The 71,273-nt window shown below is 50.3% G+C and overlaps 1 long non-coding RNA gene across 1 annotated transcript; it reads left to right on the plus strand.

Moving 5' to 3' along the window:
* The first annotated feature begins 27,895 nt into the window (after positions 1 to 27,895).
* Positions 27,896 to 44,054, plus strand: LOC132508834 (uncharacterized). Its single transcript, XR_009536789.1, has 2 exons — positions 27,896 to 28,141; positions 43,722 to 44,054. It is a non-coding gene; the product is annotated as an uncharacterized LOC132508834 (long non-coding RNA).
* The last annotated feature ends 27,219 nt before the right edge of the window (positions 44,055 to 71,273 follow it).

The following is a 71,273-nucleotide window of genomic DNA, read 5'->3' on the forward strand; positions in this document are numbered from 1 at the left end:
TTTGTCAGTGGCCTGTTAGTAAATTTATCTATGACTGTGTTCTGCTTTCCATTGACTTCAAAAGATCACGGGTAAAAGTGACCCATGATGGCTCATTCTGGAGCTTCCATTTGTAAAATTACATCATCCCTTTTAAAATAAAACTTATTTTCTTATATTTAATGTAATTCATGTTTATTATAAAAAATGTGGAAAATACGGCCGAGTATGGACCAGCAGGAGGTGTTCAGCTGCAACAGTGGTTACTGCAGCTGCAGTGTTCATCTGGAAGAACGGTGTGCTCTCTTTCCGTGAGTGCTGTTTTACGGTGCTGAGGTCCTCATGTAATATGGTCTTGCATTCTGGCTTTCTTCTAGCTGCATTATAGCATAAGCGTTTTCCGATGTAATTAAAATTCTCTGCTGATACTTTTCAACAATTGTAAAACTTTCTAGATTTAGCTGTCTAACTCACTCTTCCCTGGCTCTACTGTCTGGCATTTAGTCGCTTTCCCTGTTTTGTGGTATTGGGATTATCTCACAGTGAACATCTTTGAATTAAGAATTATTTTCTTAGAACAGACCTTCAGAAGTGAAGTTACTGTGACGAGAGATATGAGCCCATCTCAGGCTCCTGATATGTTGCCAAATTGCTCTCCCCCCAAAAGGTCTTAATCTGCATGTCCGCTGTTGATGAGTGAGCCCGTGTCTCACGCCCGCTTCTGCTGAACTTGTTCAGTTTGGGGATTTTGTTCATCATTCAGGCTTTGTTCTGATCCATATTGACCCCAGTGTGAAACCCAAGCCCTCTGTTGGCTTGCTAAAAACAAGCACACAAGAACCCAGTCCCTTCTTGGGAAGAGGAGACCGGCTGGAAGATCGGAGTGGCTCCAGGTCACAAGGGGCTGCCCTGAAGCCCGGCAAATTCCACTTGGATACGGACACAGCTCAGGGCAGACCACGGGGCCCAGCCCGGCCCTCTTCCCTGGTCCCGCTGCCCTTTCCCCTCCGCCCCTCTCCTGTGAGGCCCTCGACCTCCAAATCCCTCTCACTCTTATGCACCTCCTCCTCTCACCCAGTCCCCAAATGGTCTCAAGGTCAGGCCTTTCTGTCCAAAGTCAAGGTGCTCTACAGGACAAAGGCCCTTCTTCTAAACAAGCTCTACCCTCGAGAAGGGAGTTGAGACTGCGCAGTAGTATGCCCCCGGTTACAGTAACGTTTGATGACTAGGACAGTGCCCCTTCTAGCCCGAGGGAGATGATTTTCAGATAATTATAGACAGAGGGCAGTGTTGGGCACTGGCCACTAAATGTTTGTTTTTCCTTCCATCCCTCTCCGTGTAGAATTTAAATCTCCCAGGGTAGCGCCCGCTTCACGGGGCTGTAAAATGTTCTGCTTTTGACTTCGTTGTTTCATAAGTAAATACAAAGTATAAATAAAAATTCTGCACGTGGAGATGGGGACGGAGGACTGAAGCTGCTAAAGGGACACATCCGCTGGCTTTCCTCCCCTCAGTTTGCAGTGAGGGTCACTGCTGAAGACCAGGGTCTTGGAAAAGGTGGAGGGAAGACGCTGCAAAATCATGGGGGATAAAACGAGAGCAGTGAGGAGACCCCGCCCTCATGAGACACGAAGCAGGTCGTCCTAGGAGCTGTTTCCACTTTTGTCGGCTGCGGGTTAAAACGGTGGTTCTCACGGGGAACTTGTCAGAAATGTGCTGTGTCAGGCCCCAGGGGCAGGCCCAGGAATCTGAATTTTAACAAAAGTTCCCGGCGCTGCTGCTGACCCCTTGTCAGCACCACGGGGCTAACGGACAGCAGCCCTCCCCCTCCTGAAAGATGGGGCTTTGGGCTTTGCCTGGAGTCTGTGTTGGATCCTGGCTACAATGTGTGGATCGAGTGGGTTCCCCTGTCTTGCTGCCTTCCTGTGGTTTCCATGACGTTAGTTAAGATGTTCAGCGGGGTTAGGGTGCCGGGGACAGTGCACTCCAAGGGCGCGTCACTCACGATGGTTATGATAACAGAGCTGGTACCTTTTTATGTAATTACAGTCCGTACTTACATTTTCTATTAGCTAGATCTATACTCCAAGTCAATGTAGGACATAATTTGGGAATACTGTGTTCGTATAATGCATATGTGTGTATTCACCCATATTCAGTACCTATGCAGACAATACTTTATCATAACGTGGTGTACCAGATTTTTAATCAAAGCATCCCTTTGTCAGGGTGCAAAACTAATTGCGTTGTTGTGTGTTGGAGGTCAAAGTTGTTGTAATAAAACATCCATCTTGGAGCTTTTTAGAGGAACCTGTTTAAAAAGGTTAAAGTGGGTAATTATCACACCCTAATTTACAACTACTTGGCAATAAGAGTTGCTTTTCAATGAACCATTTATTCATGATCCGCTGCTCCACACTGCAGGATTCTTCTTGACTAGGTTAGGAAATGTAATTAATAAATGATAGGATTATTTATGGTTCGTGGTGCCAGATTGGGAAATACAATGATATACAGAATGAGCTAAAAATGATTCTTGCAAGCAGCCAGCACACTTTAATCCATGGATTGAATTGTCATATCACTTGATATAATGAAGTGTATTCTGGATGGAATTCATGGGACGTTTCTGCGTGCTGACCTTCCTCCTTTGGCGGCTGAGGGAAAGCAGTCATGGTCCTTCCAAAACGGAGTTGAAGTACAACATGTCCATCTTGGTCTGGGTATGTCTAGATGGGTTTTGGGGGAGTGGGGTGGTAAGGGACGTTCATATGATTGCCTGTAACAGGAGTTCTCTCTACATGGTGGCTTCCAAACATACAGTAGGACTCAGAATCATCACAAGAAAATAAATCTGATGTCCTCAACAAATGTGACTTCATGTGATCAAATCAAAACACGTTCAGCCTGTGCTACTAGGTTTTTACAAAGGTGACTTGTTTTTGCATAAAGACAGACGTTTGTAATGTTTGTTTTCCAAGCCTGTCATGACTCTGGACAGAGGACGCATTTAGTAAACAGCACGTGCCTTTGAACACGGAGCCCAGGGCGCCCGCCCGTCTCATGCGGGCTCTGGAAGCGGGGTCTGCACACCCGCCAGCGGCCAGGGCCGATGCAGGGCCTGCCCGGGGGGGACCGTGACCACGGCTGTGACCTGACTTTAGGGGCTCTTGTCGGACCCCACGGTGCCCTGTGCTCGAGGATGTGCCGTCCGTGCTCCCCACGACGGGGTCACGGCTGCCCTTCCAGTCCCAGACGAGGACTTCCGGCCCCCAGTTAACGCGGAGTGTCTGGGGCGGCACAGTTTGTGTGGGTCAGACGCCGCCCTGGGATCCAGCTGGGGACACAGCACAACGTGCCTCATCCGGGAGCCGCTTGCAGCGCTAAGCGCTTCCTGCACTTCTGCTGTGCCACCCGCACGCTACCCCAGGGGAGAGGCCTGTGTTGTTTATGTTTATAGTTTGTCAGCAGTCGTAAGGTGGGGGGAAGGGCCGGGACTGCGAAGGAGAAGCAGCCGCAGCGCAAGTGGTGCCCCCGCAGACGCCGCCCGGGCGGGGCCCACGGGAGGGCGCCTTGGCCTGCGGAGGGGCTGATGGGAAGGTGCCCGAGTGCCGACGGGAGGGCGCCGCGGGGGCCGATGGGAAGGCACTGCGGGCCTCGGAGCGGCTGATGGAATGGCGCCTCAGGGACAGGTGGGAAGACGTCGCACCTGCCTTGGGAAGGGCTTCGTGCAGGTGGATGGTTCTCAGCCTTTTTGGACCAGCACTTCCCCGCTCCTTACAAAGGGCTTGGATGGCCCTCCTCCACCTGCATTGGGTAGAATAGTGCCTTCCCCGCACTCATGTCCATCGGGACCCTGTGTGACTGCTTGGAAACAGGCTTTGCACGTGCGGTGAGTTGAGTTGAAGTCATGCTGGTGGCCCTGACCCGGTGACAGGTGTCCTTATCAGTAGAGGGACGTTTTCCTGACGTCCCGCCGAGTGTTGGAAAGTCACTCAAGGATGGGGCGGCACTGCCTCGGGCGGGACTCTGAGGATGCCCAGGACAGTCCGCATCCCTGTCTCTATCGCAGAGGCCACAGCAGGCTCACCGTGGCGGTCAGACCAGTGCGCTCGCCTCCCAGCGCTCCCGAGCTTCACCGGCTTCCCTGGGAACCACCGGCCTAGGTACCGTCGGCGGCTCGTGGATGCACTCAGGCCCCGTCTGCTTGGGCGGAATGCGCGGGAGGGTGGCGGGCACGCCATGGCTTCCTTTTGTTTCGGGCACAACTGCACATTCCTTTGTCAGGTACCGGTGGTGGTAGGCGACTGTGCAGCCTAAACGTGGGAGCGTTTTCCTGGCTCCGAAAGGCCTGCTCAGGCCGGGCAAGGGACTGCCCAGAGCGCCAGGCACGGCCTCTCCGTAGACGGGGCCCCTGAGATGCATCCGTGGAACTTGGGGTATTGGCCTGTGTAGGGTTAGGTTACTGCCTGAGTTTTAAATTGATTCTTGCAAAATCCTGTTCTGAGAGGAGAGTCTAGACACGTATACGTTTTTCTCCAGTTGGTCTGGGTACGGTCTGGGTAGGAGGCGGAAGAGCAGGCGCATTGAACGGGGAGTCAGCTTCTCAGAAGCACCACCCGCCACGTGCTGAGGCTCCCCAGTGGGACACACGGTGCCTTTATGGGTTTTCTGATCTTTACAGTGAGCTAGAGTATGACTGTCATCTCCTTTTCCCAGTTGAAGCTGAGACACAGAAGTTAAATATTTACCAATTCAAGGCTCAAAATTTCTAAGTATTTAAGACAGAACCTGTGCTTGGCTACCATGCCATTTCCACGGTGCTGCAGAATTTTCTGGCTCCTTTCTTGTGCTTCACAAACAAAGCTATTCTGCTCTGACAGAGCTGAGAAGCACAGGTGCTTTTATGTCAGAAAAAGTTACACTTAATTTCAAATTGTTCAGGTATCAATTGTACAGTTTGTGAATCAGACATAGATTTCATTCCTTCCTGACTTGTCAGTATTTTCCCCAGTTTATTCATTAGCAACTTTACCCAAATAGGAACAGCAGCTGGAGAAATAAAATTAGAGTAGTTAATGACATTATCTTTTAAAGTTCTGGTGAAATGGTTGACGGATGATGAAGCATACATTTGATAAAAATGGATGACTGGGATTTGATTTAGCCGTGCCCTTCCTGTTCTTAGAGAATTGATGGTTTAGATGTCCTAAGTACTATTTTATGTAATGAAATAACTTGCAGCTTTTTTGTGAGAGCAAGATTTCTTTACCCCAAAGTCTATCATGGCGGCTTTTGAGCTTCACTTAATGTTTTGAAGAATGAAATAGAAGGATCTTTGTTTGGCAGCTTGAGAGTGGAACATCACAGAGATGAAAGTGCTGGAGTTAATCAGGCTGAATAGCACTGACGTTTGCAAGGAGCGATTGCCAGTGAATTAGGATAGGAAAGATGTTCATAAAGTTGAACAGATTCTTCTGTGAATTTAAAGGGAGAAAAAAACTTAAAAGCACAATTAAGTTTTCCTGGAAGTATTTTCCTCCATGGAATAGAATTTCTGCATCTGATTCCAAAATTAGTATATTACAACAGCGCTGTGCACAGAGCATCTCAGATGGGAGTGAGCAGAGGGAACCGTTTGGAAGTCTTTCGATACAGATTTTTTTTCACTGAATTCTTTTTTATAGGTGTAGAAGGGTTATTTGAGTTTCATTTCTGACCTGTCCAACATCCAGTTGTTACTTACGTTTAAAAAAATCTCAGAGAGAGGCGTCTGTCTGGTCACCCCCCAGAGAGCTTCAGTGCTGGGGCGGGAGACTCCCATTTCCTCCCACGTTGGCCAGTGCTTTGGTGGAGCCTCTGTCTTGATTTTTTTTTTTTTTTTTTTTTTTTTGCGGAACGCGGGCCTCTCACTGCTGTGGCCTCTCCCGTTGCGAAGCGCAGGCTCAGCGGCCATGGCTCACGGGCCCAGCTGCCCCGCGGCGCGTGGGATTCTCCCGGACCGGGGCACGAACCCGCGCCCCCCGCATCGGCAGGCGGACCCCCAACCACTGCGCCACCAGGGAAGCCCCTCTGTCTTGATTTGAATGCTTGTTTTCAGGTAGGAGATTCAAATCTGCCAATTAACGTAGAACACCTGCTTTTTCTCTGATTTTTCAGTAGATTTACATTTTGAAAAGCAAAGCAGGTGCTTGAATTTTGTGGCATTATAATGAAATGGAAAATTGTCAGTGTCACCAAAGTGACTGAAAAATTTCCAAAGCGAAGTTGAATTCATGAAATGTTATGAGGCTGTGAGACCAAAGTTCCAAGATGGCTTTAAAGTTGAGATTCAGCCAGGGATCTAGGTGGAAGAATCTGGAGAGGCTGAGTCTTATACATTATCACCCTAGGACTTCATGGATTCCCAGAAAGAGTTTGGGGAAAAAAAAGGTGTGTTGGGATGCGATTTTATGTAGTGTGTTTAATACGGCATTTTAAACATACTGTGAATAGCAAGTTGTCAGGAGCTCTTAGGAGCGCTATTGTATCTGTGCTTCTGGGGCCAGGAAGAGAGATACATGGGAAATTGCAGCAATTACAGTCCCATCTCATTGATTAACGCCGATTGCAAAATAGTCACGAAAATATTGGCATTGCAGCTTCAGTCTGTTTTACCTAATAACGTTCATGCCAATCAAACCACATTTTTCAAAGGAAAGCATTAAAACCACAGAGGCAGCCCATTCACCATCTCAGCGCATGCACCTCAGCGCATGTACGGCAAACACTGGCGCATCTCTCCTGAGCTGAGCTTTTCCCAGTTCTGATACTGAATTTGCAATCACTGTTTCTTAGCTCAATCACAGGACACAGAGATAGTTAACTTTAAAATGCTGCATGTTTTGATATGTAAAAAGGCTGTCAAATTGGATAGTCCTATTACATGTCACATGGCAAATCACTGGAAAGACAAAACCAGAAACCAGATAATTTCTTCCTCAGAAAGAATTAGTTCAGGAATTACGTTTCTATTTATACGTCTTTTCACCAAAAGTGAGAGGCTGTACTTTGGATGAAGTTCCCGAGCGTATGAAAGTTGTTCACATTTCCCAGTTCCATGTTTTATTTTTCTCAGTCATTTCTTTCACAGGAGATCGTCTCGTCCGTGTGTCATGTCGGAACGCTGGCTTCATCTCATCATGTTCTTCACCTTGTCCTATGTCTTGTTCCTTATTTGTTCTGTAACTTGTCCATGTCTTTAAGCAAGGACACCTTTCGTCAAAACAAAAACTGTAGATGTCAAATTCAAAGCATTTTGCAAAGGTTTCCTCATTTTTCTTGTTTTTCTGCCCCAGCCCTTGGCCTTGTATTAATGTAAATACAGATTTATGTTGAACGAAGAGTGACGTGTTTGGGAAGATATGAGACCCCTTTCTTCTGGACCTTTAAATGGTAATTGTAGGACCCCATTAGCTCTCTGGAAAGACTCCTCCTGAAGTTGCAAATCTCTTAGATGTGTTTGGTTGGGATGCAGGAAGAATGAACGTTCTTGAAAACATGGTGGTGTCCAGACCTAGAGAAAGCTCATTGAAACCCTCTTATTTACTTTGTTGTTGACTGAAAGCTAAGAAAAGAGTAATTGTGAACAGGATTAAGCCAGTCGTGTAACTGTGAATTCATAACTTGCCAGTGCCCCCCAAAGAGGTTGGATGTGAATGAAATCAGCAGCCTTCATTTCTTTCTCAGCAGTGACAGCACAAGGAATCCATCCACCAAGCTTTGCCACCAGGGGGGCTCGCAGAAATGCAGAAAGTAAACGACTGGGCTCCCTCCACCCTTCAGCCTACCCCTGGCCCCTTTCCAGCTTGGACAGGTGTTCCCCGCAGCACTGTTCAGGTTCACAGGTGCCAGGAACTGGTTCAGGTTCTTTGCACAGGCTAATCCGACGTTCACAGCAGCCCTGGGAGGGAGATGCTCTGATGCTTCTATTAGGGATGAGCACACTGAGACTAAGAGAGGGTTAATAGCTCTTTAAGGTCCCACGGCAAGTAAGAGGCAGGTCTGGGATTCAGAGCCAGGCAGCGTGGATCCAGCATCCACGGTATACAAGTGAACTGTTGACTGCCATATGTGACGTGTTCTAGGCTGTACGTGTCGTCGTCAGTAGTGCTGGAGATACACAGTTTATTAGGATTCAGGGCAAAGTGCTTTCATCAGAGATTAAGTCAAGCAAGTTGAGCTGTTCTGAAAGATTTTGCTGGGTTATAATAAGGTTCGTTTGCAGAATGAGTCTGGTCCAGATAATGAAATAATGTATGTTAGCTGTTCTCAGATGTTTTGGTATCAAGATGCTGTTCACTCCTAAAAATTATTGGGGACTGCAAAAAAGCTTTTGTTTCTGTGGGTTCTATCCACTGATACGGACCATATGATAAATTAAAACAAATATTTAAAATATTTATTAAGTTATTTAAAAATTATAACGATAAACCTATTTCGTCAAACAAGAAACATCAGTGAGTAGGGTGGCTTTGTTTTACATTTTTGCAAATTTCTTTGATGTCTGGTTTAAGGAAGACAGCTGTATTTTCGTACTTCTTCTGCCTCCGATCTGTTACAGTATGTTGTTTTGGTTGAAATAGACGAAAAAAATCCAGCCTCACACAGCTAGGCAGTTGGAAAAAGGAGTATTTTAATAGCCTTCTCAGATATTTTCAGATATTCTTCTTTGATACAACACCAAAACTCAACAAGCTGAAGTGTTGTAAAGGGTAGTTGCATCGTGGAATCTGAAACCACATCATGAACTTTCCGTGCTCTGTTACGCTAACATCCGTTACTCTTTGAATGGAGTACTTTGAATGGAGTACTCTTCTGCTTTACCCAAGCATGATTTTATAACGTCATGCATTGGTCATTTGAAAAACAGTGGTTCCCTCAGTTATGTAGATCTTCCGTATGTTCACACATTTCATCATCCAACGTCAAAAGGTCACATTCGTTAAAAGTATCATCAGCCATGTCTTCTGAGACATCTCTAAGTACCGCCGAGGTGGCAGACTCACCAAGGCCAAAACGAATTTTACAAAGTTTGAAGTTTCCTTTGAAAGCTCACATTTTATCCTTGGCAACAGATACCCTCGTTGCTTTCCTTGAAGTAACGGGGTTTCTTCTTTGTGCATTTTCGAGACGACATCTGCTGAATACCCAAATCTGAAGAGACACCCTTGGTCTGGGAGTCGTTCCTTCCAGGAAAAAGAGTGGCCGGTGAGCTTACAGTTCCAGCTCTTCCTCAGACACTCCTCACACCTCCGGTGGGGCTGGGACTGCCAGAAGGACCCGGGCTTCAGGGCTGAGCTTTCATTAGAGTCATACGCTTCACTGCTCAGTACCGTGTGGCTTGAACATGTCCCACCCAAATTCCTACGTTGAAGCCCTAACCCCCAGAACCTCAGAATGTGACCTTCTTTGGAAATAGGAAGATTGCAGGTGGAATCAGTTGAGGTCACACTGGGGGAGGGAGGCCCTAATCCAGTGACTGGTGTCCTTATAATAAAGGGAGTTTGGACACAGAAGAGACCCCAGGAGATGCCATGGGAAGACTGGACTTGTGCTCCCACAAGCCAGGAGCCACCAGAGGCCTCGGGGAGGGGCACCAGGAGGGACAGAGCCTCCCCACCCCTGCAGAGGGGGCGGCCCTGCCCACACCGCTATCCGGGACTCGTGCCCCCAGGGTGTGAGAGAATGCAGTTCTGTGTTTAAGCGCTCAGCCTGTGGGTCTTCCTTACGGCAGCCCCAGGACGTTACTGCACATAATGTACTTATTCATATAGTGATACGTAATGTTTGACAATCCTGCAGATAGAGTCAACAAGTCTAATTTTTGGTTTCGCTTGTATGCATTTTCACTTCCTTCACAAACTTTTCTTAATGGGATGTGCTTACTGGCATAACATGAAAAGTGCTTACCGAATTCACTAGCGATTCTCAACTTTTCCACCTTTGCCTTCTTTAAGAAGTTTTCTTAAAAAACTTTAAAAAAAATAAACTTTATCAAACTTTTGTATCTTGTCCTGGAGAGAATAAAGCCATCTGATTCCTGAGGTGACTGCCTTCAGGACACGGATTCTTTGAAGTTTAAGGCGGTTTATGGTCATCGTTGCTGGTACCGTCTTCGGTGCTTCCCAGCTTCTGGTTACATACAACTGTGTGGCTGCGTTCGTTCAGGAACAGAGAGAAAGGGGTTGGACGCAGAGCAGGTCTGGGCCTGTGCCCTTTGCGCTCCGCCAGCCCCTGCGAGGAGGGAGGAAAGAAGGGAGGAGAGGGCTCCGGCTTCCAGACTGGTTCCTTTGAAAGCTGCACGTGTCCCAAATACAGAGACAGAACCATACTCAGTCTGCAAACATCCTGCTAAGCTTTCTAATGACGTCCCACTGCAAACCCAGGAAAGCCAGAAGGGCCAGCGTAGCTTCGTCTTGGCACGTTGTTCAGGGTTTTTGAATTTGTTTTTCCTGACTCTGCTTTGCTGCCTGGTATCATAGACAGTCTCTTAGAAGGATGAGTCCTGAAAGCCGCTGGCTCACCTGCCAGCCTCCAGGTGCAGTTGCCGCTTTGATGCTGCGTCCCTTTCGAGTTGGGGTGGCTGCACTGGCCAGCATTTGGTGGTAGGAGCATTTGGAGGGGTCATTAAAGTGATTCGATGCTACTGTACCTTCTGAAGCTACTCAGGGAAACTCTCTGTACAGGAGCTGGAGCGGTTAATTAAAATGTTAATAGGATTTATAGCAGGATTAAAGAGGAAATGCATGCGGGAATTTGGAGTGAAGGGAGAGTAAGAGACTGGGAGCTGTCAGCAGCCCTTGAAGAGGCCGCCCTGAGGAGGGGGACTCGGCCCCTCCCTACGCCCAGGCCTGTGGCTCAGTTTGGCTCACTGAGAAGCGGCTGTAGAAATACCCCGCCAGCCTTCCCGCCAGCCCCGTGCACCAGCGGTGCTCCTGTCGGGTCCAGCTGCTAAGCTGCCTGCACGTTCTGCCTCCGTTTCCACCTGAGTTTGAAATGTAAAGCGCTCGCCCTCCATGCCCTGACATTTATGCGATGCGTGATGTGCTCTCCCGAGAAATAAACATGACGCTCAGCAAACCTGCAGGTGCGCGCTCCTGGCTGCAGCTCAAGATGCCTCAGAACTTACGTAAGTTTCTTTTTTTCTGGGAAACATTTGGTGCTGCTTTGACTTCTGGCCTAACTGAGACGACATCTTGATGTGCCTCAACTCCAAGGCCATATTAGGTCACGTGGGTGAAAATGTCACTTGGGCCTAATTCAACCACTGATTTAAAACAGTGCTCATCAGAAGGCAGGTCCAAAGCTGACGTGAGCCCTAAATGGAAGGGAGTCTGTCCCTGCGCTCTGTCCAGGGCTAAGGCCGGCCCCCACAGGGCTTCCCCGCCTCCCCAGGCACTTGAACGGCTGACCGTCAGGGTACCAACCTGTAGGAACTTGTCCCTCTTCATCAGGGAGCATGGCTCTGACCGTTGAGAATCCAGGATAAGGTGCATCAGAATGTGCTCGTCTGGGAGTTTGAAACGGCTCTTGGGGTTATGTTTGTTGGTGAAATGAGCCGCCATCCCCCAAAGGCTGTGATGCTCACCCCGATGGCCCAGGGGCCAGCTCTGAAGGCAGCAGGGAGAGGCGTTAAGTCGGGAGCGCCAGGACGCTCGCCTCTGAGCGACGGAAAAAGTGCAGCGCGGCGTCGGAGCTGGCGTCTGTCCGGTGCGGACACGTTGTAGCCGCGTGCTCCGGGAAGTCTTCTGTCCCAGCTCCCTCATTTTGAATACGGGGGTAACGGCACACGTTCCACCCCCGCCACCTTCACAGGGTCGTCGTACGAACAGTGAAGGATGAGTAGAAAGAGGCTGTGTGTTGTGTGGTTGGGTGGGTTTGGGGAGGTCCACCCTTGGACTTCACCCTCAGTGGGTGTTCATTGATATAGTGATCCGATCCATGCCCCACACACCCACCTCTCCGTGTGACTCCATCTCTCTGCCTGGGTCACCTGACAGCAGTGACGGGAGGCCACAGTCTACTCAAGTTCTCCATGGCTGTGGGACTTCCGTAGATGTTCCCCAGAACCACCACTCTCTTCTGTCCAGACCCACATGTGCAGTTGTCCCCAGCCTGAAATCCCTTTTCTGGTCGGAGAGTCAGGCGACGTCTTTAACGCTGAGAACTCTGTCTTCGTGTTGCTTAGAGATGCATTGGCTCAGTCAGCGTGGACCTCCTCGGGCGCGTCACCTGCTTGTAGCCTCTTCCCCAGGGACCCTCCAAGGGAGCCTCCTCTCCGCTCCTTCCCTGCCCTCCCTTCGCTCCTCTGAGGTCTTCAGACTGGCCTTGACCTGGAGCCTCCCTTCTGCGCTGGTGCCTTGGCCCCGTGCAGCTCACAGCTCACAGCTCACAGCTCACACGAGTCCATGAAAGAAATGCCACCGACCCAGAAGTTCACTCTGGGAGCTGTAAAACGGACTCCAAAGAGCTGAGAGGAGCCATGAAGAAGACTGGAAAACCAAGCACAGTGAGCATCTCCATGTCAAAGATGGAGCCGTGGGGTGGAGTGAGTAACAGAGAGTGACGCAGAGGCGCTCAGTATCCAAGCCTGTTTATTAATAGATAAAAACAGCCTTTGTGTTAAATGCTGCCATTTTTCAGAACAGTAGTTACTGCCCGTGCACGGACGCACAGTAAGTACACTGCCCGCTCTACAGACAGGTGGGAATACTTGCCGTCTGGTATTTTCCAGTGTGGGACTAAGCTTGCCCCACAGGACGAGGGCCATCTCGTCAACCCTCTGCCTGGAACAAGAATCCGAAGGGGGCAGGAAGGAACACAGGCCCTCCCAGCTGTGCCACTTAGTTGTTGTGACCTGGGCCGGCAGCCTGCCTTCTAGCTACCTCATCTGCATCCCAACCCGGCAGGTCCCAGTGAGGTGAACGGAGACAGCAAGTCCTCAGCAAGAGTCCCATCTTCCTCCCAGCCCCCTCCAGGCGCCACCCACTCACTCTTTCTCAGGCATTTCCGGTGGTGGAAGTGTCTCCAGATCCTGGTAAGGCCCTTTCCCTTCTTCACAGTTGCCGTTGGAACTGAGGCAGCTCCAGTACTTCGAGATGTAAGGTTATTAAGTTCAAATCCCATCATCCGTGGAAAACTGACGCTTTAGGGAAGGCCACAGAATTCCTGAAATTATGTGCAATTTTGATGAGTAGATGTATTTCTGGGGAGAAAATCCAAAACCATCAACAAATTCTCCAAAATGTTCAGAACGTGCTTTCATGGTGCAGGTTCTCTCTGGAATAAATGTGCAGCAGATTCACTGGGAGGAGTTTTGTGAATCCATGTGGCTCCAAACCTACCATCCCGATGTTTGGGGTCAGAGTTTTCTGGATCTAGGGAAGAATGGTCGGCAGGAAGGAAGAGATGCTGGGTATGGTCTGTGATGGTTAATTTTATGTGTCAATTTAGCCAGGCCTGGTTCCTGGAAATTTGGATAAACACCAGTATAGATGTTGCTGTGGAAGGTTGTTTTTGGACATGATTAACATTTAAATCTATAGACTTTGAGGAAAGCAGACTGCCCTCCCTAATGTAGGAGGGCCTCTTCTAATCAGTGGAAGATTTTAGGAGAAAAAGACTGAGGTCCCCCTTGAAAGGGTTCTGCCCCCAGGTCTTCCTGAGGCCTCCAGCCTGTGGGCTGCCCTGCTCACTTCAGACTTGCCAGTCTTGATACTCACATGAGCCAAGTCCTTAAACCAAAGCTCTCTCCCTTTCTCTCTCTCTCTCTCTCTCTCCCTCTCCCTCTCCCCCCTCTCCCTCTCCCTCTCCCCCTCTCTCCCTCTCCCGCTTCCCCTTCTCTCCACACGTGCACACACACACACCCCTTGTTGGTTCTGTTTCTCTGAAGATCCTAATAAATAGTCCCACTTTTCCAATGACTGTGTATTGGTAGTTACTAAGTGCCAAATAATTCATATACACTGTTTAATTCTCAAAATAACCTTATGAGGTGGTAATGGCCCAGTTCTGGTGCCAGGTAGAGAGTTGTTGTCCGTCTGCCCCCGCCTTCTTTCCTGTGGTTCCTGATGGGGTAGGGGTGGGCAGCATGCCTCGTTTCTGGGCGGTACTGTCCCCTTCCTTAGGGCAGAGCGTGTATTGTCTAAGGCTCTAGAAGGCCAGCGTGTGCCCAGTGCCTGTTTGCATCAGCACGCGTTCCCTTCTTGGGCATTCCTTAGCTCCATCTCGAGGCTGCTTTTTTTTTTTAAATTAATTTATTTTGGCTGCGTTGGGTCTTCGTTGCTGCGTGCAGGTTTTCTATAAGTTGCGGTGAGCTGGGGCCACTCTCGTTGTGGTGCGCAGGCTTCTCATTGCAGTGGCTTCTCTTGTTGCAGAGCATAGGCTCTGGGCGCACGGGCTTCAGTAGTTGTAGCACGTGGGCTCAGTAGCTCCGCGGCATGTGGCATCTTCCTGGACCAGGGCTGGAACCCGTGTCCCCTGCGTCGGCAGGCGGATTCTTAATCTCTGAGCCACCAGCAAAGTCCCTAGGCTGCTTTTCTGCTTCACCCTCAAAAGTGAGGAAGCGTGAGCTCGGCTGGACTGGTGGGGAGCCCATCCCCTCCGCAGCTCCGCCTCCACGGGGCCCCCTTCCTCTCCCATCTCCGTCCTGGCAGGGCACAGCGCTTCCCAGGACGTGGAGCCCAGCTCTCCCGCTTGAGAGACACAGATGGACTTGGCGTGAGCTCCGCTAAGCGGATCGCTCCCACTGGGACACGTGACTGGGAGGGACACGTGGGTTCTCGCTCATGGCTGACGGACTTGGCAGGGCCTGGCCCCCACGGGGAGGTGAGCAGGCCCCTCCAGCAGCGCTCTCCTCGTTGACCGCACCGCCCTCGTGATCCAGTTGCTCCCGGGCTGAGGAGGGTAGGATCATAGTCGCTCGCAGGCAGGAGGGACCGGGCCCTCCCAGAGCCCCGCGCCGCCGCCGCCGCCGCCGCCGCCGCCGGGCAGCTTCCTGGCCAGCTGCCAGCCCTCCCAGCCCCGGACAGCGGCCCCTCTCCTGTCTGCTCTCGGGCTGCCTCCTTTTAGAAACCCCGGGCCTGCGAGCGGGGTTTGGCGGCCTCTTGGCTGGAGGCTTGTTCTAACCCCTGGATCTGGCTGCCCGGCGGCCCACGTTTCATCCGGTCAGAGGAGGGACAGGCTTGCGACACCGGCTGCGGGCTGGAGCTCTCAGGGATGCGCAGGTGGTGCTGAAGGTGTCACTACCAGCCCAGACCCACCGGGAGTGGCCGCTTGGCTCCTTCAGGAGAGAGGCTGGGAGTGGAAGGGGCGGGGCCGGCTCCTTGGCGCCGCCTCTCACTCCATGCGGACGGCCACCTTCTGGCGCACCTGGTGCCTTTGTGTTTCTCTGGCCCCAAAGGAGAGGTCGCACAGAAGGCGCGACTCTGTCCTCTGCCACCAGCAGCTGCCTTTCACACACTCCTGTCTCCTTGCCTTCCCCACGGGGCCTTTGCCACAGACGGTGGGTCCGGATGGGGCCTGGGGCTTCCCACCTCGCCCCTTCCGGTCCACCAGCCCTGCATCTGTACCAGCCGGCACCCCCAGATCCGGGTCACGCCCCCAGTCCTCCCCCGCCTTCTCTGGCCAGATTAGGCAGGCCTGTCTCTTCTGAGTCCCTTCTCCATGCCATCTGATGCTGGGGAGCACACCCGCAGGGCTTGCAGCCTCCACCGGACCCCGCCTCCTGCCTGCACGCTCCGGGAGGCCCGTGACTGTGGCGTGGGTTTCTTTGCAGGGCCTGGCACAAGCGGGGTGCTCGGTAAACACTGAGTACTGACTGACGTAGCAGTAGCATGGCAACAGAGGGGCCAAAAAATGACAGCCCCGGAGAGCAGGGCCACGCCAGCACAGCCAGCCACCACGGTGGCACAAGGGCCACTGGGCCCTGGGCCTTCCCCTTGGGTCAGCAGCACCCACGTCACACTTTGCATGTGGCTCCCAGCATGCAGCTGACATCAGAAGGTGGTTGTCTATCTCATGAGAAATACGTGGTTTCAAAAAGGAACCAATCAGACACTGACAACATACGAGTTACTGACCAGAAGTAAACTTTCATTCCAGTGACTCAGGATGCAGTTTGCTCCTCTGATGGGATTCAAAGCAGAGGGAAGTGGTGGTTCAGGGGTAGCGCGGTGGGTCTGTGGGCGGTCAACGTCATTAGGCCCCTCACTCTGAATGTAAAGGTGCCAAGTAAGTCTCAATCCTGGCTCCAAGTCCAGAGGGGAAGTTACACACAAACGGCTTCTCGAGGCAAACTCGGCCTAGAAGATGCTGGTGGACTCAAGTGTAGAAAGACCGCGCGGCAGCCGGTGTGGGCCCTGCCCTGGCCCTGTTCCATCCCACCAGGTTCCTCCCGAGGCAGTTCCTCCATCACAGTTTCTGCTAGTCAGGGCTCTTGTACTGCAAGTAACAAAACCCAAATCCGGCTAGCTTAAGCAGAAAAGGATTTTTATCTTGGACTGAATCAAAGGGAAGAGTCAGGAACTGGCTTCTGGTAGAGACAGAAGCCGTAGCCGCTCTGGGGGCGAGAGGGCAGAAGCGGACGCTCCTGCAGCTGCTGCTGGAAGGATCCGTGGCTCCTCCTGGTTGCTGCCTGCTTCCAGTCGCCACACCCTGCCCAGAGCCCGGAGTCCTGCGGGAGAGGACTGCAATGACCCGGCCTTGATTCGTGTCCATCCCTGGCCAGCGGACAGGCGTCACCTTGGTTTTCGGTGACTTGGTGACTTTCTGAGCCCGTGGCCGGGGGAGGATCTGGAAAAGTCTGAGGTCTCAGTCTTAGATTGCTTTGGGTGTGGAGACGGAGGATGGAGAGAGAGCAGCCGGTGTAGTGGATGGGGCGGGGCGGGGCGGGGCGGGGGGACGATGAGAAAGTGTTGAGCTGGGGTGGAACGTCCAGGTGGGAAGACCAGGGAGCAGTCAGCCTGGAGACCACGAGGGGTTCTGGGCACGTGGGCATCGTGTTCGAGGGTGGCTGACGTAGAGAAAATGGACAGGATTGTACAGGGAAAGGAAACAGGATGAGGTAGAACTCTGGGAGGGCGCTGACACTGCCCTGGAAAGAGGAGAAGCAGAGTGGGTGAAGGTCGGAGAGAGTTACTAGGGGGAATGAGTGGTGGCAGCCGACCTCCCAGTGCTCCCAGGAGGTCACGCGCACCGCCCTGCCTTGGCCCTTCATCGCCCCTACCCGTCCTCTCCCGCTATCCCATCAGGTTACAGGCATTTCTCAGGTCTTTGGCTGGAACCAGTTTAGGAGTAATTCAGTAGCAGATGTCTTTGATGGAAGCTCGTGGAAATAGCTACCGTTTTTGTAAAAATTAAATACTGACTTTGGAGAAAAGCAAAATTCTCCCCCTCCCCTAGTGATGTTGGCACAGGTCTTTAGAGCTGCTGCTTGCCACCTTTGCTGTGGCAGAGCACACACATCACATTGTTTCACAAGCCACGTTGCCCAAAGAGACTGTACGGTCTGTTCCACAGAGGGGGAGGGCTGAAAGGAGACTGATCATGACATATTCAAGGTTATCCTTGCCAGCGCCCCAGGTGCCGCAGCCGTGGAAGTATAAAAAAATTGTCACTGATGTGTCTTCCCATCTCTGAAGAAATTCGTAACTAACGTGACGAATCGCCTGCACTTTCTTCTGTCCCTTTTTTCTGTGCGTGATAAAAGGATAACGATCGTGGCCACTGCACCCCTCGGTGGCTCTGTGCCTCCTCACTGGCTGTTCAGCCGGGTTTCTTCAGTTCTGCCCGTGTGGACCGGGGACTTCTGTGCCTAGTGAGTGAGCATAAAAGCCCTACGGTGCGTTCGGCCATCTTGGCATTGTCGTTTGAGATTTTTTTTAATTAAAAGTCTGCCTCGGAGTATGTCAAGTACTCCTGTATTTTTGCCATTCTTCTTATCTCTATGGCAACGGAAATATCTCAACATTTACATGGACATCATATTCTTTGCTAATGTACTATCTGAACTGTGTGTATGCTGGGAAAGGGGGCTGGCAGAGGCTGCTTCTGCTGGCTGGGATGCTGGAGTTGCCAAGACAACCGGGGGGCCCCAAGATGTCCTCACTGGGAGCATTAAATGGAAGCTTTAAATTAATTCACCCTCGTGTGTTTTTTGTAGCTTACGTTGTTAATTGAAATAATAGGAATGACGTTCCACGTACATTCAAAGCACCTGTCCTATGAAAATTGTCTGTGCTATTTACTTAAGTACACTCATCTCTCAGGTAAATCTAGCGTGAAATAGGGAAATGGAAGACACTTAGCAGCGCACTGCTGCGTATTGACTTGTAGGGGCGGGGGAAGTGGCTTTTCTTATGTCAGGCTTGAAATACTGGCGATAAATTTTTTATTTTAAAACTTCATTGGTTTCCGCTGTCTCCTCTGCCGGCTCCGAACCCGAGGAGTGCTGCAGGCTGTCCCATCTGGGCGCTTGGTTAAGGAGAGCCGCGTTTGCTGTCCCACTGGCGCGTCTGGGCAGACGAAGGCACGGCCGAGCCCGCTCTGTCTGCCCGGCTCTGGAAGCCGGGGCTGCCCCGTGCTGGGGACTTGGTGACCTGTGCAGCCCGGCGTCGCCGCTGCCTCGCCGGCTCACCTCTTCTCAGGACTCTTCTAGTGGAGCAAAGCGTAACTTTGGGATCCTCGCTGATTTTCCCTCTGAAATGAAAGCCGTGGGGCTCAGTGCCGAGCACTTGAGGACGGAGAGTTTTCTCATCCACGTAAACAAGGAAACCGAGGCCCAGGGTTGCTTGACATACTTTGCCTCAGAAGAATATTTTATTTGCAACTGTGGATTAGATTTAGAAGCTGAGTATACACAGTTCGGAGTCGAGAGGGAGGAATAAAAGCGTACGTTTACGTGCTCCGCGTTTTAAGATCACCACCAGCTGTAGAAACAGGGTTAACTGGCAGGCGTCGACCAAAAGCGAGCTGACACTTGAGAGTCACCGGCAAGAACTCGGCCACCTTCCGTGAAATTCCCTTTTCGTTTAATTCTCCTCCTTCAGGAATGGTGAATACATTTGCCATCATTGCCTAGTAATGGCTTTCAAGTGTCTGATCGCCAGAGTAGGAAGCCAGACAAGGGAGGAAGCCCAGGGCAGGCGCGCACCCACCCGACGGAGTGCGGAGTGCCGGGGAGACAGGCCAGGCGAGCCCCCGGGGCACCTGCAGGCTCGCCAGGCCTCAGGCTTTGAGAGGAGCGGGGAGGGGAGATGAGACATTAGCAAGACGTGAACTTCAAACGTTTCTACTTCCTATCTTTGTATGAGACCAGTTTGCACACATGTGAGCGAACTTATATCTTTTCCTTTCTTTAATCCCTTGCTTCTAGTGTGATCAGATTTGGGAACATAATCCAGTTATCAACATCTCTAAGTATAGAACCAAACGAAAACAAGGGACAAAACAACTCATGGCGAGTGAGCAAGTGTGCAGAACTCTTTGGAGTGAAATTCCGCTTTTCCTGGATGTATTAGTAACACTATTTTAGAATGTAAAATATGTCAGGTAGGAGTCATACCCGGGGAGAGTGTCTCGGTCATCATTGTTAATTGTGATTACAGAGTAAGAGCCAGCAGGGCGGGAGGGAGGACGTAGACCTGGGGGCTTCGAGGTCGGCAGCCTGCAGACCCTCCCGCGGCCCTGCACCCCTGAGCTTGCGCCCCACTCTAAGTCAGCCTGGGTGGTGGGCTCCCTGTGAGATTCCACTGGCAAAGCTGAGCTCCCCCCCTGCGTCTGCCGGGTGCAGCTCAGCCCCAGCCGTAGAGCCCCTGGCTGCTGGTGGCAGGGGGCGGCAGGAGGGCAGCCGGGCTGCTGCAGAGGGTTCTGCTCCGAAGTGATTAAGCTCCAGGCTTCTGGGGGTCGGGAATTACTCTAATGGTTGTCTGACTGCTGATTTTGAAGGCATTACCAGGAGGGCTTTTCAAATGATGACTTCTACTTTATAGCGGCAAGACCCACTGTCTTGTCCTGCTTTGGACTAGACAGGGAGCTGACCTAAGCATGGTTCAGGCAAACTCACCAATGAAAAGTCATGAGTGCTGCTGCTTTAAGTGGGGGCACATTTAATTTTACTGGGGGTATGACTTTCACTACTGGGGTCTAGCTTTTCTTCATAGTTCAGAAAATAATTGTAAAATATTACATTGTTTGAGGAGATAAGATATTCTCCCCAATTTAAAACTTTTCTCCTTCCTTTTAAAAGAATTAATAAGTCATTGTGGCCATCCTGAAAGTAATTAATTGACTTAATTTAATTGACTTCAATGAAATGGCAATTTTAGGCAGATTTGCCGCCAGAAATAATTAAATAATAAAAGAAAACCCCACCTTATATTATGGGTAACATACATGAGCGAGTCACTCACGCTCATAGCATCATTATCGCTGCTAAGGACAGCACTCTTCAGTTCTCCTCCGAAAAATTTAAAAGTTTGAATGTCAACATGTGGCTGGTTTTAAAACAAGAATGCATTGCTAAGCATACCTTTGACTGCATCCACACCTGATAGTTCCTTGTTATACTGGTTTGTGCATTTTCAAAAAGAAAAAGTCCAGGAGATCAGGTGGAACTTCTCAGGAGGGTGATTCTTACTGTTTAAGAAAATATAATCATCGGACTGTAGGCTGCATGAATGATTCAAATTGGAAACGGGATTGTGAATTGAAAACTAATTTGGGGGGATATTTTAAAGTAAATAGTTGGGAACTAGGAGTAATCAGAGAGGATGCATCCCGTACAGGCACGAAACTCCTCCTCCAGAAGCTCCGCGCCGCGGAGAGTTCCCCCACATTTACACGGCTCCGTCTGCGTCCAGCACGTGACCAGCCAGGGTCTGTGCGCGTGTGGGTGCAAGGAGGGCCCTCCAGCCACATTTCTGTGACAAGTGGTGAATCATGAGAAACCGCAAGGGAATTAAGTGTAGGCTTCACACAAGTCATCTTTCATTTTCCTTCTTGAATGTGCTAAGTTCATTATTGCCTCACCGTGATTTTTCCCATACCCTTGTATATTTAATTTCCTCTTTAATAGACAGACTGTCATGGGAGGTTATGCAAGCATTATTATTCAAAGGAATGCTTATACCCCTCAGATAAATATCATAGAGAATTATGGATGGGGAGTATATTTATTACATACACAGCTGAGAAAAATGCCTGTGTGCTATCAACTAAATACATGCCATGTTTAAATGATACGATAACGATCACCAAGTTTTTCCTTGGTGTTCTGGAATTAGAATCCATAGAAAGGCAAATTAATATTTCAACCTGTGTATAACTTAGAGAATCCGTAATATGCATAACAAAGAGAGATGGCTTTGGGCCATGCTGGGGGTAAGATGATATCGTAAATGGATTTACCTGGGGAGGCACCCAGGGCCCGAGGGGCAGGCGGTGATGCCTCCACACTGAAGATAATTCCATTATTATTAGGACTTTGACCTCCCGTGGCTCCTGGTGGGCACCATATATAGAACGTGAAACAGAACTACTTAGGATCTTTGCGAGCTCAGAAATCAAGGCTGCAGACAGGGTGCAGGAGCTGAGACTAACTGGCTAATTGTCAAGCATGCATACGCGCGTACGTTGTTTCTTCTCAAGCCAAAGGTGGTAGCTGAGAAACGGAATAAGCCGATGGGGTTCCCGCAGGGCAGCAGGCGGTCCTGTCTCCGTGACTTGCAAGGCGTTAGAAGTGGCTTCAGGCGGGGTGGTCCTGTCAGAACAGGGTCCCAGCATCTGCACCGCTGCTCTCCTCTTCACTCGGCTTTCCGCCCTGCCTCATCCAGCACAATTTCCGCCCTGGTCTCATCCAGCACAATTTCCTATCTACCCTGGAGGAGTTCAAGGTGAGGCTCTAAGTTCAAATCCAGCACTTAAATCCTGCGAGCTGTAGTGAACTTAGCCCAGGACGCCCCACTATGAAGAATGCAGCGACGCAGCATTCGACATGACGCCCTTCAGCTGCCCAAAGAATGTATTTGTCCTTGTCTCTTCCTTTTCCTCAGCAGGAAAACAAGAATCGAGAAGCAGTTGGTACCAGCATGTGCCTCACAGGAGACCAAGTAATAGGGACTACCTCAGTGCGCCCACCTGTAGGAAAAGGACAAAGTTAGGGCTACTGAATGCAGGCAAGACGCCTCGCTGCGTTCTTTAAGAGCGGAAGTTGTGGTGGTTTACCCCTGGGTTGCGTCGTCCTAGCAGCCAAGGTAGTCGTACTTCAGGCCAGCCACAATCCCAGTTCAGCCATTTTGGAATGGTGGGACTGGCCCAAACTTTAGAAACTACCAAGTGCATCCCTTTATTTCCTAAGTAACTGGAGTCCTAGAAAGCTGGCGTTCCCTGCCCGGGATTCCCTGTGAGGTCACGGCGGGACAGGGGCCCTCTAATTTGGTGTCTACGTGGGCAGACCTCCTGGAAGCCACTTAACATCGCTAAACCAGTCCCTTCTGGATTAGCAGCCCTGCGTCCTTGAAAATTTCCCATGGTATCATCTCTTCCTTCTAATTTTTAATCAGTAACAATTTGAACATTATGTGTGGCATGTAAATATATAATATATGCTACAACGCAATATATGATATATAAAGATGTAATATCTAGTCTTTAATAACTACCTGTAGGTTCCAGAAACTATGTGAGATTCTTTAAGACAGTGTCTTATATAATCCTCAGAAAAATCCTCCCAGGTAACTATTATTGCTTATATTTTAAAACGTGAGGAGAGGGGGCCTCACCAAGGTTAAACATCTGACCTTGACAAGGATAAGAAGTCGTAACAGAAACGTGCCCCATGCTTTGGTCTGTCAGTGTCTGATTCCAGGCTGCTGTTAATGACGTTGACCTTTCCTACTCCTGCCTTCTCTGAACTTGGATTGAAACTTAGGTGCCCTCCTAAGGCTTTGAGTAAGGAGAGGTCCCGGGGAACAGCGTCTGTCCTGTCTCGCCCAGTGTTCACCTTTTGAGCCCTGACGCGTGAGCCCGGATCACTGACTGCCCCTCTCCCGGCCCTGATCCCCCCACTGATCTCACTGAACGCTTCCAGATCCACGCTCCGCGAGACGAAGGGCCACGCATAGAGGATCAGGGTTTGCGCTGTAATCAAATAAAACTTACCCACCACACGTGAATGCCCCGCGCAGCAGTCGTTTTGCACACGCGAGTTAGCATCAACGGTAAGCTAAATGTAAATGTAAGCTAAAGGTGGGCGACAGTGATGAGTTTACTGCGACAGAGCCAAAGCGCTTCTCCCATTTTCCTCCTTTATTCGCGTCCATAAGCAGCACTGACCTGACGGTTTCCCCTAGGTTCCCTATGACGCACTCCTCGCCGTCTGGGCGCCCCCGCTTCCCCGTCCCCTCCCTCCCTCCGTCTCCTTCGCCCACACCACAGCCTGGAAGGCAAGCTTCAGGATCCCTCTGTGTCCGTCCCCCGCCCCCCCCCGCAGCACCAAGACTTGCCCTTTTCTCAGCCCCTCACCTGGGGGGTCCTTCCAGGGGTCCCTTCGCCCCGTCCAGGTCCTGATGTCCTGGAGCAGAAGGAAGGAGAGAACACGGGCCAGCAGAGGGGCCGGGTCCTGGGTCTGTGCCTGACCCCTCCCTGGGGAGCCCTGGTCAGGCTGGGGGGCACCGTGGAGGGCAGGGCGGCCCAGGACCCACGAGTCTAAAGGGAGCAGTCGCGTCAGCTCACCTTGTAAATCGTGAGACACCGCTGAGCCCCTTGGAGGAGATAACCATCTTCGACTGTATTTATTCATTCAACCGCGGTTTACTGAGCATTGATGACTCGACACTGTTTTGTGTTCCTGAGAAGAAAAGTCTGAAGTGGCTCTTCAAAGAGCTGAAAGAGGGCTGAATCATTTGTTTGGCCTCAGAATATCCTTTGCTGGGGCTTAGACTCCACAGGAGATGGAAACTGAGTGAAAGGCCCCTGCGTGGTCAGGAGCCACAAAGCAAGAGAGTCCTCGTTTGGCGTGTGAGTCTAGGGTTTGCGGTTTGCGCTGAGCTGAGGCTCAGGGAATGACAGTGATGAGGGCCAGGCCAGGATGCTCGCCTCGATACAGTCTGGTCCCGCGGGCTGCTGAGGGTCTTCTGTACCCTGTGCGTGTCCTTGGCGCGATCTTGTTGCCTCGTGGTCTCTGGAGGGCAGGTCCGCTGTCAGCGTCGACTGCATTGCAGGCAGGAACAGAAACACATGAGGATGTGCTGACCGAGGTGCCCCCGAAAGCTTCCCTGGACGTACCCCCAGCAGCTGCCCTGCAGCCCACGGGCCAGAGCCCTCCTGTGTGGCAGCCCTGGGGAGGCTGCGGGTGGAGCAGCTGCCCTGCAGCCCACGGGCCAGAGCCCTGCTGTGTGGCAGCCCTGGGGAGGCTGCGGGTGGAGCAACTGCCCTGCAGCCCACTGGCCAGAGCCCTACTGTGTGACAGCCCTGGGGAGACTGCGGGTGGAGCTTTTGCTGGGTACATGGCCACCAGATAAGCCGGTTTGGTTAGTGAGGGAAAGGGGAGAATGTTCTTCCACAGGTGACGCTGCACTGGGTGAGGAAGGGTCTTTGGAAGTTGACTCAGGAGAGAGAAGGATGGCAGAAGGCAGTGCGCTGATCCATCTGCATTGTAGGTGTCGATATTGTAGACGTCGGGTGGCCCGTGTGGGCTGGGGTGCAGGGCGAGGGCTTAGCTTGAGGCTGGGCTTATTCACCAGGTGCCTGTTATGTTCTAGAAGCTGCATTTTATACACAATAACTATATCCATTTAATCACTGTAACTGGGAGGCAGTGTAGTATAGTGGTTATGGGTGTGGGTCCTTGACTTAGAAAGACTTGGATTAAAATTCTCTAAGTTCCTCAGTGTTGGAATGGGAGGTTACAGACAAGCAGGCGAGGTGCTAGAATGGTCCATGTGATGAGGGACTAGAGTTGGAGATGTCAGTGTAAACTCACCTTGAACTTACATAGATACGGGTGGTTACCTACAGAAATCTCGTAGCTGTGGCGCATACACAGGTTAGTTTCTCTGTCAGCTTAGCGGGCCTAGGAGCAGTGCCGTGAAGCACGCTAGTGCCTAGATCGTGGCTTGTAATTCCAGTCTCCAGTTACAGGAACTAGTTCTCCTAAGAGAAGGGCTGATGCCAAGACTGAGAGCTTGCCTAAGAAACACACAAGATGAGCTAGCAGGTAAGGACTGCCCACAAACCCCACACAAGGACGCCGGGGTGTCACAGGGACGCAGGGTCACTGAAGAGCTTCCAGTGTCAAAGCTGGAACATTCTGAGCAACAGAATAAGTAGAGTCGCATTGGATTGCAGCTCAAAGCGCAGAATACATATTCTCAAGTCCTTATGGATAGAGGTAAGTGGTCGACTGCATCAGTACACAAGTGCGGAGGAGAGGCAGGTCTCCCACGCAGACTTCCAAGTAATGTGTGTAGCTGCTACCCCCGCAAGGAGGTGGGGCATAGCGCCCACTTCTGAAGTGTGGGCTGCACGGAGCACGGTATGGGATTGTGGAGGGCTGAGTCACCGTGCCGTGCGAGACCCGACAGACACACCTCCCCCAGGGGATGGAGGCCAAGATCCAGAGTCATGGTGGACAGTGGGCACCCCAGGCTAACCGTGACATCCTGGGGCGTCCTGCAAATACCCGACCAGTCCCTCTCAAACTGTCCAGGTCGTTAAAACAGGGTGGGCGTGAGAGGCTGTCACAGCCGAGAGGACCCTGAGGAGACCTGGTGACTAAGTGTCATGTGGTGTCAGGATGGGACCCTCTAACAGAATAAGGACGTTAGGTAAAAACGAAGGCAATGTGAATAAAGTGTGGACTGTAGTTAATGATGTAGTGATATTGGTTTATTAATTGTAATAGATGTCCCATACAGTATAAGGTGTGAAGAGTAGGAGAGCCTCGGTGCAGGGCATGTGTTAATTCTGTGCTCTTTTCACATTTTTTTCTGTAAATCTAAGACCTGGTGCTGCCTCCTCCCTTGTGGTCTTGGGACGTGGTTTCCTTTGCTGCGCGGCACTTCCTTGTGTGTAGACGGCCTCATCACCACGCCCGTGTAGGCTTGAGAGAGACGGGAAAAGCTAGCACGGTGCCCGGCGGGTTGCAGTTATGCCCTGCCAGCCTGCAGAGTTGGAATTCCTAGCCCACTTCTACAGCTGGTGCGCCAGTGGGTGTGTCCAGTTCAACCCGTGGAGGGACCATGTGACTCGGGGAACAGAGGGGTCACCCGAACAGGCGTGACCTCGAAGGGGCCCTTCACCTCCTCTTCGTTGTGGTTTGAAGGTGTTGAGGAGTCTGACGTCAGCAGACCAAGAAAGTGCAGAGGGAGTTTGAGGAATCTGTCACCTCCCATTTCCTCACGTGAGCTGCCCTCCATCACGAGAATGGAAAGTCTACACGGGCTCCTCAGAAACCAACCCCCCGAACCCATCCCCTGTGCTCTCTTTACACGTCCAGGTGCGAGGCTACACCTCACTCCTTGCCACGTAAATGCACGGAGTGCCTTGTCATGTTAGGGTCATGCCAGGATCTCGGCATTCGTGTGGCCCCAGCCTCCGTTCAGCCTCCCCTCACGAAGGGGGAACTGAGGCCCCGGAGGTTGGGTCATTTGCTCAGATTCGTACAGACACCTGGTGACAGCTCCTCCTAACTTACTGCTCTCGTCCTCAGAATATTATGCTGCCGTCTTGTGCTACTGTTTTCTTTCCTAAGAAGCATTCCACTTCTCTCCAGTTAGAGGAAGGGAAGTAGAAACCAGGGACAATCTCAGGAAGGTTTTGTGGAGCTGATGTCTGTAGAGATTGGGTTTGGGAGGGTATCTGGGAGGTTGCAGGAAATCCTACCGAAGAGAACGTTCTGGACTGAAGTGTTAGAATCGTGTGTACGGCACTGACCACTGTGAGTGGGCTTGGGGAAGTGGCTGGGAGGGGTGGGAGGGGCGGGAGCGCAGTGTGTGGTCTCCGTGGTCTGTGAAGGATGGGGCCTGCCGTTGCCTGCGGAGCTCTGCAGAGACGCTGCCGGGTGACAGAGCAGTTGTTCTCTTCTGCAGATGGTGCGTCTACTCGTGACGTCACGGCAGGACTTCTTCAGATGCGGGGCATGAATGGGCAGAGACACCCTGAGTAATATCCTCAGATGCAGGACAGACCCGGTGACTGCAGGCGCTCCTGCTACAAACTGCTGTCCCCCAGGCGTCACCGTCGTGCCGTCGCGTCAGTTCTCTTGGGAATGGAAGCTCCTTGGGGCTGGCTGCGGGCAGCCTTCGGTGGCCCCGGTCCTGAGGACATGAGGTGTCCTGGTGGCAGCACCTGGCCCCGCAGCTCGCCCTCCACACGGCAGCGTGTGGCTCTTCCTCTCTGTGTTGTGTCCTCCAGATCTGTGACCCCTCCTTTAGGGGTGCAAGGCTGCCGCAGATGGGAGAAGGGGCTCCTGAAGGATCAAATGAGGCGAAACTCTGGACATTGTGTGACTGCTTTTAGACGGATGGATGGGTAGGTGGATGGACAGATGGCCAGGTGATAGATGGATAGACATGCATGTGAATTGTTCCCTGCCTCAGCCGTCTGATAGAAATCCACGTGGCTCTGTTGCCATGGTCCCTGCTGCCCTGCTGTGCGCTCATCTCAGAATGTAAGTTCTGGACGCGAGGGTCGTGGTCACTCTGACTGGCCTCTGCACCAAAGTTCCATTCCCAGCAGGAGGCCACAGGATTCTGCAGGAACCTGGAGCCTGTGCAGGAGGGACGGACTGACGTGCACAAACACGCACTTGCTCGCATTCCGGCTCAGACTCGCACACGCATCTCACGCTCGCGCTCCCACATTACAGCCCGGGAGAACCCGGAAGAGCAGGGAGGCTTGTGCTCTCGGGACTCAGGTGAGGAAGCTGAGGCCCGGGTTGCCTTCACTGAAGGAGTCAGGTCATGAGAGCCTGCTCTTTGGGGTGAGCTGAGGAAACTCCGTTCTTTGTCAATGCTCCCCAATTCCAGGGAACCTTGAGATCCCTCCCGCGTGGGCGAGGACCGCTGCGGGCTGGAAAGTCATCGACACCACTGAGCAGCGGCTCAGGAAGGCACAGGGTCAGGTAGGTGAGGGGCTCTTTGCTGAGCGGCCACCGCGGGGGGTCAGCCTGGGGTGCACGACCAGAGGTGGAGTGTGGATGCCTGTGGGACGGATGCTTATCTGAAGAGCTGACAACAGGGCCGCGGGCGCCTCCCATTGACTCGGCTTAATCCACCGGCGTCCAGGGGGAGCTGAAGGCCCGTTCGCTGCCGTGCTTTTTTGTGCATTAGTGTCCATTTTAAGGTAACGGGTGTCTGTCGGTGTCAGCATGTCTGCAGCCGATTAATTCAGCCCGCTGCTTCTTCCCAGTAATCGGAATCGCTGGGCTGTCCAGTGCCACGTGATATTAAGTGCCCTTTTGACCACCACGAACAGCGTTCACAGGAGGACATGAGGGAAAGTGACATGTAGTGTCTCATAGCTGCAAACTGACACGCAGTATCGCTTATGAGAGAAAAAGATTTTTATAGGAGGACTTTTTAAAAAGAGCACTTATATTTAGTATTACATATATTTTAGGATTTATATTAAGTATTAATGTATTGTAGGTTATGTATTAAGGATTATATATTAAGTATTAGACACAGAATGTATTTTGTAAAAGACCTCATAAAAATAAAGGATGACTGCGCAGTAAATTTTTAGTTGTTTCTTTAAAGTTTTACAAGTAGTTAGAAGAAATCATATATGTGAAGTGATTGGTTGCATTTGGAAGAACATCCATCAGCCAACAGGGTAGAGAGATGCGGTCAAGATAGAGGCTGTACGCTTCCCCAGAGGATGGGAGGGCGGCGCATCTGAGCTGAGACGGACCAGATGAAGACGAAGCCACGGGCACCGCACGAGTCACCCCTGCCTTCACGATCCTTTGTAGAGAGGAAACCTTCTGCACCGGGACTTCAGCAGCTCACGGAGCCCTGGAGCCTCTGGACTTCCAGGTCCTGCCCGGCTGCCTAGTCCCACAGGCCATGTGGCTCAGTGCCTCCATAGATGCTCTGGGTGCAGGGACCACTAGCTGCTCAGAAACCCACGAGGATGTTCATAAATCTATGAAGAATTCTGAAAAAAAAAAAAAAAAGCGATGAGTGACTCTAAAATAGGAAAAGAAAACTACAAAACTGAAATTTAAACTTTTTAATGAAATGTTTTAAAAACACGTCAAGTTCTTTAATGGTTAAATTTAGTTTTCATTAACACTGTATTACCTTTGGAAATAATTTAGAAGCTAGCTTTTCTTACACAAGAATCCCTGAGTGTGCACAATAACTGCCCAGACAGCAGAGCCAGTTGCTGATCAAGGGAGTTATTTGTTGCCCAGTGAAACAACAGTAGCACAAAGGAGCGTTTGCATCGGGCTCATTTCGTGTGAGGCACGTTTCTACCTCCAAAGGCATGTTAGTTAATTTACTCGTCATGATAACCGGTGATAAGAGCACTGTTGTTATTTCTGTTTTATAAATGAGACAGAGACATGTTAAGTAACTTCTTGTAGGTCACACAGAACTGGGGTTTTAGCATAGCCCTTAACCACCGTTCCATGCCTTCTCTTAGAGGAACAATTAGAAAATACTTCTAAAGACTTCATAACAAAACATTAGGTTAGATGCGGGATGTTCGGGCACGTGTGTCTTTGAGATTGCCTGGGGTGCGGTCTTTAAAAGTGAGGGTGTCCAGAGCCTGCAGACGTGTCCCCTGGCTTTAATGACGGTCAGGTGGGAAAGCGCCTTGGCTCCATGGGCCCCAGGCTTTGCTGGCTGGAAGGAGTTCCGGCCTGGGAGTGGTGGGCCCATTCCACCAGTGGAGCGACAGACGAGGGGTCCTCTTGGTCAGGGTGACCTTCCTTAGCTCCTCATGGAATTAGAATTGCATCTTCTCTGAATATGCAACCTGTGAATGAATTGGGGTTGTTCCTATTTGTCATTTTATTAGCAACTCAATATAGCCATTTCTTTGGGATTAAAAAGAGAAGAAAAAAGGAAGGTAAGAGAAGGAGCAAGCTAATGGTTTACCCTGAATGCTGCAGCAATTTACGGGGGGCTGAATGAAATGACAGAATTGCCATAATGTTAGATTTAACACATTTTATTTTAGCAATGTGATTATCTGATCATATCTCCAAGTGCAGCCAGCATTACAAAAGTAATTTTTATAATTGTGGAGTCATTCACTCTCAGATGGTTCAGAATGACTTTTAAGATCATATTACCAAATTTTCAGCTTTAAAACAACTTTATCCTGTCATGAACGTAACTACAGCAATATGAACAAGACTGGAATTTCTCATGCACATGGCGAGACAGAGAATTAAAGTCCTTTGTGCTTTGAGAGCATGACTTGTCACGTTGCCTTTTCCTATTAAATGTGTTTGCCAATATTTGTTTTTTTCCCTCCCGCCTTGAGCACCGAGGATTTCCCCATGTCACTCTGTCCTTCTCCCCCCACATTTCCACCAGAATTTAGACAGGGCGGGGGGAGGTGACCATAACATACCCTCTGGGGAGCAAGGGGTCACATCTGCGGAGTGCTGGGTGGTGTGGTAGGTCCCCGGGATGGGCTTCCCGCTGGGTCTTTGGCGTCAGCTGTAGGTGAGCACGTGTTTTCATGAACTGAGATCAAATGTAATTCCCAGCTCCTAATACACTAGTTGCTTTCCTCAGTCACTCGTAGTAACCCTTAATTAGTAGCACTCGTTACAGACACACCCAGGGCACTCCTTTGCACTGAGAGGCCCTTAAGCTGAGAAGGACCATCGGTGCGGGAAGGGGGCCCCAGGTATGACTGCTGCCACCTGGTCCCTCTGCTTCAAAATCGTGCGCGAGTGTGTTCATATGTCTGTGAGCCTGTTTCTGTTTTGTAGAGAGGTTCATTTGTGTCATAGTTTAGATTCCACATAGAAGTGATGTCCTATGGTATTGTCTTTCCCTTTCTGACTTACTTCACTCAGTGTGATCATCTCTAGTTGCATCCATGCTGCTGCAAGTGGCGTTAGTACAGCAGAGACGGGCACGACGTCGTAAATCAACTAGATCTCAATTAAGAAAAGAAAAGAAAATTTAAAAAGTTGTGCACGGCCTGATGCAACTATTGGCCCTGGCTTTCAGGGCAGCTTCTTGAGAAAATAATGCAAAATTCTGGAGATTAAAAAAAGTTTTAGAAGACAGCGACAGGTTGCCAGTGAGCTTCATCTCGCTGCTCCTGCGGTGTTCCCTGTCTTGCCACCTGCCCAGGGGAGAAGCTGTGTCCTCTTCCTGACTCTCGCCAGCCACGTGTGCCCTCCAGGCCTCCGTTGCGTCAACGGCCCAGGGGTGTGACAGCCTCCTCCCACAGGGGCTGTCACAGAACTGTAGTCGACAGTTGGCGGGGTGCCCGGGATGATGACAATTTAATAAACGTCGGGCGCGTCCTGCTCTAGGTATTCCGGCACAGCTTGGTGATGGCAGGTGGCCTAAGGGGAAGAGTGAACCGTCTGTTTCGGACTTTGCTCTAGAAGATTCTGTTACTGGACAACCCTCTAGGTCCCCCACCAGATCCTGTGGTTCCTCCAGGCCAGCCCTTTCCTGACCTGGGGTTGAGATGCCAGAGGACAGACTCGGCGATGGGGGACCACGGACCTCCACTTGGGACTTGGGAAGCTGTCGCCGCCGACACAGCCTGTGGGACCCATCCCATCCCACAGCGGAGAAGGCACGCGGACGCGGACAGAGCTCACGGCCTCGTCCGCTCGGACCTTGACCTGTTAGTTTTTACTACGGTCGTTTCTTGAGTGTCCGTTCATTGAACTCTCATCACAGACAGAGCGCCCACGTGCCCAGCCGAGGGCCCAGATGCCGTCACACGAAGGCATGGTCTCTGCCCTCATTTCAGTTGGCTGCTTCTTTCCAACTAAAAGTAAAACGTTTAAACCAAGTAACGATTTGTTTTCTAATCCAGATGTACACTTCTGGACTGGGTCTGTGCTTGCCGTTTCTGCCTCTGGTTTTCCAAATCTGTAAAGCTGGGGCGTGTTCAGCATGACAGCGAGGGATGTTGGCTAAGAGGGGGGAGACAACACACGTGCCGTGCTGGTCTCGGTGCTTGGGTGGGCGCCGGCAAGCACAGAGTGACCGGAGACAGAGCGTGCTGGGCGTGACTAAGTGAAAAGCACGCGGGCTTTTGACCCTCTCTGCCCTTTAGAGGAACATCATGATGGCCAATTCTTTTTTTTTTTTTTTAATTTATTGAAGTATAGTTGATTTATGATGTTATGTTCATTTCTGCTGTATAGTAAAGTGGTTCAGTTATACATATATATTCTTTTTCATATTCTTTTCCATTATGGTTGATCACAAGATTTTGAATAGAGTTCCCTGTGCTCTACAGTAGGACCTTGTTGTTTATCCATTCGTTATATAATAGTTTGCATCTGCTCATCCCAAACTCCCAGTCCATCCCTCCCCCACCTCCTCCCACTTTTTATTGCCATTTCTTGAGGCTATATTTTTAGTGAGCTCCTTAGGATTTCAACTTGCAGAAATGCTTCCATAAATCAAGTTTAATGATACCTTTTAACCAGCCCCCCAAGTGCCAGAGTGGCCTCCATAAGATGACAAGTCACGGAAGAATCAAATAATCAGCTGGAGAAAACTTGCAGTGCATCAGGTAAAAAATTTTGTTGTCAGCCCCATTTTATTGTGTTTCTGAACGCACTAGAGAGTTGTTTTGCTTCGTTGCCAATTTATCTTTGGTCTTAGAGATGAAGACACCCAGGTTTTATTCCTCATCTGAAGTTAGTGTTACAGACGTCGTAGTGATCTTAGTGATACTAAGAGCAGCCGTCCTCTGTGAGTCTCTACTGTAGACGGAGAACTTCTGATAACGGGATTTTATAAGCAGTCATTTTTAGCCCCATCAACAGAGGAAGGAGACGAGGTGCTGAGAGCTTAAGTAAGAACTGGTGCCAGGCCCACAGCTCACGACAGAGGAGCCGGACACCGTGGACCTGGGGAAAGCGCCCCCACCTCCAGGGGCCTCCATGCTCTCTGTTCTAGACCCAGGTGTACGCCAGAGAGTTCCCAGTCTCTAAGTGCTGGGTCTGTGTAGGCAGGACAATCTGCTAACAATAACCCAGAGCCAGAAAGAGGCCTGTGATAAAGCGACTGAGAAAAACTCACAGATTAAAGTCACACAGCAAAGTAATAAAACTATGACTTTTGATTGTTACATTGTTTTATTATTATAAGATGCTTGATTATAACAATTCAAAAGAACATGCTCATACTATATTAAAAATATTAAAATGTATGAGAGTAAAAACTATGGTGTAAAGTAAATCTTGTGTAATTCTCCTAAATGGAACGTGTGCCAAGGATCAGGTTTCGTTAGTGTTGTTTTTTTATAAATTTATTTATTTATTTACGTTTGTCTTCTTTGGGTCTTTGTTGCTGTGCGCGGCTTTCTGTAGTTGCAGCGAGCGGGGGCTACTCTTCGTTGTGGTGCACGTGCTTCTCCTGTTGTGGAGCGTGGACTCTAGGCGTGCAGGCTTCAGTAGTTGTGGCACGCGGGCTCAGTAGTTGTGGTGCATGGGCTCAGTAGTTGTGGCTCGCGGGCTCTAGAGCGCAGGCTCAGTAGTTGCGGTGCACGGGCTTAGTTGCTCCGTGGCATGTGGAATCTTCCTGGACCAGGGCTTGAACCCGTGTCCCCTGCATTGGCAGGCGGATTCTTAACCACTGCGCCACCAGGGAAGCCCTTCGTTAGTGTTTTTATTGTTCTTTTTTTTTTTTAATGAAATAACTAAAGGAAAAAATGGCTTCCTTCAGAGGTATAAAAGAAATTGAATTCAAGCCTGATAGCAAAGTCATTGTTTCTTGGTAATCTTTAGTGTCAATATACTGTAAGACAAAAGGACATGAATTGGTTAAATGGGCACCCCCCCCCCGCATACCCCCAGCCCCTGCATATGGCGCCCGTGTGACATTTTTGCACATCCTGAAACGTGGAGGTGGAAGCATCATTTCATTCCTCTCTCTGGGTGTCCAGCAGTGACTGATATAAATATTTTATCAGGCAAACCTGCAGGTTTCTGAAGATTGTATGTCTTATCAAGTTAACCCTTATAATTACGTTGTCTTCGGCAGCTATGGGATCTCTTTTAATTTTGCAGTTCTTTGGTAAATATCGAACCATAAGAAAGATGTACAGCCATAAGCCGAGACGTGCAAACCACTCCTGGCGTGACGTGGGGGTGAAGGGGCCCCCAATCCAGGGCTCTGCACACGCCACCTCTCCGAGGAGAGGCCCAATTAGGCCAGAAAGTACTCTCCATCCTTCCTGCCCCCCTGACCAGTCTTCTCTCTCTCTGCTCGGGTTTGGACCCGCCTCCCTCCTCCGTTTTGCAAGGGAACTTTCCTGCTGCAATCACACCCCCCAGGAAGGGCCGGGGCGTTGGGGCAGGGAAGCTCGGGCTTGGCTGGGCTCCCGTCCTGCGCGCCCCTCCCCCGCCGGGGCACTGGTTTCTTCCTGTCATCGTTTTGTGTTCTGCTCCGTGGCCCCATGGGCACAGCCATCGAAGCACCGGATGCTTGACCCTTTGGTGCAAACGCTCGGCTGTCCTGCATGGGGCAGGAGGGAGCCCCTTATGGCCCCCGCGTGTGCACGGGGAGGGGCAGTCAGAGGTCAGCCCGCGTCCTTGATGTGCCCCACCGCCCGTGCCGGCCTGTCTCTCCTCTCCACCCGTGCCCGTGGAGCCCAGCCCCATACACGGCGCCTTTGAAGCTAATGGAGGCTAATGGGGGCTGCTCCTTGGATGTGCCTGGCAGGGACCCTTCCTTCTCCACCGTGGTCACTTCTCTGTCTCTCTCTCCCTGCCTGCCTATCTCATCCTGATCACTCGCGCTCAAAGGTAATTACATCTCTCACACCCCCTGTACACATGGCCCCGAACGGGTCTCTGGAGAAATGTTATGAGCCGAACAACATGGCAGGCAGTGAGCTCGGAAGCCACCATCCGTGTTGAATTCTGAGCGGTAGGAGATGTAAAACAGGACATGTCCATGGAATTGTGCCGCAGTGGGAGGGACGCTCTCTCCTGCATGACTTTCATGAGGGTGCTTTCTGCCAGCCCTGTCTTGAGCCATGTCCTGTGAATGGCGATGATGGGACTTTGGTCCTGGGGTCCCCTGGGCAAGCCAGCTGTGTTCAGTCTTGCAGTGTAGGACCCCCCTGGACCTGAGGGGGACTGGTGGTCAGTCCAGCTGGAGTCGGTCGGCTCTGAGCACTCACCAGCATCCCGACCAAGGGCTCACCCCAAGGGAGGTACAATCAAGGGCTGCAGAGGGTCGAGGACAAGGCCACCGACAGAGGTGGGAACTTCTGAGCAGGTGTGGTGACCATCAAATGGACTGCATCATAGCCCCATACACTTGAAAGCAATCTCTTCGGAAAGGAGGCAGCAGATAAACGCAAATGAGCTGGGGACACAGGAAGCACTGTGTCACCTCTAGAGAGAGTGCTGGTCTGGGGTCGGAGGGCTACTCTCCCCTGTGGGGTTACCCTCAGGACAGGGTGCAGGGCGGAGTGTGGGCTGCGCTAGTGCACATCCTGATGAAGGAGCAGGGAGATGCCGGCAGGCTGGGGTGGCAGCACCCTGTGTTCCCTTGGGCCACGTCAGCAGCACCCTTGTGGCACTGGCCCCCAGGTGGACCCCAGCCTCAGTGGCTTCATGGGGTCTTGAGTCCATCTGGTAGTTTTGGTGTTGGCAGCAACAGGTGAATGGCTGCTAAAGAAGATAAAGATGGCAAACGTCGGGGGCAGGTGAGGAAAAAGCCACAAGGACGCCTGGGACAGACCGCCTCCCTAGAGATCCCCCCGCCCAGACTCTCTGTGTCTCTGACTTTCTCTCTCTCTCTCTTTTTTTGTTACTAGAATTTAGGACTTTTACCTTGTCCCAAAGTGCCTGAAGCAGAGAGCGTGATAAAACATCTTGCTTTCTCTTATAGTCCCCCCCAAGCAAAAGCAAAAACAAAAACTATGTGTTGGAAAAAAATTAGTTTTGCACATGGGATTTTGTACAATATAAATTCAAAGCCTACACATGAGGGTTAGCTCTGTTGCACGTTCTGGGACATTTCCCTTCCCATACGCATCTTAGAATAAGCCTATATATGTCCACAAAAAAACTTTCCTGTGACTTACACAGCAATCGCATTAAACCTATAGGTTTGTTTGGGGAGAACTGACATCTTTACTATGTTGAGTATTCTAATCCGTGAACACAGTGTGTGTCTCCAATTATTTTGGTCTTTTTTTATTCCTTTCTTCAATCATCATTTTGTAATTCTCAGCATACAAGTACATGTTTGTTTCTTTGGAGCAGTTATAAATGGTATTACATTTCTGATTTTGATTTGTCCTTGTGTATCGTTTGTTTATAGAAATAAAGTTGATTCTTGTATGTTTATATTATATCCTGTGATCTTGCTGAACTCATTTATTAATTCTAGAAGTTTCTGCAGATTACTTAGGATTTCTACATGGACAATCATATTATCTGTGAATATAGGCTATATTTTCTTTTTTTTTTTTTCAAATCTGTATTCCTTTTTATTTCTCTTTCTTGCCATATTGCACTGGCTGGAACTTCTAGCACTAGGCTTAATTAGAGTGGTGAGAGCAGACATACTTGCCTTTTCCCCAGACTTAAGGAGAAAATGTTCAGTCTTTCACCATTAAGTGTGATGTTTCACATCACTTAAGCTGTAAGTGTTTTTTGTAGCTGATCTTTACTAGGTTTAGGAAGTTCCCCTTTATTCCTAGTTTGCTAAGAATCATAATTATTAATGGGTATTAGATTTTTTCAGATGCTTTTTCAATACCAATTAATATAAGCATTATGATTTTTCTTCCTTAGTCTGTTGATGTATGGATTACATTGATTTATCTTTGAATATCGAGTCATCTTTGCATACTTGGAATAAACCCAACTTGGTCATGGTGTATTATGCTTTTTGTACATTACTAGATTCAGTTTGCTAAATCTTTTGAGTATTTTACGTTTAAGTTCATGGAAAATATTGGTCTGTAGTTTTCTTTTGTCTTTGGCTGTTTTGGGTGTCAGAATAATACTGGCTTCATAAAACGAGTTGGGAAGTACTGTGTCCTCTGCTATTTTCCAGAGGAGATTTTGTAAATGTGATGTTAATTCTCTAAATGTTTGTAAATTCTCCAGTGAAATCATCTGGGCATGGAGATTTCTTTTTCTGGAGCTTTTAAATTACAAATTCAACTTTTTCTGGGTTGTATGAGGCTACATATTTTTTCATTTTTGAAAAACAGGAGGCCGGTACTATGACAGCTTCTCGGGTAAGAAGTACAGGGCTGGAGGGGAGGGAAAGGAATAAGTGGAGATAATTCAGGTCACTATCGTCATGATCCTGAGATTTCCCACTTATAAAATGGTCCATTGGTTGGCTACGGCGCGTAATGCAAAAGTTCATCTTTATTTTTATACCTGATATTCCTGAGACATTTCTGGCATGATTTTGATAAACTTTACCATTTCCTATTTCTCTTTCTCTTTTTTAAAATTTATGACCTTTACAATATAGAAATACTTCTGGTCTCAACCTAGTTTTCACTCTCCTTTTCTCTCTATTATATTTAGAATGCGTTTCCAAAGTCAGTTTATTTTCTTGAGTTTGTTACAGAAGAAGCAAGCACCTGCCCAGATAGCTAATGGAAGCTGAGAATCTGTTCCCGGGATGGCCCTCCCTTTGCAAAGTACAGTTTTTAAAAGATTTCATGCTCCGCGGGCTCCTCTGTCAGTGTCAGTGGAGAAAGTGTCACCGGGCTGAGAATGTAACTTATGTTGCTGTTTCAAACACACCTGTGGGAAATATAAGCACGTACGGATACTTTCTGCATCTGTATCTGCGACTACTGCAGTGTGGCCTTTGGCAAACTGGTTTTCCCTTTGGGACCTAGAAGAATACTTGCTACCAGGTAATGTTTATAAAGGGCTGGCAAATGCATTATTTTAAAAATACAGTTTTTGGGGCTTCCCTGGTGGCGCAGTGGTTGGGAGTCCGCCTGCCGATGCAGGGGACACAGGCTCGCGCCCCGGTCCGGGAAGATCCCACATGCCGCGGAGTGGCTGGGCCCGTGAGCCACGGCCGTTGAGCCTGCGCATCTGGAGCCTGTGCTCCGCAACGGGAGAGGCCACAACAGTGAGAGGCCCACATACCTCAAAAATAAATAAATAAAAATAAAAAATAGAGTTGTTTTTTTTCATTAAGCTGGGAACGAGATGTAAATTATGTCAGCAAGGCCTTTTGAAACAATAATTTGTCTTTAGGAAAAATGTCTTGCAAATGTTCCCAATGTATCTTTTAAAATGAAAAACAAATGCCCAAAAGACCACTTGTCTGATGGCCCATGATGATGAAATGGGAGAGTGATTTCCGCTTGGAGCGTGTGATGCACACACAGAAGATTGTAGAGCGAGGGGCCCTCTTGGCTTGGTTTTTGTCTGTAGGGACAGGAAGGTAACCTACTTCCTATCTGGTAACCCACCCACCCAGCACAGCCAAGGCTGGGACTGCTGGTCCCCCCATCTGGAATCATCCCACAAAAACCCTCCTGTTGTTTAGAAGTGCATTATCGTCAGTAAATAAACGCTGTCATCTCAGGGTTTAGGATGTTAAGCGAGAGGGATATTGCATTAATCACTTGCATCCCAAAGCAGGTCTTGTTTCCCGGAAAGCAGGATAAATAGCATATTTGCTATTGCTGTGTAAATCGCTGTATAAATAGCAAATTCATACTCTATTGATGTATAGCTTCGGACCGCTATTTATTTTACCTTCAAAAAGTGTGAAACACTCCTGATCTTTTTATTTCTTCGGGGATGAACAATTACAGCATCAAGAGACGTTTAAATAATGCTTAATTTTTAATGCAAGAGAACGAGACAGATGGAAGTGTTCTGCCCAGACTTCAGATCAGGTTTCTGGTTTTTAAGCTTAACGTGCAGTATCGGCCTATTAAGTGGCATTCTTTTATTTGCTATATTCTCCATCCCCATCAGACGTCATTTCCATTGATGTTTTGTATTGTTTGCATGTTAGCACATCTCCTATTAAAATACAGGGGCTGAAGGGGAAAATAATTAGATTTATGGCTTTGTACTCTGAGTTTCCAATTTAAAGGTCTGTTAAAAACTAACTCACGCTGTGGTACGTACATGGCCATTATCTGTTTAAATTAGCTTATCAGCACAAAGTTTCTCCTTTCTCGATTTTCCTGGAGAGGAGGAAAGCTGACGACTGACCTCTCCACTCAGTTCAGACACAACTTTGGATTAATCGTCACAGCAAAACCCTCTTGACCCCGTGGTCACATCACTAGCCAATTCATGATGATAATTTCTACATAACTTTTTAATACTCAAACTTCTTTAGGACAGCTGGACAGCAGTGACATCCTGAGCCTTCAGGCAAGCAGGAGGAATTTTTGAGCGACTGGTCCCGAGGCTCTGGTGGGCCTGCTCTTACAGCCGTCCACCTGGAGGATCCACAGGACAGATGCTCAGAGCAGCCTGTGGGGAGATCAGACCAGGGGCTGAAACCCCGGGTCAGTCCTGAAGATGGTGGGAAAAGGAGGCCAGTATTTTGGGGTGTCACAGCTCTAAATACACATTCTATCTACTGGCTGAGTCTAGGCTCATGAGATGAAAGATAAAGAGTTTAAAACGACGGACTTGCAGATATACCAATGTGAGATTCAACCCTGGTTCTCCTGCTTTAGAAGTTTTACTTGGGATGATTTCCTGTCACTTTTTGAGTCCATTTCCTCAGTTTTAAAATGTGGGAACTACTAGTTTTGTTTAAATAATTTCACACCTTTTCTGTCTGGGAAAACTTTTTTCCCATAAATGGAACAGACTAAGTCTGAGGTAACCCACGATGCCTTCCTGTTGCTCTAAATTCTCTCTGACCCTTCCACTCGTATGTAATACCTTGTGGTTTAAGCATGATGTAGAAAGGAAACCATGGAAAAAATGTGGACAGTAACGTCAACTTCTCATGATTAGAGAGAGTATGTGTAACCCCGGTTTGCTGGTTTATTGGTGGCGCTAATGACATAATAGGCTTCATGTCCCCTGTAACATAGTGGGTTCAGACAGCAACCTTCTGGACGTGTCTGGGGCCAGGTGGATTTAGAGTCCTGAATCCATCATCTTGGGCTGGTCCTTGTGCCTCAGAGTTTTTATTTGTCAAACAGGGATAAAAATACCTACCCTGAGAGTTTTGTTAAGAATTCTAGGTGTTTGCTGTAACAAGCCAGCCAGCGTTAGGAGCCTGCCTCCTGCCTGAGATATTGAGGAATTTGCTACGTGATGCTGTCTTCATAGCACCCCTAGGAGGTACAGTTGTTGTTATTGGCTTTCCCTGGACACCCAGGAAGATGGGGCTCCCCCGCCACTGCCATGTAAATGGCTCTTGCGTTGAGTTGACCCAGCCAGCGTTTTCCCTCAGGAACTTCCTTTAAAGCCGGGTCCCCATTCCTGGCCTTGTGTCCGAAGCGTTCAGTAGTGATAATTTCTAGAAACCTTCGTCACTGATGACGAGATGGATTCAGTCGGGACCCAGGTATCAGCAGTGACCCAAATCCTTCCTAATTAATTGCAGCTTCTTTACGGTTGATCTACTGTAGTGTAGGAAGTGGCTGGATTCAAAACAACTGAAAACCTCTTGCAAACCAAAAATAATTGTAAAAAATTTTAAAAAATCAGTGTCTTCAAGGAAGGCCATCACTTTAAATATACACCTCTCGGAAAGTTTATCTGATGATACAGTTTTAAGCTCTATAGAGGAAGCAGTATTCAGTATGCCTTAGGAGGAGAAAGATACGTGCACAAATGCCTTCACTTTCCTCCAGAGACGTTAATATCTTCAGAAGCCACATGCCCAGCCTGAGGAGCAGCATAAAAGAGGTCAACGGGGGAGACAGCCCGACTCAACCTTTTTTCTGGCTGTGCAACCCAGGACAGCGCAACCTGCGATCTGGTCTTTCAAAGCTTAAGGCTCCATATCTGTAAAGTGGGATAGCGCCACCGACACCTCGGATTTCGAGAATTAAGTGAAACAACATATATAAATACACGTAAATCACGTGGGTCCAACCTTGACACAGCGTGGGTGTTTAAGAACTGCTCCCTTCTGGTCCTGTGATTGTGGGGAGAAAGCAAAAGCATTTCGTTTGTTAAATGTTCTATTACCACATTTCTGACTTGGGGTTTTGCAATCCTGTACGCGTACCCTCCAAGGCGTCTTTCATCTCCAGAATCCCCATGCGCTACAAACCTAGCACATGAAGATAACCCACCATGATTCACAGGGACCCCTAATCCACTCCTGGAGCACGACCACCCCTGGGTAAAAAGATCAACAAATATTTATCAGCTACATAACGCCGCGACTACATTCAATGGAGTCCTTTTATAGGATTTCCCAAAGGACGGAGATAAGAAAGCTGTGGGTGATGGCGCTGTTACACCTGTGTGTGTTTATCCAGGTCTTTAGAAGATCAATACTGTAATCAGGGAGTCAAATATTAGGCAATTATAAGACTTCAGAGACTAGATGATGAATTCAGTCCCTTTTTCTCCAGTTGGGTGATGCATTTAAATCAGAAACAATCATCTTGCCCCCAAAGGGAGTGGTGCTCCCTTGTGGACCGTGAAAGCACAGGCTGAGGATCCTCTGCCTTCTGTTTGTTTGTGTATTTTTCAAAATAAGCGATGCATCTTCTCCAGTAAACCCTGGGTGTTAATCAAAAGACAGGAACGGCTCATCAGCTCCGCGCTTGCACTCGGCTAATTGCATTAAAATTCCTGCGTGCGCAGCGGACGGCACAGCCGCCTGGAGCGTACAGTCAGTCCCGGCTCCTCTCCCTCTCATATCCTGCTGTCTGTTTGCCTGAGGTTCTGAGCCGTGTTCAACTCTGAGAGATCTCCAGACCTCGGAGCGTGCGTAGTCCTGTCCGAGAGTCATCAGACTTCCAGGAAATCCACTTGGCTAGATGTGTGTGACCTTCACTTTGTCTTCAATGAGCTGCCCAGTCGGCAGAGCCTTGATTTCTCAATATTTGAAATAGGATTGACAGCTGATCACCTCTATGCCTGGAGCGTCTCGGTGAGGCGCACCTGAGCGTAGCGGCCAGGAGCCAGTCGATTGCCAAGAGAGGCGTCTGGCCCTTCAGAGACCGGCCCCGAGGGTCTGCACACGGAAGAGCCGCAGCAGAGCCGCTGCTGTTTCACATTTGGGGTTCTCTGGATCCACCATTTCCCAGAGGGGAGGCTTTTAAAGGGAAGGCTGATAAGGAGGAGAGCAGACCTTCAAAGACGAAGGCACTGAATCCCCAGCAGCAAGGCCCTGCGAAGCACGTAGTAGGTCCTCACAGTGAATGGCTGGACGGTTAAAGAGGCGGGGCGGGAAGGGCAGGCAGGTGACGGCAGGGAGAAGGGAAGGGCCCCCGAGACAGGGTGTGAGGGACAGGAGGTGTGTGCCTGGGAAGTTACGCTTCGGAGAGACGGGGAGCATCAGAGTCAGAAAAATACGGGATGTGGTTTATCGTCACTGAGGACGTATATTATGTGTCAGGAGCTGTGCTGAGCAATTGGCATGCAGGTCTCAGGACCTTCCCAAGAAGCCTGTGCACAGATTGTCCAGACGTCACAGGGGCAGAAGTCCCAGCCAGGCGGGTCGGCGCCGCCCTTGTGCTCCTCACGGCTCTGGTTTTGTCGACATCCGGGTTGGCAAGCTTCTCCTGTAAAGAGCTAGGCAGTAGGTATTTTAACTCTGTGGGTCCTACAGTCTCTGTCACAGCTACCCTTGCAGCTCAAAAGCGTCCACAGACAATATGTAAATGAATGGCCAGGGCGAGGTACCAGAAAACTTTATTTACAAAACAGACAGTGGGCCAGATGTGGCTTAGCAGCCTAGCTTGCTGAGGCCCCGTTTACATCAAAGTGGGCAGCTTCACTGGGGGGACGAAGGCCAGTAAGTGTGGAGAGGGGGGTAGACAGAAGGAGTGTAGGAGACGTCAGAGCATGTTTGGGAGGCACGGGAGAAGGGAGTGATGCTGGTCGCTGCAGCTGGTCGTGATGGTGGTGGTTCTCACCGTGGTTTAGTTGTATAATCGTTTCTGCTTCTAACAAATGTTCACACACTTTAAAAATGTAAGTTAGATCAGTCGGTGTCCTCGACTGGAATCTCTTCCTTCCTAAGTGCCACTGCCCCGCACCTCCTTGTCAGTGACCCCTCCCTTCCTGTGGACATGCTCAGCTGAGTTCCAGGAGGCGCTGGACCCTGCATGAGAGGCAGTCTGAGTAGCTGAGTTTATGAAGCATGTATTTCTCATCTCAGTCCTTTCATTAGCGCCAATCGGTTTTGGAAGGGAGTTGATGTCTTTTTATGTGTCCTACAAAAAATATCAAATGCAAGCATGGATGAATTTTCAGCTAGTGAAAGTCACCTTGATTTAATAATTTGTACATGTATTTTCTGTTTGTTACAAGTGCTCTGCTACAAGTAGATCATTTTATTATAATTCATTTTTGTTGACAGTAAAATACCTTGGAACTAAAACACGGAGGTGGCGCATTAGAACAAACTTGAACTTTCAGTTGCAAAGCACTGATCTGCGTTAACAGTTCAAAGAAAAATACAGAAAATGCTGCCTCTTGTCCAACAAGAAAACAATCCAAGGACACAGCTGTTGATGTGCCCGAGAGTGAGACGGGCTCGTCGTGTTTTGTGCCCAGCGAGGGGCACTCCAGAAGCATCACCCTCATTTGCTTTGTCTTCCCTCTTCTGCTTCGTCAACAGCTTGCCTCACTGCGCATTAGCCATACCAAGGAAAATGTCTGCTTGTCCTGATTAAAGTACTCCTTTGACAAAGCCTCCTGCTTCCTAATTGTTTCACCTCTGCCCACGTGACACATCAGGAAAAATTCGTCCCGTTCGTCGTTTAAGTATTTCTCTTGAATCTTAGGACATTAGCATCATCAGGACCTGTGGGGCTGGCCATCTGGCTCGTCTCTAAGCCATATTACAGCCACAAGAGAGCTTTAGTGAGGTCTGGGGGCATCCTCAGAAACGGGTGTGCTTAAACCCCAAATGCCTGGGTATGCTCTTGGAATGCAAATACAAAAGCAGAATGTTGTAATTACCAGAGAGACACCAGGGTGTTTATCCCAGAAACAAGATCTTCCCCAAAGTTTAGCAACCTGTTTATTCTCATTTCTGCTTTCACTGTCTGCCTGAGTTGCATGAAATCGGTGGTGGTCCCTTCAAGTACTAGAAAACATTATTTTAAAATGGTCAACCAGGAAGCCAGATACCCTGGAACACGCGAGTCCCAGTTTTCATCAGTGATGAAAATACTTTGGGTTAAGTCAGTCTTTGGGGAGAAGAAAACCCACATCAGTTTTTTTCTAAGCACAGGGCACCAGGTTGAGGTCATCAGACCTAGCATCCTTGTGTTGTATAACAATGAAGCCACCGCCTGCGTTAAGGCCCTTCTCAGTAGTGGAGCAGGGGTTGGCCAACGACAGCCTGGGGCCAGATCTGGCTCACGCCCATTTTTGATTGGTGGTTTTTACATTTGTAAACGGATGGAAAGCAAATTAAAAGAAGAATGGTGCTTCATGGCACATGAAAATTATATGAGATTCGAATCTCAGTGTCCCTAAATGAAATGTGACGGGCACGCGGCCACCCGTCATTTCCATATGGTTGCTCCGGGGCTGCGGGGGCAGGGTTGAGTAATGGCCTGCAAAGCCCAAAACATTTACTGTCCGTCCCTTTAGAGAAGAAGCTTCTGACGCCTTCACTGGAGGTCACTCCTGGTGCCTTGCTTGCCTTCGCTGGCTCACATTATCTGCTCTGAATATCTACTAGGTTCTGTTTAGGTACCCGGCACTGTGGTTCTGGAACATTTCCAATAGGCTCTCAACCCATAGTGTGGGGAGCTTCAAAATGCAACAAAGACATAAACACCGATGGATGAATAAAAATACACAGTGGTTGACTGCTTGACGTTAAAAGACCCGAGCCCAGCAGGCAAACCAGTCCCAGTTTCAAATCACAGGTCATTCTCCTGAACACAATGCATTTCATCAAAGATTTAGGAACCCTGCTTGCTCCAGGCTCAGCGGCCACAGGGCCCAGGCTCAGGCCCTGGACAAACAATGCATTCTGCTTCCCTTCTCGGGCCTCTGGGTCGGGGGGGATCTGAGCTTTCAGGGAGCGCCTCCCTCTGTGCAGGCAGGTTTTCAGCGCGTGGGTGGGTGTGGGCAGGGCCAGTGCTAATCGGAAACCCAACGCACACTTGTTTTTCTACTGTTTGGCCCTAAGTTTCCGGAATCTATCATTTATACAGGTTATGTAATAAGAGCCAATCGGCTCTGTGAAAACAAGCTCTTGAAAGGCAGAAAGTGTAGTTTTTTAAAAGGGAGCGAGTGCATGTCAGGTTGTAAAATTGAGGTTTCTCCCCTTTCCCACCAGCTGGCTGGCTCTCCGGTAATTGAGTCTGAAGGTTGGGTGCTGGTGCTCGGAATTGCCCTTGGAGCTTGTCGTCCTTTTCCGGTCTCCTCAGAGCCTCAGGACTGGGTTATTGACATGTAATGAGGTCAGCCTGTCACTACATCAGTGCGGGTGTAAACATTGCGGAGCAGGCAGCTGATCCTAACACGGTCTCCGCTGGGATGCCAGTGGCTTTGTCAACACGCCAGGTGAAGGCTGGATTCTCTCGTCCGACGCCTGCGGCCAACAGTTGCGGGAGCTGTGACGTCGCTGGTGGAAATCTGGCATCTCAAGCTTCCTTTTTGACATTTTGACTATTGTATAACTGTCAGCATCGAAGGGCACCAGTGACAGTAAAATAAATAAGGCAGGGACAAGTACAAGCATCGTGCTTTCCCCCCCGGGCATCCCCCTCTCCCCCGCCTCCTGGGTCGTTTCCAGAAAGAAGTAAAGCTGAGCATAAAGCGCCTGAAACTCCCGTTGGCGTTTTGGCTTTTCCACTCCCTGACTTTTAATTAACGTGAATTAGTTCGGGGGAAGGAAGCTTAGTTTCTTATTCTGAGACAACAGTCTTATTCTGCGATGCTGGCCGATAACAGTGTAACTGGCCAGCCGACAGGTGGGCAGGTATTGCTGGTAGTGCTGGTAGGTGAAGCTTTGGCAGAGGTAGAGACTCGCTTACAGATCGTCCCCACCTGTTGTTTGTGAGCGTGGGCGTTTGCGGAGTGCTGGACACTGAGCTTTGCGTCTGCGTCCACCGCCTCATTTATTCCCGAATGCCTCTTTGAAGTAAGGGCTTTAACCGGCCCCGGTGTATCCGTGAAGAAGCTGTGCTGAGAGGTTTGTTGTCTTGCTAAATGTGACACAGTTTGGAATCCAGGTGGAATTCACATCTGTCTGTTGTATCACCTATGCGCATAGCCCTTGCTTTAAATGGTGATGCAGGGGTTTTCATCCTTTGTATTGATAATCATCTGCATTAGGAATTATAGCAGTGGCGGCAGCTCAGGAGAGGATGGTCCTAGGAGGTCCAGCAGGTGGTCCAGGCTCAAAGCAAGAGCACCCAGGTCCCAGCGCGTTGCCTTCCAGGTGGCTTTGTTTACTGTGGGACAGAGTGCAGGGCCCTGGGCTCCGGGGGCTGAGGATGGAGGGGAGGGCTGGTGTCCCTCTGCCCCAGTGACTCTCCGTGTGCTCAGGGAGGACTTGGTCACCAGAGGGAGGCTAGCGGAATGGAGAGGCCAGTCTTCATGGCCCCACTCTTCCCGTCAGACGCATCTGGCTCTGTTCTGCCTAGTCTAAGGAGTTGGTCTTGAGCTGTCTAAAGCCTTCCCCGCCGAAGCCATAACAGAACAGGGGAGTGTAGCAGGTAGAAGAGGAGGTCCACTCGGGAAAATCAGTATTTTTAATGGTGTTGACCAGCGTGGCCAGGGGAGGCCGAGGGCTTCTGGCCGTCTCCGATGAGCCTCAGAGCCACGCGAACTTCAGTTTCCCTGGCTGCGAGATGGCGAGGGCTCCTGCCTCGTGAGTGCCCTCCCTTGAGATAACTGCTCACTGATGTGTTCCATTTCATTACTGAGGGGCCTTTGAAGGTGACAGAAATGCTTTAAAATGTCACATCCGTCAATAAGGCACATGACATTTGGTGGACGGAACAAATAGTGCATCTTCTCCTTCTTATGGTGAAGATGGATTGTATTTTATTTCATTTTCGGCGACTAAAAAAACGCTGGAAAAAAGGGGTATGTGTTTGCAGTTCAAAAATAAGCGACAAAAAGCAGGCCATGGAAAGCAGCTCTGCTGCCTAAAGGGACCAGCTTCTGTAAGTATTTCCAGGAATGATCTACGCATCCATAAGCGTATATTGTATGTATACCCAGCCATCTACAATTGTGCACATATATATATATACAGTGTTATAGATATATAATTTATATATTCAATTCTTTATGACTACATCTAAGCGTGTCTCTTAAAGATAAATTATAAATACTGTTTTTCACCTTATACGAGCTCTCTTAGAGATGATTTCTTACCAGCACGCCTGGTTACCTGATGTTGTCTTACCTTGCCCACAGCTAAGGTTAGTCTGGTCTGCACCGTAGGCCCACACCTTTGCACCGTTTTCCAACGCTCTCGTACAATGCTGAGTGAGCACTGCCCAGGTCCCCAGGTGGCCTGCCACCCCCAGCTGGCTGCCTGGCCCTGGGCAGCTCCGGCTGTGCCACCCGGGAGGTCTCACTGGCACTGCCTCTGGCGGCCCTGCTCTTACAGCCTGTCCCCTTCCCGTGCCTCCCCAGGCCAGTGGAGGAGGCCACTCCGGGCCACAGAGCTGCCACGAGCAGACGCCAAAACGAGCAGACGCGTGGGGCCTGCCCCACGCCCAGGTTCTCCCAGGGTCACCTTGTGTGGTCGTTTGTGGGAAGGGCAGCCTCTGTAGGACCACCTTAAATCTACGTAGCATCACCCTGGGGACGCCTCCTTCTTTTTACTGGCTGTCATGTATCTCACACTGTGGCTCTCCCCTGAATGCATTTAAGCTGCACGTGCTTACAGCATTTTACTACTACGTAGAGCACTGCAGTAAACCTCTTTGCAGCACGTACTCGTGTAGAGTGAATTGCTAGAAGCGGATCAAAGGTGTGAGCATCTTCATTTCGGAGAGAGAGTTACTCCCTCCCTCCACCCCTATTTGTTTTCATCAGTGTTTGACGACGGAGTCTCTGTGGGCCTAGACTCTGTAATGCAGTGCCGCCCAGAGTGGGAGCTCGGAGCCGCTGCGGCTCGAGACACAGGCAGGTGGACAGGCCAAGGGCCACTGCTCTGGCGGGAGCCCTCGGAGGGGGTTTTCGGTGATGGAATGGATGTCTAGGATCCCAAGCCCCGACTTCCCAGGGTCCAGGCTGCTTCCCCTGCCCCTGCCGGACACGGGAGCATCTCCTCAAACAAGCCTGGGCAGCGGAGGACGACCCTCCTGAGAATCGGGAGCTGGAGGCCGTGGCCGGACAGTGGAGCGGCTGAGAAGCTTGTCCCACCCCGTCCCCGCCACTGCCTCTGTTTCTGCTGTGAGCTGGTCTCAGGGTCAGGATATTAATGAAGAGAAAGCTTCAACTGGGCATCGGCGTTCTTATCCAGACCTTCAGAGAAAGCAAAGAGAAGAAGGTAAAGAAGCTGCCTTCCAATCAGGAAAGCTGCCTGACGGGGGTAGAACTTGTGGTAACAAGTAAAAGGCGATTAGTTACAGTTAATAGTTACCAGTGGTGAGCAGTTACGGTGTTTCTGTGACATAGAATATATGCTTAGGCTCCTCAAAAGCTTATGCGTAGATTTATCATAGAACCCAGCAATGCTGCTTCTAGGTATGTACCCCCAAGTAATAGAGATTAAGTGCTTGAACACTTGTGAGCAATTCAGGTCCACGCACGTTCACAGCAGTGCTCTGTACAGGGGCCCCAGCCACCAACGGATGATGGATAAGCGACATGTGGTCCATCCATCCATCCAGTGGGATGTTACTCAGCCTCAAAGAGGAAGAAGCACTGACACCTGCCACCACGTGGGTGAACCTTGAGGACATGTTGCAGCACGAAAGCAGCCGGACACACAAGTCCACGTCATCTGTGATTCCACGCCTGTGAAATGTCCAGAAAAGGCAAGTCCATAGAGACAGAAAGTAGGCTGATGGTCGTGTGGGTCAGGAGGGCTGGGGAGTGGAGGAATGGGGAGCAGCTGCTCCACGGGTGCGGGGTTTCCTTTCGGGGCTTTGGAATTGGCTGGAAGAGGTGGTCGCACAGCGTTGGGAATGTGCTAACTGCCGTCAAATCGTTCACTTTAAAGTGGTTCGGGTCACGTTATAGAGATTTCACTTCAGGAAAAATGTTTAAGCGCTGCTTAAAAGGCACAGTACAAGGAAAGATAGTTTCCTGTTTCCTGTTCTGTTAGCAGAGACGTGCAAATGACATCTTTGACTGTGGCTCTCCTGGCTTCTAGTGCTCGAGTTACAGCTGGCTGTGCTCAGACCTTAGGCCCTGTACTGACCTTGACTTTGGGTCAAAGCCGCCCTTGCTCTCCTTTTGTGTAGGTTTTCTCCTCACCGAGATTTAGATCAGATGCTCCCTGGTGGAGGCGGTATGTGATTTTGGTTTAAGTGGCAATACTAATCCTTTAGGAGAGGTTAGTATCTTACATATCGATAATTTATTTTATGAGAAAAAATACGAAGCTTTCTCTAGGTTTAAAAGAAGTCGATCACTAGGTTTTTTGGTGTCTCTGAAGTCCGAAATCTAGGCACGACTCTGTCCCAGGCTGGTTCGGTCAGCTCCAGCCCCTCCCCACATGAAGGGAACGGTTGATATTTCATGCACTGAGGTGTCTGCTGAATTTCCATCTCAGAGAGATTCTGGGCAGGTCCTGGGTCCCTGTGATGGATTTCTAAGCGCTTCCTGCTTCACAGAAGCTTCTGTGTTCCCTCCACGGGTTCTCCCTCTGGCTGCACCCAAACCGGACCCTCTGCTGTTCCTCACCGTGACTCCTGCACCTGCCTCAGCCCCCTGGCAAATCCCGGTGGGAGTTGGTGACTGGTTTCCAAGAGGACAGGCTGCATGCAGCCCTGAGGGCCCAGTAAGATGAACGCAGTCCTTGCTCCCGAGGAGTCCCTGGCCTTGGATGGACGCAGCAAACGCTCAGACGGTACACAAATGCTCGTAATCTGGCGCTCAGTGGAATTCATCCCACAGGGACATACAGGGAAGGCACAGCAGGCTGCAGGAATTGGAGACTGTTTTCACGAGAGGGATTTTTGTTTTTTGAGTCCATTTCAGTTTTTTTTTTTTTTTACATCTTTATTGGAGTATAATTGCTTTACAGTGGTGTGTTAGTTTCTGCTTTATAACAAAGTGAATCAGTTATACACATACTTATGTCCCCATATCTCTTCCCTCTTGTGTCTCCCTCCCTCCCACCCTCCCTGTCCCACCCCTCCAGGCGGTCACAAAGCTCTGAGCTGATCTCCCTGTGCTATGCGGCTGCTTCCCACTAGCTATCTACCTTACGTTTGGTAGTGTGTATATGTCCATGCCACTCTCTCACTTTGTCACAGCTTACCCTTCCCCCTCCCCATATCCTCAAGTCCATTCTCTAGTAGGTCTGTGTCTTTATTCCCGTCTTACCCCTAGGTTCTTCATGACCTTTTTTTCTTAGATTCCATATATATGTGTTAGCATACGGTATTTGTTTTTCTCTTTCTGACTTACTTCACTCTGTATGACAGACTCTAGGTCTATCCACCTCACTACAAATAGCTCAGTTTCGTTTCTTTTTATGGCTGAGTAATATTCCATTGTATAAATGTGCCACATCTTTTTTATCCATTCATCTGTTGATGGACACTTAGGTTGCTTCCATGTCCTGGCTATTGTAAATAGAGCTGCAGTGAACATTTTGGTACATGACTCTTTTTGAATTACGGTTTTCTCAGGGTATATGCCCAGTAGTGGGATTGCTGGGTCGTATGGTAGTTCTATTTTTAGTTTTTTAAGGAACCTCCATACTGTTCTCCATAGTGGCTGTATCAATTTACATTCCCACCAACAGTGCGAGAGGGTTCCCTTTTCTCCACACCCTCTCCAGCATTTATTGTTTCTAGATTTTTTGATGATGGCCATTCTGACCGGTGTGAGATGACATCTCATTGTAGTTTTGATTTGCATTTCTCTAATGATTAGGGATTTAAATTGTAGGTGGTTTGGAAGGTTGGGTAGAATTTACTTTGTATTTTAATGTAGTACCTGTTATTATTTTATATAACAAAACTAGACACAGCTATTACCCCAAATCAGGCAATACAGACAAGTAAAAAAAAAATAGACTAAAAACAGTTGTACCTGACTAACCAAGACAAAACTGGTGGCATGGTGGCATGCATCTTTCCAGAAAGCCTCCTCCCTGCGATGCACACTGACTTAGTCATGCATATTGTCTAGTCGTGAGCTGCTTAGTGTGTATTCAGGGTGTGTGTACATATAGAGAGAGAGACAGAGAAAGAGAGAGAAACAGAACCATAACATTCATGAAGTTGTATAATCCGCTCTTTTCTCCTAATAGCATATTGATTTTTTCCCATGTAAACAAATGTGTTTCTACAGCATCATGTTAAATGACCACGAACTATTCCATTAAGCAGCTGTATAATAGTTACTGACACAGGCCCTCCTGGAGGGTTTTCCATTTTTGCTAGGAACTCAGACTGGTTCCTAACACCCTGGTTCTAACCATTTTGCACATTCTTCGTGATTTCCTCTGAATCAGTTCTCAGAATCTCTCCGTCAGTGGCATGTACGTGTTAGAGGTCTTTTCCAGCCTGCCTCTGGATGGCCTCCTGCAATGCACGGATTTATGCTCTGACCAGCAGGGTGGTCTGGTGACGTGGTGTCTCTTGCCCTGTGAGCTCCTTAAGAATGTTTGTTTTTGTTAGTTTTATAGGTGAAAATTCACCACCTGTTTATATTTAGTTGACTATTACATTTCATGTGCTACCTAGCTATTTTGCCCCTCCTTCCCCCCCCCCGCCTCCTTCCCTGCCTCCTTCCCCCCACCGTCTCCTTCACCCCCCCCCCGGCCTGCTTCCCCCCCACCTCCTTTCCCCACACCTCCTCCCCCCCCCGCCTCCTTCCTCCCCCCACCTCCTTCCGCCCCGCCTCCTTCCCCCCGCCTCTTCCCCCCCTCCGCCTCCTTCCCCCCCCGCCTCCTTCCCCCCCCCGCCTCCTTGCCCCCCCCCGCCTCCTTCCCCCCCGCCTCCTTCTCCCCCTGCCTCCTTCCCCACCCCCCCGCCTCCTTCCCCGCCTCTCCCTCCCTCTTCCTCCCCACCCACCCCCTTCTCTTTCTTCCTCCTCTTATTCTTTGAATTGCTTTTTCACACTTTTGACCATTTCTTCTGTTGTTTTTATCATTCATTTATAGAAACTCTTTATTTATTAAGGATATTAGTCTTTGTCTTAAATGCTGAAAACGTTTGCAGATGGATGTCCCTGGGACTGGCAGAGAGAAAGGGAGGCATCTTCTAAGCAAAACGCACGGGAGGAGCAGAGGTTCAGAAGTGGAGGTGCTGAGGCTAGTGGTGGCTGCAGGAGAGGCCCTGGGGATGGGCACCGGGGGGTCAGAGGACCTGTGGATGGAGGACGTCTGAACAGAGGCTGAGGCTGGAGCACAGAGGCCTCAGAGGGCAGGCTCAGAACTCTGAGCGGAAACTCTGAAATGCCCCTGAACAAGTTAAAGGGGTGTGTGTCTGGTTGACTAGAGGCCAGAAAGCTATTATATCCTTAATATAATCCTGATGTCTTTCGTCTGTGGGAGTGGAGGGGCTTCTGGTGCGAGACTGGCAGAAGTGCCAACCAGCTTAGAAACTAGGCTTCTGGCTTCTCTCAGCTGTGGGGACGTGAGTTACTTGAGACTGACCTTGACTGTAAGTGACTTTCACTGGGTTAGGACAGCACTTGGTCAGCAGTAACTTTCCAGATTTCACCGTGCTTGGTACTGCGGGGCAATCCTAAGTTGGGGAGATGTTTCCAGCCTCTGGGGAGAAAGGGTGGGGATAGATCAAGCCCATCAGACGATGATATCCCGTAAGATGCGATGGCTCCAAAGGAGAAGAGTCACGTTCGGTTGGAAGCCAAACAGACTAAAAAGGCTTCAGTCGGCGGGCTGACGCTGGAGCTGCAGAATCCCTTCCCACCTTTGCCCCCAGCCTTTGCCTGCAGGTCAGTGTTCTTCTGCTCCCAGCTCATATCTGGCCCTGGCACCTGTGACGCTGCCGCAGCAGGTGAGACCCCGAGGCCGCAGGCATTTGTCTTTCTGGATGATGTCCTGTGAGGCAAAGCTTAGGGTGTGGGAATAGTAAAGGGTTTCAGAAAGGGTCACCCTTTCAGGTGAGTGCAGTGTGTTTCGCAAGCTGACTGCAGCCCTGATGGGCTCCAGGAGATCGATGTATCACTCGACCTCACTGACTCTAATCACCTCACCTGTCATGTCGCCCTCAGTACCGTGTGGCTTGAAAATGTCCCACCAAAATTCCCACGTTGGAGCCCTAACCCCCAGAACCTCGGAACGTGCCCTTCTTTGGAAATAGGATGATTGCAGGTGGAATCAGTTGAGGTCATAGTGGGGGAGGGAGGCCCTAATCCAGTGACTGGTGTCCTTATAAAAGGGGAGTTTGGACACAGAAGAGACCCCAGGAGACGTCGTGGGAAGACTGGACTCGTGCTGCCCCAAGCCAGGAGCCACCAGAGGCCTCGGGGAGGCCGGGACAGACCCTCCCCACCCTGCCCACACCGCCATCCGGGACTCGTGCCCCCAGGGCTGTGTCTGTTGTGGTGTCACTTTGTCACGGTGCCCACGAGACACTGACCCTCACACGTACCTGGGAAGGTGTGGGGAGGGGGGCTGGGTGGCTGCACGTGCGTCTGGAAGGCCCCGGCTCCCTGCAGCCCGCCCCCTTCATCTCCCGCGTCCCCGTCTGGTGTTGTGGGCTGACAAGAGCATTGTTCTGTTTCGCCTTCTCAGCTGTTACAAGAGGAAAAGCTACGCCCATGAAGAATACGTCATTTCAGTTTTTTCCCCTTTCTGTGAAGTTACAAGGCAAACAGGTCATTGTCTATTCTCGACACTTCTTTCTGCACTTGCACTATGCAAATCCCCCGAACCCAAAGAAGACCTCTTGGAAAACACGCCACGATTTGTGGCAGGGAGGGTCAGACTAGTTGAAAATGAGTCATGGTTAGTTTACGGTGCTTCTAACGGAGGCTCCGTCTGTAGCAATGCTTTAGTCTCTAGAGGAAAGAGTTAGAGGGGAGTTGGCTCCCCTGGAGCTGTGGGGCTTGCACATTAGCCTGATGAGTGCTTGTCGGGACGACAGCAGAACCCCGGGACGCCTCATTGTTTAATCAGTGTGTAATTGCAAGTTGATGAAGCGCTCCCAGCCTGCAGAGGCCTGGCTGCACGAGGGCTGTGGTGCCCAGGGCACGTCCCTGTGCTTTGGGACACCACCGCTGTCCTTGGGAGGTGGCAAACACTAACCTGGAGGGGGCCGACCTGGACGCCCCTGCCGGTGGGGACAGGGCTTTTCTTCCTCCCCAGGCCTGCGGAGGGATCCCTGACTTCCATGCCCGAGACCCCGGCCTATGGGCGAGCAGCAGGTGGTCCCGACAGTGTGTGTGGACGCTGCCGAGTTGGACATCTCCGGGGCCCCTGCGTGCGCCGCCGTCCCACTGAGTCCATGTCATGGTCACTGCGAGGGAAGAAGCAAGAGAGGGCTCCGTGGAGCCCAGGTGGACGGTCCACCTCCATGGTCCCAACGTGGGAGTGCCCAACGGCCCGGCTAGGAGCCTGAACTTGGGGGAAGGTGGCTAAGATAAGACAAGCGTACACTGCTCTTGTCACTCCACCCAGTGTCCTGGGCCCCAGCAGGACCACTCCTTTCCCGTTTGAAGAAAATTATTTAAAAGTAAGAACTATATCTACAGGCATCTTGGAGGTACTGCAGGTTCGGTTCCAGACCACCACAATAAAGCAAATATTGCAATTAGAGTCACGTGGATTTTTGGATTCCCAGCAAATATAAAAGTTATGCTTATGTTACCCTGTAGTTTATTAAGTGTGCAATAACATTATGTCTAAAAAGCAATGTATGTGCCTTCATTACAAAATACTTTATTGCTGAAAAATGCTGACCATCGTCGGACCCTTCAGTAGTAACATCAGAGATCACTGATCACAGATGACCTTACAAATATAATGATGATGAAAAGTCTGAAATATTGCGAGAATTACCAAAATGTGACGTAGAGACACGAAGTGAGCAAGTGCTGTTAGAAAAAAATGGGCCAATAGACTTGCTCGACGTAGGGTTGCCCCATACCATCAGTTTGTGAAAAATGCAGTATCTGCAAACACAGTAAAACGAGGTGTGCTGGTATTTGGCTTGGCGCAGTTTGTTCTAAGAGGGTGAACATGCTCAGTTCTCCATCTCGTGTGCGTCCGAGGACGCCATCATGTGGCAGCGGGGACTGCGGGGTGCGAGGGGTTCCATCGCAGCACCACCTGATAAAGCCCCTGAGGTCCTGCACGTGCCCCGCACTCTGTTCAGTGTGACCGTGGATTCACACAGATGCTCGACTGGCAGGAAAGGGGGGTGTGCGTGTGTGGTGTAAATCAGTGAGGTTGGGGGATAAACCTGACCCAGGGGGGAAGAAATAAGTGCATGAATGAATAATGTCCTTATTTTATATCCTGATACCCTTGGCAGTTATAAAGAAGAATTGATAGAAGAACGCGATGCTTTGTTTGATGAAACTTTCTGGCATTTCCAAATTCAGAGACTTGGAATTGTGCAGGACGTTTGTGTCCTTGGTCTCCACGTGCATAGTCTAACACTTCACTGAATCTCCTAATTTTAGAATCTTGGAATAGTTCTAAAGTGGTAGCTTTGGCAACTTCAAAGTCTTATTATAAGGGCAACAAAGAAAATTAGCATGTATATATTAGCATGATTTTTTAATCAGCCTTGAAGAGAAACCAATCTTGCTATTTTGAAAACTCAGCAGCAAACAAGGAGCATTTATCAGTATTATTGAAGAGAAGAATTATCTGTCATTTTACCTTGTAGCACAATTAAATAAAGAATCTTGGTGAGTATACTATTACAGCTGTGTAGTAAGATTTATATTAAGAATTTTACTATTTATAAAATATACTGTCTTGTAAAATGTTTCTTGTTTCATTTTATGGAAAACACAAAAACCTCTTACAGTAATAGAGCATCTCTTAGTATCTTATAAAAACATATTAAAACCATACCTGCGGCTATGCCAGTGGGGTGGGTTTCCTCTGAATTTCTGGATATTAGCATATTAGTGATTGAAAAAGCTATTATTTTCCCTCAAGGGAAAATCTCTTGGCTGCAAATCATCTTACGAGCAAAATTTGAAAAGATATGTATTAAAAATAAATCTTCACTTTACTTTTGGAAGCAAGTGTAAGTGTGACAACAGTTGAAAATCTGCCGGGATTTGCCCCCTTGGAAGCAAAGGGGACTCGAGCCCCAGGGGCAGAAGCATCTCCGGCTGCTCCTGGGCCGTGCTGAGCTTGGGTTTTCATTTCCTCCTCAAGCTGGAAGCATTCGTATGTTATATTTTCCACAGTTTTGTTTAAATGTTATTTCATAGGATCTCACTTCTGTTGCTACGGTTTGATTAACTTTCACTAGAAAAAAAAAAGCAAAATGGCCTAATGTTGGTTAACTGCCAACTGGGTGCTGACGTTCGGCGCCGTGTATTAAGGGGTCAGTGGGGAGGGTGGCTTTGGGCGCTGGTCACTTCCTGATCGCCACGAGCGCCGCACGTCTTCCTAAACCCAAACGCCGGAGAATCTTGCCGACATCGCCTTATGCTTTGCTGGTATTTGACTAACAGCCACCATATTGCAAACTGGGCTTTGCTTGTGGCGAAAATGTGAAGAAAAGACGTCGTGACAGAGTGCACTGTAAACACACGAGCAGGGTCCCAGCTGTGGTCTCACAGGAGGCCTCTGCCCCCAGCGCCTCCTCTGCCGTCTCCGATCACCGGCTCTGGACCAGCTCGGGTGGCCGGGTGGCCGGTCCTGCAGCCAAAGTGCGTGCGTGGCTGAGCCAGTGGGGTCCCTGCCCGCGTCTGGGGCTCTGAGCTGGGACTCACCCAACACACCTCCGGCCTTGCACTTCCTCCCCCGGCTGCCGTGGGAAAGGCACCCAGAGGGTGCGCGAAGGAAGCAGACAGACCCGCGGGGACGGGACCGACCGTCTTCCTGGCGGTCTGATAGGGCCGTGCGCGTCGCTGGGCCGAGGCCGAGGATGGCGTGCAGGAGCCCCGCTCAGGGGTCCGCGTCTCCTGAGAGTTGCACGGGCCATTTGTTGAGCACCTGCTGTGTGCCGGGACCATATGGGCGTTCTGTGATTCTGTGTGCGCTGCTCGCTGGGGATCCACGACTGCCCCGCCGGCGCTGAAGCTGCCACCGTGTGGGGGAGGAGAGCGACAGCCATGCGGCTATTGGGCATCACAGCCCGTCCCAGGTCTGAGCCACTGTAGACCCCATGCTGCAGCCTGTGGTGTCGGGGCAGATCTGAGGGGGTCTGTTCTTTCATCCCAGAGGACCGTCTGCCAGGGAGGGTTGTAACAGAGCCACCTGGAGAGAGACAGAGGGAGAGACACAGAGACAGACAGAGACACAGAGACACAGAAAGAGACAGCGAGAGACAGTGACACAGAGAGAGACACAGAGACAGAGACACAGAGACAGAGACACAGAGACAGAGAGACTCACAGAGAGAAAGAGACAGAGAGACAGAAAGACAGAGACAGAGAGACAGAGACAGACAGGGACACAGAGACACACAGAGAGAGATGAGAGAGACAGAGAGAGACACAGAGACAGAGACCAGAGAGCGAGACACACAGAGACAGAGACAGATAGAGATACAGAGAGATACAGAGACAGAGAGACAGAGACACAGAGAGAGACAGAGACAGACAGAGACAAGCATTTTCCACGGCTGCTGAATTTCCTCACAGCGAAGGCACTAATCCTTGGCAGACGACTGTGACTTTTCTTCTATAAATAAGAGTCAGGCTCTTGCATCTGGAAAGGTTTTTGTGGCCCTGCCTTGAGGTTGGGCACAGGGTCCCAAACGGCCATTCTGGGGCTGAGATTCTGAGGGCCTGCAGATAACTAGAGAACATAATTCCTGTTTATTTCCACCTGTGGATATTAGCGTGAGTCTATTTAAAATGCATACATTTGGTTACATAAAATCAAGTTACAGAAAATCACCTCTCTTTTCCTCGGCCAAGTCAGCATCTTTCTTTCTCGACTTCTCTGCAGGACAGCATTGGATGAGGCCAGGGCTGTGGGATGGAGTAGGGGTGGGGGGAGCTCCAGAGACAGGCGCCCACGGAGCGGGTGGTCAGGGAATCACAGGAGTGCAGGCAGAGTCTCCGGCTTCCTTACCGGGAGCTGCTCTGAGACACCGCACAGCCTCCGTGTGGCCCTAGGGCTGCACACAGGGTCAGGTGAGATGTCGGCGTGGTGCCCCTTCCCTCTTAGGAGAAAGGCCGTCGGGTCGAGTTTTAGGGTGTTTATGATAGTTTAAGCTTAAGGAATCTGAAAGTCTTCCTAAGGAGGAAGAAAGATACTTTTTCGTTTGTTTCTCACGTTCTAAAATTCTACTGGGAAAATGTGCCGATTTTAACCTTGAAAAATACTTTCGATGATGCCCTGGACTTTTTGGGGCGAATATATTAAATCTCTGCTGCGTATAAGGGGGCCTTGAAGCAGCACCACCTGCCATCACTGTTGTGCGATAATGGGGGTGGGTGTGCAGAGCTTTGGGGGTCGCAGGTGTCATCTGAGTGCATGACCGTGACAAACATTTCGGGTGGCGTGAAGAACCAACCCTTCCTATGGCGACAGGCTTTCGTGGAAGTCCAGGCTCTGTGGCACCAGGAATGCCCCTGGCAGGGACCTTGGCACAGAACACGGTGGGAGGGATGCCCAAGGGACAGCAGAAATCCGGGGGTCACACAGGACATCTCAGCCCTGGGACCTCAGCTCCGCATGAGACACTGTCAACATCCAGCCTCGTTCCTCAGCCCATGGCTAGACCAGTGCCTTGTCACCTAAATTTTGAACCTGTCTTTTAACTGTAAGTTGTAAAAGATTTGGAAGACCCGCTGGGAACCAGCTGTTAACCATAAACCTGGATTTCTACCTGTTCCAGCCCCAGAGGACGAGGTGGAGGGACGATCCCTTCCCCGACTCACGGGCGAGTCCTGTCTGACGGTGGAGGCAGGGGCGTGTGGGGAGGATGGTACGCGGCTCGTGGGTCACTATCTGGGTGCAGCAGGGCTTCTGCACTTCTCCCCGCACCCGTCTCCCCATGAAACGCCACCGCCCCTCGGGCCCACGGGACAGGCTGAGTTCGAGGCCAGGGAGGTGTAAACCTTCACAAACACGTTTCACACCACGATGTGTGTGGCCTGGGTGTTGACCACCCCGCGTAACGTCCCTGGTACTGAAGGTAATTGGGATGATTCCTGCGAACACTTGGTCGAGCTTTGAAAGGGCTTCCACGTCTCAGCCCACGTTGGACCTAATGCAGCGGAGGAGCCAGGGCTCCCGGCAGCCGGGAGTGGCCCGGGTCCTGAGTGTCGGGCACTGTGACCCCGGCAGTCTCGCTTGCGTCAGGCCCAGGGAGGTCGGCCTCCGAGCACTAGCTGGACACAGGCCTCCCTGGGCCTGATCCAAGGGGCACAGTTCCGTAATGGGGGCAAAACGTGGGTTTGGGGCGGTTGTGGGGCTGGAGACGCAGTGTCTGTCATCCGTTCCTCCCTTCCTTCCTCGGCCAGTGTGGTTGGTAAGACCCTTCCTCTTCTTAGACCTTGCCTTGTGGCTTCAGATGCCACAGTGGACACAGGAAAGGGAGCAGTCTGCAGTTAGCAGAGGAGACAGAAAGCGTACAAAGAAGAATGCCTGGCCAGTGAGGACAGACGCATCGGGTGCCAGGAGCTCGCAGCCGCCCTCCAGGGTCCGGAGGCAGGGGTGGCGCGCAGCCTGGCCGGGGAGCAGCGGGTGTGAGGCCGACCCGCCCAGAACCCTGTCCCGAACGGCCCCGGGGTTCCGTGCGGAAGCTGCTTTGGGGGGGTTGGCAGGTGACGTCTTAATCAAACATGCATCCCTGTACGTTAAGGGGGCAGACAGGGTCCCCCGGGGGCCAGGCAAGGGCTCAGTGGGCCAGACCAGGGAGAAAGACAGGTGGGATTTGGGAGCGAAGGCAGGAGAGGCAGGGCCAGGGGCCGGGGGTGAAGGGTGAGGACTCGTCACCGGCTTCCGAGCGCGCAAACGGTAACGGCCCCTCTGCGGGCAGAGACGACGGAGCAAGGACAGACTGGGGTTCACTGGGGAGACAAGTTTGTCCTGAGGTTCTGGTGGAACATTCCAGATGGGTGTCCAGCGTGCAAGGGAAGGTCGGGGAGAGCGCAGGTGTGGGCTGCGGTGAGCAGGCGTGGCTGCTGGGCGGACCGACCCAGGTCTCAGAGGGTCATTTCCCACCTGCACTTGTCTGCTGGGCGCCTTCCCGACGGGCACCTCTCCTGGGCATCCTTCCCCAAACGGAGGCCCGGGCACCGACCTGGATCCTTCCCTCTGTGCTGCTGCCATCTCTTCTGGACTCCCGGGGTCCTTCCAGCCACAGTGCAGGTAGAACGGCCGTCTGGAGAGGCCTCCGGGAGACCTCTTGGGCCCAGTGGTCCCGCGTCCCAGCCCAGCTGCGGGGAGGCGAGGGACGTAGCTCAGCTGCCTGTTTGGAGGAGGACGGGCTTGGTGAGCCTCCGGTCTCTTCGCCACACGTGGGAATGGTTACGAACCCAAGGGGATTCGGCACAACCACCAACGTGTACGGCACAGACAGAGGAGGAAGATGCGGAAGTTCCGGAAAGGCCCTAAATGGGACCAAGTTCATGAGGAAGGGCACCGAAGGGCAGCCATGGGAGGCCAGAGGCAATGCCGCGCTGAGGTCAAGGTCACACCCACCAGGGAAAAAGGAAAGCTTTCACAAAAGGGAAGGCTCCTGCGGCTTTTGACCTGGCTCGTGAGGTGAAGCTACCCATTCATTTGCTTCTTTTGTTTACCTTCGCCGTCCGTGTGGACTAAATAGAGCAAGTTAGAAAAGTGTTCTTACGTACCCCAGCTTTCAAGCTCTCAGCTTGCCTAATTACAAGGGACAGAAGCTGAAATTTCATCTGCGCTTTGTCAACTTAAAGGGGCCAGGACTGGAAGTAACTGGAGCTGTGATTTGCACTTCGATAACTGAAGTGAAGTAAATTGATGGTTCCGAACGGGAAAAATGACCAGGTCTGTTCCTACAGACCTTGAATGTTATCCAGGGGGGACCTCACAGCAAATGGAACAAAAACAGAATCAGCTGTTCTTTAATGTATATTTTAACACCTGTAAGAGATGGTAAAAATTGGCCTTACTATATCGGCAGCTTGCTCTAAATTTGTGCCACTAATACTTGTCCATTTTGAGCAAAGATCTGGGCTTACCATCTTAAGAAACAGAATTCTGTACGAGGGCATTTCTAATAAGGACAGGCGGATAGGAGGGCATCTGAAGCGCTGGCCCAAGGGTCCAGTCCATCTGCACAAAGTGCTGGGCAGACGGCGGCATGTTCCTTAAAATCTACCAGCTCCCGGGCGTGTTTCTATCATCACTCACAGCACATTGCGTAGCAGTTCCTGGTTCATTTCTCTCTCTGTCCCCCTGCGGCGCTGCATCCTCAGTACACATGTGGCACACAGTAGGTACACAGTAAATGGCGGATCACTGGAAGAATATTTGAACTGTTTTATTGGGGTCTCTCACCGCCCTGCCGTGGTGAAGTAGGACAGTGGTGTCCCCATCTCCACCCGGGGGTGATAGGAATGCAGGGTGACTTGCCACAGTGGGATGAACCAAAGCTGTGACTTGGACTTGGGACTCGCTGACTCTGGCTAGTGTCCTTCCACCTGCTCAGAAGCATCAGTCGCTCCGAGCACAACAGGCTCTTTAGACCTGCTTGTTCTAGCCTATTGGAATCATCTCGTTATTATACCTCAATTTTAGTTTGACCACAAATATTATATGACTTGGTGTGGATTTTACGAAGTCAGAGGTTAAATGGTGAGTTTTATAAAATGAGTGTTTGGTCTTAATCTTTCTTCACCCTGTGGAGGGGCGTGGTGATAAATGAGCACATTAAAAATAACCAAGGGGTCTTAATTTGCTTTACTGTTGCAGGGTTTGAAAACCTTACATCAGTCTCGGCTGTCACCAGCCCCCCAGCCTCATACTCCGGGGTGCAGGTTAAGGGGCTGCTGTAAGGAAGCTGGAATCCTTCTCTCCTCAGGTCACCTTCCAGAGAGAAACGCCACTGTGGGGGACATTCATGGTCTCTACACAGAGTGTAGAGTTTACTGTTCTCAGGAGTTGACGGTCCTGGCTTCCGCCCGCGGTCCCAGTGAACTTACTAACAGCGCTTCCTTGTGCTCCCCGAATGACGTGTGGCGTCACTGGGGTAGCCCTACTGGGAGCTGACACCTCCGAGCCCTAACGAGCACTCAGGACCTAATTGTACCTTCACCATGTCACCAAGAGGAGCTCCAGTTTTGTGCCTTCTGAAGGCACAGATTCTGGGGCTGCTGCCGGGCTTCGGATAGGGCGCTGTCACGCATGGCTGTGGACCTTGGGGGAGCCATTTATGCCCTTAAGCCCCAGTCCTTTCCTGTGTGCCCGAGGACGCAGGATAGAAACAGCCCCTGGAGGTTGTAAGAAGGAAGAAGGGCTTAGGGTTTGTAGAGCGCTTAGAACTGTTTGAGGTACAGAGAATAACATTTGGGAGATGAATTGTTCGTGTTCCATTCTGCAGATGAGGAAACTGAGGCTCAGAGGAGGGATTTTCCACAGCCTATAAGTGGCAGAACCATAATCCCACATGTATGTATTAAGTTTGACATTTGTGTTGCATTCAGATAAGGAATAAATATATTTGGTGGGATACTAAAGGAAAAAGAGCAAACCCTTTTGAATGGTGAGTTAATTACTTGAAATTATCTCACTGAAAATATAAGGAAATTGAGGCCCAAAGAAATAAAATAACTTGATGAATTTCCGCTGACTGATTAGTTGAAAAGCCAGCACTGGAACCCAAATGTCTTGTTTCCTACTCTAGTTTTAATTTGACTATAATTCTTCCAATTCACTAAAGGAGAAAGCTTAATTTTAACACTAGCAATACCAGGTGATAATACTCAGAGACAGGTAGGAAAGCCCTAGAATTCCCCGTTATCACCACCCTGCCCCCACCCCCATCAAAGATTGAAGAGCAAGTGAACACTCTGAGCTATTAGGCAGGGCATAGGCTTGGGTTCTGAATAGCTTAGTCTCTGATCATTTATATCTTCATTTGTACAAAAAATTAATATCAATACAGATCCTATTAGGCTGGGTGGTATATTGAAAGTGATGTATAAGCTCTGTTACCTTTCTTTTTATCTTATTTTTCTTCAGTAAATATTTTGAAGTCATTCCACATGCAAAGTAATGCATGAGGGCTAGAGATGTAAGGAATTATTACATAGAATCCCCATCTTTAAGGCATCTACTATTTTGGGGGGAGATACAGAAAAATAAACAGGAGAAAATTAACCAAAATGCAGACTCTTAATATGGTTTAGAAGATGGCGTTACTGATGGTAAGGGGGAAGTGCAGTCGGAGGGGGAGGAGGCCGTCTGAGACCACGAGTCATTCCACATCATAAGCCTGGGCTGCACACTGAGTCTGTAAAAGTCTTTTCTTGCCCGCTTAGGACAAGTCTGGGGTTTTCTTTCGTACGTGAGAAGAAACCTTGCCTTTGAAATGGCTGCCAGAGAACTGCAAAACTGCTTTGAACAGTGATAGCACAAAATTAAATATGTTTTTTAAAAACAGAAAAAAATAACATTTTATTTGAACAAATCTCATTACATTGGGATATAATAAATAAGACTCGCTGAGCATTTGCTATATACTAGGTGCTATTTGTGATAGGGGTTAAAACTAATTTCAGCCTTACAGAAAATTTATAGGTTAGGTGGTATGATTATCTTCGTTTCATAGACAAAGGACCTGAAGTTCAGAGAAGCTAAGTAACTTCTCCAGGGGGGCACAGGTGCCAAGTGACAGAGCTGAGGTTTGGACTGAGGCTGGCTGGGTCCAGCCTCCTCTCCATCACAGATCGGCTGCTGCTCTTCTGTAAAGACTGAGTAGAATCCAGGCCGTCGGCGTCAGGGCCTTGAGCTCAGTGTTTCTCTGCGTTCCTCGGAACCTGGGTCCAACAGCTTTTTCAATGAGACGTGGAGTTTTACAAACCTAGAAAATAGCCCTTGTGTAAAGGGCCCCTGCATTGGTGTCCTGGGGCTGCCATCACCAAGTACCACAGACGGGGCGGCTTAAGCCACAGAGCTTCATCCTCCCACCGTCTGGCAGTCAAGCCTCTGGCCAGAAGCCCAAGTTCAAGGTGCCGGCAGGGCCGTACTCACTCAGAGGCTCTGGGAGAGGAGCCTTCCTGTCTCTTGCAGTTCCTGGGGCCGCGAGTGTCCCCTCGCCTGCAGACGCGTCCCTCCCGTCCCTGCCTCGGTTCTCACGTGGCCTCCTTCTCTCGCGGTCCCCTCTCTTGTGTCCACATTCCCCTCTCCTATAAGGGCACCGGTCGTATTGGATTCGGGGACTGTCCTGCTCCAGTGTGATCTCATCTTTACTGATGACATCTTCAATGACCCTGATCCTAAATAAGGTCACAGTCTGAGGTCCTAGGGGAAGGGCACGACTCGACCCATTAGAGCATCCATGAAGGAAAAGCATAAGCTCAGAGAAAGTGATACTCGGAAGAATCTAGAACCACGAGGCTCAGGCTGTGACCACTCAGCACAGGCGCCTGGCAGACGAGACTGGACGCCGGCCAAAAGGAATGGGCACCGTCCGTGGGCTCCTGACCAGGGCCCCCGGTCAGGCCCTGGCCAGGCTGAGCCTGCCTGAGGGTGACCCTGGCCAGCTCCGCCGATGCCTTGCAGTTGGATTTCGCTTGACCAGAGGCTGGACACATCCAGTGTTGACCGAGGGACCGGGGGCTTGGGTGGAGTGCCAAGACCTCCTGTGACATAGACACAGCTCGTGTCTGTCACATGGGTAGGAGTGTCCGAGGCCCGGGACAGGGAAGGTCCGCCTGCACAAGGGTGGGAAGGCCCCTCCTCCATCAGGGATCCCCTGGTGATTCCGGGTTGTGGCCTTAAGGAGCTCCCGTCTCTCCAGCTGAACCTGTAAATGCCGGGCAGACCACTGCTGTCCTCAGGGATGGAGAGGAAAGTTGTGGGGGCTGCAGCCGTGTCCCGCGTCCTGGAACCAGTGGGTAGGGTCACGCACCGGGGTTCCAGGCTCTGGCGTTGAGAAGGAAGGACGTGTAATTAGTGCAAACCCAAGGCTGTGAAGTCCTCTGCGTTCTTAAGCTGTAGCATCCCGGTCACGGAACATGTGTTCTTCATGATTATTTAAATCTCCCGCCGAGATCCCCTCAGCGGTGGAAGGTGCCTCCTTAATGCCTCTTGTGGTGGGGAAGGGCCGACAGCCCCTCGCACCCAGTTGACCCCTCTGGACCCGGCGCTCTCTGGCTTTCTCCACTTTGTCTGAGCTGAGAGCCTCGCTTTCTCTTTGTAGAGAAGTTTTCTTGGGGCTTTCCTGGTGGCGCAGTGGGTAAGAATCCACCTGCCAATGCAGGGGACACAGGTTCGAGCCCTGGTCCAGGAAGATCCCACATGCCACGGAGCAACTGAGCCCGTGAGCCACAACTACTGAGCCTGCGCTCTAGAGCTGTGAGCCGCAACTGCTGAGCCTGTGTGCCACAATTACTGAAGCCCGTGCACCTAGAGCCCATGCTCCACACAAGAGAAGCCACGGCAATGAGAAGCCCGCGTATCGCAACGAGGAGTAGCCCCCACTCGCCGCAACTAGAGAGAGTCCATGCACAGCAGTGAAGACCCAATGCAGCCAAAAAAAAAAAAAAAAGTTTTCTTTTCCCTCGATGTCTTTAACTTAAAAACAAAAATCAAAGAGTTGCAGGATTCCCATCGGGACACGTTACGCAGGAGGAAATTATTCCCATTAGAACCCAGTGAATTTCACATGTATCTAGAAGTGCTTTTATAATAAAAAATAAATGTTCTATAAGTGATGGTACCGGGGGAATATCACAACCCTGACATGTCTAGTCGATTTGGGCTCAGAAGTCAGTTTCCCTGCCTCCGCTTTATTTTTCGTCTTCCTAAGTCACCACCTCTTACAGCACAGCTTCGTTTCACAGCATCTAATACCTGATGGGTGTTGTTGAAAATCACAACATATTTGTGCCTTAAATATGGCTTCATTTAGATTCCTGGTAGGTCCAGGGTGGTTGCATGTGTACTGTGAGGGGCTCTGCCCTTCCTCGGGCACCCAGGGTGTGGGACAGAGAGGGTGTGGACGGGTCCCCAGAGACGTTGGCACAGGGCTTGCCTCTCGCCCTGCTGCGGGCGGACGTGGTCTCTACCCCGAGAGGTGACAGCTGAGAGACGATGGAAAAAATCATCGCTGCACGAAGAGAGTAAGGCCCAGGGTCTGGAGCACACTTAGTGTGAAGCGTAGGATGAAACATTCAGACCAGGGGCACTGAACGTTAGAGAAGAGGGGCAGCCGGTCCAGGGGGGACCAGGTCTCAGGTGCCAGCATGTGGGGTCTGCTCTATTTTGGAACTCATGGTGGGATGCAGACAAGAATCAGCTGGATGTGTCATCCACTGGGAGTTAAAATACCCCAAACACAGAGAGGAGACCTGAGAGTCAGGCTGTCTCCGTTGTGTGCAGATGGAGCTATGAAATAAAATCCAAGCCTCCCCCCACCCCCTGCCCCAATTTTGGCGTTCCTCTTTTGTGCGTACACACACTGACACACAGACACACACACACACTGACACACACTGATACGCACAGATGCACAGACACGACACACACTGACACACAGATGCACACACACACTGACACACACATGCACAGACACACACGACACACACTCACACACCGACACACGCACTGACACACACACACACACTGACACACACACACAGTAAACAATACTTCATTTGTGTGTCTTTGCGAAGTTCACAGCGTTCAGGTGGGAAAAGTCTTTACACACAAACATTTGGAGTCTTTGTCTCTGTAGGTTTATTTTGTCTTGGGGCAGGTAAGAGCTCCAGGGGAGAAGGGCCGGGAGGCTTGTGGCTCCGGGAACTGTCCCAGCCTCTTAAAAGTGAAGCACTCTTTATGTTAATTAGAGAAAAAAAATGTTTGGTTTCTATTTTTTTATTGGGATCAAGCAATTTCTTTTCGATTGCTCGAACTCTCCCTGCTGGATTTAATGGGAGAACATTATTTATAGACTTAAGCATCGTTCCATGCTCCTGGCTGTGAGCCGTGCAGGATCCAGCATTCTAAAGGCAGACGCCCCCCAGGCCCGCGGGGACTTCCGCTGTTCCGTCTCCTTTCTCTCCGTGCCGCGAGGGCCAGAGCGGATTTCGGTTCACATGACAGTGTAGTGTTAACTAGGTGACATATGGGTGGGGGACATTCCTGCCTGTCCACTGCCGCCAGGCGTCGGTGGGGGGGGCGTTTCCATAGAGATAAGAAGCGAGAGTGCTGGTGCTACCTCATTGGTATGCATCCCCAGTTCAGGTTCATTGTGCTTGTGCTAATGACAGGGTTGTCTCAGTAATAAGGATGGTGCACTGGAGAAATTTGCTGCCTTGGTATATTTTTCCCTGGCAGCAAACTACTTAGAGACTGTAGTCAGTAAGAAGAGTGACTGGCAGGCTGAAGAGGCTGCCGCGCAGCATATGGGGGAAGGCTGGTGCTCTGTGCCACGTGCATATGCTGCCATTAAACTCCAGCTTTGCGCTTTGTGTGTTCCTGGGCTCGTGCCAGGGAGCCCACCTGCTGCAAGAATACTTGTAAAGCCCAACTCAAAAGTGATTGAAAAGCTACTAGAATAAACTGTAATAACACAGTGCTTCACAGATGGGACATAATTGCAAGCTAAAGTGTACAGCCTCTGCAGTAATGAAAACACGAGCCATTAAATTAAAATCATAAGGGAAAAAACGATAAAAGTCTGTTGATTTTTTTCTAGTTTTATTGCAAAAACTTCAATTTCCCTGCCCTCATTAATCAAATACCATAAAACTATAGCGTGGCTTTGTTCTGGTGGAGGTTCAGGCAGTTAGAATCATGAATGTTGATGAAAATGATGTAACTTTTGTTATTTACTTTCTCGGGTAACTTAAGCCCTCTGTAAGGAGAGCCGCCCGATTCTGACACACATCCATCAATTTGCAGGTTGAAGGGGGCTTCGGGCTTTGCCCTGAGAGTTACGGGGTGGTTTGTCGAAGTTTATCCAAGGCCAGGGCAGCATGAGAGCGGAACTTTGGGCTTTTTGCTCAGTACTGGTACGTGTGCAAAGTGAATCCTTTCTCCCTAGCCAGCCCGCTCTTTTTTCTTAAATATGAGTTATTTCCCATTTTTTTGTGGGGCGGGGGGGCAGGTGGAATGTAATCACAGGCACTGCTTGAGTGCCGTGCCCGAGGCTGGGATTGGCGGTGGCCGGCGGGATGGAGCCGCTAGGCTGACATGTAATTAGCGGCGGGCGGCATGAGGGAGGCCGGAGCTGAATGGGCCCGGGCTGGGCCGGAGGCCTCTCCAGGGCTGTCTGTGCCGAGGGGGCCCCCGGCGCCATTGTCTGTCCTTTCTGTGGGTGGGCCCAGTGAGGAGAAAGAAACATTTGTGTCACCGTCATCACCCAAGTAAACAGCCTTTAAAAGACTTTCTTTTTTTCATTTTTAATTATGCATTTCTTTGGCATTCCTCATGGTGAAGTGGAAGAATTCCCATCTATTTAAAAAAAAAAAACAGCAACAGTGGGATAAATATGTTTTCAATATACAGGCAGAGACAGGTGTACGGTCTCGTGGCATCTTAAGCGAGTTTACAGAGGGACAGGACCGAAGTTTGGAAATGCGTGTCTTCCCTCCCTTCCCCACCCCTGGAAGGAGGTGGGCTCGTTTCCCCGGGTCTGCGTTTCCCTCGCTCCAGGGTCTCCTGGTCACTAGGGGTGCTGCTGAGTCACTCTCGAGCGCGGCCCCTTGCTGAGCAAGCGTGGCCTCAGCTACTGGGCTCCGGAGAGGCGCCGCGGCCACGGGAAGCCTCACGGCCATTTGGTGGCAGGTTCGGAAACTAATCAAGAGAAAGTGCGTCACTGCTGGGCCCCTGGCTGAGGCCGGCACGGGGGAGGAACGGGGTGGACAGAACGTGACCGTTTCACTGCTCCTCGCAGGTTGTTTGCTGTGGGCGAGGCTGTCGCAGACGTGGGCTGGGCGCGGGTCTGTTTCAGGATGCGTCCGCGGCTGCCGGATGGGTAGCTCTGCTGGGAGGGGCCTCCGGCTGCCCTGGGATGGGCTGTCCCTTTCGGAGGGACCTGTGATCTGCGGCCAGTAGCCTGTACTCACAGTACGGGCGGCTCGCAGCCCTGCAGACGTTCTTACTGCTGTCACCCTGTTACCCCTGCGTGTCTGCCACTTCTGCCCTGCCGGGACCCTTCCAGACCCACCTGCGGTATTCGTGTCCTGGGCGCTGAAGTGCCTCTCACCCTGCCGGTTCCCTGACTTTTACCAAATTTCCTCGAGAACGGCCTGTTAAAGAGAGGGGTGCCCCCAGATGGCTGCTGGGCCCGATGTCCCACGGGGCTGGCCCATCCCCTGTGAGTGGCCCTGGGAGGCATCCGGAAGGCAGGGGTGGCCTGGAGAAGGACAAATTGGATGAAACGCGAGGAAGGCGCTTTGGTCTAACCTGAACTTAGGAGGAGACGTTAGCCTCCCTGGGCCGTATTGCCTGTGAACAGAGCTGCTGTGAGCCACGCAGCCGCGATCACCCGGGAGCGGGGGGGCGGGGCAGGTGCATCCTTCTGCCTCCCTCGTGGGGCTGGGCTCTAGCCCCTGACCCCTGCCCTCTGCTCCAGACGGAAATGTGGCCAAATCGGCCCCTTGAGATGCTGAAGGCAGGTGCCCTGTGCAGGCATGAAGGGAGAACGGTGTTCATGTTGATGCTGTCTTCTCCCTGAGCTAAACCACCCATCATGACAAGAGCACGGAGGTGTCTGCTCCGGCCTGGACACCGTGGCTGGACGACACGTGTTTCTCTCTGGAATTCGGGAGAACTCCTTGAAAGCCGGTGCGCGGCTTCTGAATCAACACACTTGTAATCATAGTTTATTTATTCAGTTTGAGGAAAGGCACTGAGCGGTCCATGGCAAATGAGGAATTTTAGAATACCTGGAACCACAGGAGCCTAGATTAGTTTCTCCATCATGCAGCCTGCCTAACTGTTGTCTGTGGGCACCTGGATCTGAAATTCCAGCAAAGAGCCAGGCTCAGAGGAGGCTATGCGGAGACTCAGGAAGTTATCCACGGAAGAAAGCAGGCTCTGCTCAGAGTAGCTGCTTGAGCTGCTGAACATCCTTCCACGCTTTAGAAGTATTTCTTAAGCATTCCTTTTATGAGTGTGCTTCTCTCATTTAAAAAAATACGGTTGACCCTTAAACAACATGGCTTTGAACTGCATGGGTCCATTTACATGCAAATTCTTTTCAATAAGTGTATTGGAAATTTTTTTGCAGATTTTGTGACAGTTTGAAAAGAACTCACAGGTGAACCATGCGACCCAGAAATATTGAGAAAATTAAGAAATTTTAGGTACGGCTTGAATGCATAAAATTTTATATCTACATATAACACCCAAAATATATGTTAATTGATTACGTTATGGGTAAGGCCTCTGGTCAACGGTAGGTTATAAGTATTTAGGTTTTGGGGGAGTCAGAAGTTACAGGCAGATTTCTGACTGCGTTGGGGGGTCAGCACCCCT

Source organism: Lagenorhynchus albirostris, chromosome 18 (assembly GCF_949774975.1).
Source record: "Lagenorhynchus albirostris chromosome 18, mLagAlb1.1, whole genome shotgun sequence".
In the NCBI taxonomy this organism is placed as follows: Eukaryota; Metazoa; Chordata; class Mammalia; order Artiodactyla; family Delphinidae; genus Lagenorhynchus; species Lagenorhynchus albirostris.